This window comes from Dioscorea cayenensis, chromosome 6 (assembly GCF_009730915.1).
Source record: "Dioscorea cayenensis subsp. rotundata cultivar TDr96_F1 chromosome 6, TDr96_F1_v2_PseudoChromosome.rev07_lg8_w22 25.fasta, whole genome shotgun sequence".
In the NCBI taxonomy this organism is placed as follows: domain Eukaryota; kingdom Viridiplantae; phylum Streptophyta; class Magnoliopsida; order Dioscoreales; family Dioscoreaceae; genus Dioscorea; species Dioscorea cayenensis.
Window position 1 is genome coordinate 17,051,000 of NC_052476.1, and position 72,089 is coordinate 17,123,088.

Genomic DNA, 72,089 nt, shown 5'->3' on the forward strand with positions numbered 1-72,089 from the left:
GAAGGCTGTGCAGGAATTGCTGGATTGTACCTGATCATGAAATGTAACCAGAGTACATCAATGACAAGGTACAATAACAGAAGTCCACTCAAACACAAATGCCAAATAAGAAAAAGCTCATACCCGGGTGGAACTGCACCAAAAGGGGGCTGTGAAACATAACCCATGCCTAGTTGTCCAGGGATTATGCCACTGACAAGTCCTGAGGAAGGCACTTCCACTTTAGCCAGCTTTGCTGAGGTCTCTTCATCTAGCAGAAACATAGACAAGTTTAAAACGTATGCACTTAACACAATTAACACTGGATTATACATGGATGGGGTAACAAAAATTACTGTTTAGACTTCAGAGTACTCATACTATGTTCTCATTTATATGTCAGATACTTGGCCACATGCATTGGAACATATAGATGACACAAGGTTAAGGAATAAGTAAGAATTAGTATGTTTTAGTTAATAAGGTGTACCTTCACCATAGCGAGCTGCTAAAATTTCAGGAGGAATTCCTTGCATTCCAAAAATTTCAATTTCAGTTGATTCCCTGTCAGGCTTGGCATTTGGCACTCTGGTAAAAAAAGGAATTATATATAAAAAATAAGCCCACGGTTATAATATAATTTCAAAAAAACTAGTACTTCCTCTGTATATTTTGGAAAAAAATAAAGACTACTAATAGATTGTTTTAAATTAGGGGGTAAAAAAATTCAAGAACATTCATGGTTTGAAACGAGCCAAAGTCAGAACTCATAAAAATCATGTGAATATTGATCAAGAAAACTAGAAAGCTAATTGTTCGCAGTTAGTTGTTCAAAAGACTTGTATAACCTAATGAGAAAATAGACAAAATTAGAAGTCTTGACTGCTGGTTAGTATGAGAAAAAGAATACAATGGACAGGCATAATTACTAGTGATTATGCTCAAATATGCACACCAACAACACCGTATTGAAAGTATTTATCATAGTATAACTATACATCAAAACCAGAAACATCTCAAAAAGAGCAATATCTTGATTTGGGACTTGCAATGTATTGGCAATTTAAAAGAACAGAACAAAAAATTCCCAAATAATGCTGTCCTAAACAGAATTTGGGAAAAGAATCATGCTGTATCAAGCTAGCAAATTAGCTCTCTTTTGACCACAGCAACATTCGTTCAGTAAATTGGAAAGTATAAAAAAAATTTCTGCAGCATGTTCACATAAAACCTCTAGACAATCAAAATAGTCTTTCCATCTCAAAGACACACTCAGCAAGAAAACCTAAGACAATGATTCAACTGACTATCATTTATTTTCCACTACAGGAAATTCTTGGCCTTTAGTCTTAAAAAAGAAATAATGGTTGCAAGTCACCCTAGAATCTAAATAACTTGAGGAGGAGACAAGATGTAAGATAATAATCTTAATGGGCATTTATCCCTTCCTTTAGTTCAGAAAAGATGCTCGTCCTTGTTAAAAAACCAGCATCAAACAGGAGGTTTCAGATGAAGTCATTATTCTAGTGTTCGCTAACATATTTAATTGGCAATTGTTATCAGTTAATTAATTGAAGGTTCATTGGAGCATTGGATTAACGGACTAATGTTTAGATGATTAACACCACAATCAATCTAAGACTTCTGACATAGGAATTATACTTTACAATGTAAATTCTATTGCACTACAGAAGTAAAAAACCTCAAAGAAAACGATAATAATAGTGACATGCAATAACCAATGAAAAGGTTGATATCCTTCAAGAAACAAACCTAAACTTGACAATTATTCTTTTGTCTATAAGCATATATCAAGAATATTTCAAAATCTATCAAATATTTTTCTAAAGGAAAAAACTAGCTAATCAATCAACCAATCAATCAAAATTGGTGAATACCACTCTGTAACCTCATTATATTCACTTTAAGCAATTTTATTTCCAATTATTTGTGCAATTCAAAACAAAATAAAATACACTGCAACATCTATCGTTTATTATGCCCCTAAAAATTCCAATTTTGCACGATTTTGGTTCAAGAAATCAAAGAAAAAGCCTAGTGTCTTGATTGATAAAACAAGATCCAGAGACCGGAATTACGATTAATCACAAAATCCCAACTTTTCGCAAGATTCCATAAGAAAAGGAAAAAACAATACGAAAACAAAACAGGATTCAGTTCGAAAACAGATCAAAAAGGGCAAGAGAGAGAGAGAGAGAGAGAGAGAGAGAGGAGATACTTGGAGACGGTTTCCTTATGGACCTGGAGGACATGAATGGCCATGCCACCGGCGGTGGATAGCTTTTTATGGCAAACATGGCATTTGAAGTGCTTGGCCTTCTGATGCTGGACAAGGATCTTCTCATCGTCGAACTCTCGGTCGCAGTAGTAGCACCAGACCTTGGACGCCCTCTTCTTCTTCTTCCCCATCCCAAGCTCGGATCAGAGATCTAGGGTTAGGGTTTCAATCTAGGGTTTGTTATCTCGGGAAGAAGACGACCTCTCTCTCTCTCTCTCTCGCTCGTGTTTTCAAAGACGGTTCGGATCCGGTTCAAGTAAGCTGATTTCTTTTCGGATTCGGATTGAAATAAAGCAACAAGATCCGACCCGCTAACCTCCCAAATATCCCGGATTCATGTAGCGGACTTCTTTTCGGATTCGGATTGACTAAAGTAACCAGATCCGACCCGCTAACCTACCAAACATCTTATAATAAATATGAATTTTATTTTATCCGGAAATTTACAAAATAATAAAAAAAATAGAGGGTCGATAAAGTAATTTTCATCAATTTCATTTATATCAATTGATGAAAATAATTCTGAAAAATTCTTTGTGATATATCAATTTTAAAACATTATAATTTGTCTTTCATTTCTCTCTTTGCATTTGCATTTTTTTTTTTCCTTCAATAAGAACTCAAACCGAATTATTCTAATTTTCTTTAATATAAATGTTAAGAGTAGTTTTCTTTTCACTTTACTTCTTTTTATTTTTTTTTATTTTTTTTTGAATGGTTTTAGAATTATTAATGGCATTAGAATTATATAGAGGTGTCCATGACCAGACTGGGCCCAGGCCAAGGTTTAATAAGAATAGTGACCATGCTTGCCCAAACAACGCATGGCCTGGTTATTTAGACTTGTACTTTTATCCAAGATTCATCCATAATTTTAAACACATGACTAAGACTCACCCATATTTAATTTTTAAAAATTAAAATAAAAATAAAATTTTATTTTAAAAAATAAAGTTGACACGCTAAAGCAAAAATAGTTTAATAACAAATTAAATCTAAATGAATTTTACATATTTAAATTAGAGCATATAATTTATAATTTATTTTTATTTTTACATAATCTGGTCTAGGCTGGACCCAGACGTAAAACATCATAAATCTAAACCGGCATATTTTTTAAACCGAAGCACAAAAAATAGACCTAATATTATTATTCGAACCCTCCCATTTTTTCAAGTGGGCCTTCAGGTTTGGGCGGCAATGCAACCCTTGGATAGGTCTGGAATTATACTCCTATATTCATATTAATTTTGATGCTCGAAGGGTACAGACTACAGAGGAAAATCAATGCATACTTATTTTCCATTTGGGAAGTTTACTTTAGTTAACTCTAAACCAGCATCTTAGCTTGAAAATTTTTGGGCATCAAGATAAATGAAGTAGGAATTAATTGTGAAACATGTTACTGTAGCTTGGAGGAAATGCTTAAATATTCTATGTAGCAACAAAAATAAACTGAAAAAATCAACAGAAAATTCTATACAAAATCAAATCATAAGCAAAAAGTTTAGCAGATAAGACATCAGTTATATGTTAAACAGAACTCAGACTTGCTAGATCTTCACCATCAGAAACAAGTTTTACAATTCATTGAAGCATGACCAGCTATCAAACAGCAAACAGAACTACATCCTGAACCCAAACCATCAGCAATCTCCGAAGAAAAGTTAAAGCTTGCCGGCTAACAAGAATAATAATCATGTTTAGATTTCCTTCATTCTACCAGATTAATAATCCAAAGCTAAGCTCCACAAGAATTGGAAATATGAAGAAAAAGCGCAAGTGCATGGCTTAAGGAGTGAAAACTAAAGTCCCAATACCTAATCTAAATTCTTAAGAGAAGGCAGGAATTTAATGTACCCTTTAGAATGAGAATTCCTTTTCCTTTCCCAGGAGATTGTATGCTGATTGCTGAACATGCGTTTCCCCATGGCAAGTCATGAGGTTATAATTTTTCCATAACATCCTATGTCTTTCTATTTTGTCCTAAAGCTAAAGCATCTTTGTGAGTGATAGAATAGTCTTCAGCGTTACTCTTGTAGTATTATAGTTCTACAAATGCATCTCAAAGATAGTAAATCAAGTGCGTCTCAATAAAGCACTTGAAAGGCCAACATTATTACGTTCTTCAACAAACTTAATAAGACAAGCATTTCTACAAACTTCTGAGCAGTCACTGCCATCATCATGTATTTAACCAATTTCAAATATAATGACATGCACAGAAGTCAGTATTCTAGCTGTCAAAAGATAAAGCGACAGTAAGGAAACATCCAAGATAGAAAGGAGAGCATCATTGCAATGCAAATATGAAGATCATGCTGACCATGAATGATCAACAACAATGAAGATTAAAGAGTCTTCCATTTGAATGATGCAGTAGTGTAGATAGGTGATAAAAGATATTGAAACTCTTAAGACTAACTTTTACACAGCCTTGCAAACAGCAACAAGCAATTAACATAGCATTAAACTCCCATCAACCACTGACGTGATTTTGTGTAATTTCACAGAATGATGCATTCCTCATGTAACCATGGAAATGATAACCTAATTCTAATGCATAGAAAGGCGAAGTAACATTACTGAACTGTTAAATTTCATAAATCTAGAATCAAATAGACATCAATCATTCAATTGTCATCCATAATATGAAAATTTACCATTACTTTCATAATGAATCAAAAGAGTAATTCAGGAATCAAAGGAATAACACAGAAATACATACATACATATATATAATGCATAAAAAGGCGAAGAACTACAATGAATGCTTTACTAAACTGTGAAATTTCAAAAATCTAGAATCAAATAGCCATCAATCATTTGATCACCATTAAACATATGAAAATCTAGCATTATATTCATACTAGATCAGAAAAATAATTCAGAAATCAAAGGTATAACACAGACATCCGTTTATATACATATATATATATATATATATGTGTGTGTGTGTGTGTGTGTGTGTGAAAAAGGAGAGGTAACTCCAGTGAATGTATTACCAAACAGTGAAATTTCAAAAAAATATGGAATCAAACAACCATCAATCATTTGATCGCCTTCAAACAATCTAGCATTATATTCATATTGCATCAGAAGAGTAATTCACAAATCATAGCTATACTAAAGACATACATTTATATATATATAAATATATATATATAATTTCAAGAACATCATTTATCCATGAAAACTTACCAAAGTTATCACCTTTCTGGAACTTCTAGCATTTTATCCATCTTCTTATATACACTCCATGCTTCCTTTTGTGAAGAAGAAGAAGAAGGCTATGAACAGCTCGCCATCAATCCTTCAAGAGAAAACCCATCACAACCCTCCCTTACCAAAGTCCCCCTGACCGCCCTGTAGAGCTCCAACCACGAGCTCGCTCCAGCATCGTCCATGGCGTCCCAGCGGAACGTGAGATTAGGGCTCGCCGGGCAGGCAGAGGCGGCCACCAAATCAAGCACCGTCGCCGGCTTCACAACCCGAGGGAAATTAAACGCAAGGTTGTCAACCTTATGCTCATAGATTTTCCCATTGCGATCGACCTTATACCTCGACGTACCCTGGAACCGGCCCCGCGCCTCCCACGGCACACGCGGGACCCCTTGCATCTCCCACCGGATCAAGATCATCGTCTCCGACGGCTGCCAAACTCTCAACACCTCAACCCCGATTTCCCTAAAGAGAACGCGGCCATGGAAGCGAAGCGCCCAGAAGATGAGCTTATAGTTGTCGATGCCGCAGAAGGTGTTGAGCGGATCCACGAAGGTGATGTCCTCCCTGAGATCAAACTCCATGAATTCCAAACTCCGATTGCAAAACCAAATCATCGAGAAGGTAAATCAAGAGTACCTATAGATTTCGAAGTTGAGATCGTTGAGGAAGAGTGCGGGGAGATCGTCGCGGAGAGTGCGGACGGCGAGGCCGAGGTTGAGGTAGAAGTCGTCCTTGCCGCCATGACCGGAGGGGAGAGGTTGGTCGGAGAGGTGCCGGAGCTTGGAGTCGCGGAGAGGAGGAGGAGGAGGGTGGAGGTCGGGGAGGGAGGAGGAGGTGTGGAAATGGTGAGGGAGGGCATTTTGGGAAGGAAATTTTGGGTGGGGGTGGAGAGGAAGAGGTGGGGAGAGTTTGGGAAGAAGGAAGGCCATTTTGGGCGCTGGTTTGGTTTGGAGATTTTTTTTATTATTATTATTTTTTTAAATTTTTTTCAGGGTTCTCAAGAGTGAAGGAGAGATTGGGCACCTTGATAAAGCTAAAACCATTTAAATTGTGGGATCTTTTATTATTATTATTTTTATTAATTTAATATATATTTCCTTTTTAAAATTTTTTTATTGATGTGGTTGTAGATAATTGTCCTAAATAGGGTGGTTAATTCAAAAATTAATAAATTTTAATGATAAATAGATAAAAATATAATTTTTTTTCTCTAAAATTTTACTCCTCCACCGGTTCTTTTAATATTTTAATTAATTTATATGAATTAAAAAAGTTAATTAAAGTTAAGTGGTAATCTAAATTTATATTAATTTTTAATGTTATTTTTATTTAAAATATGATGTAATAAAATATGTAGTTGAATATGATTTATTGAAAATTGTAGAAGTACATTAAATTAAATATAAAATATAAATTTAAAAAATTAATATTTTATATTTTATGAATTTTTTAAATGAATAAATAAAAAAATTAGGGAAAAAGTTTAAAATGAGTCAAATAAAAACGAGATGGAGTAAGTTACTAAATATAAATTTTTATAGTTAAAATAATTTTTTTAAAAAATTTATCTCACATGCCGAAAATCAATTATGGCTAAGACCTTGCCACCATGCAATAATTTAAACGTACATATATATTAATCAGTTTGATAAAATGATTGGGCTTAAATCAAATTCGAATCTGCCTCCGCCAACCTTGACTTATGGGCCAATAATTTAAGTTTGAAAGTGAGTGAAGATTTGTAATAATTTCCTAAATTTATAAAATTATCATAAATAAATATTTTTGTCTTATTCCTTGAACAATAGATAGATTGATTGGCATAAGACCTTACTTGATGGGGAATATTCCCATCATGCTTCCAATATATACCCTCAAATAGATTCTTGTACCTTTTCTCTAGAGTTGCAAGATGGGCCGGACCAGCCCGGCACGGCCTGGGCACGGTGCGGCCCGAGCACTGTACGTGCTCGGGCCGGCCCGGCCCGGCTTGCAATCGTGCCGGGCCGGCACGGCCCACCGTACAGGGGGGGTCAGCCCAGCCCGTGGCACGACCCAAGCCAGCTGGGCTGGGCCGGGCCGGGCGGCCCACCTTTTTTATTTTAAATTATAAATTCTTTAAAAATATTGTAAAATTTGTAAAAATTATATAAAATACTTTAAAAATACTAAAAATTAAGGAAATTTTTAAGAAAAATCTAAATATCATAAAATATAAGTTTCTTGATTGTAAAAAATGTACAACACATAAAGACTATAGAAAAAATAATTAAAAATATGCAAAAAAAATTAAATTTACATGAATACAAAAAAGACAATTTTTTAAAATTTAACATAATATTAGAAAATAAAATTACATTGAAAAAATAGAGATAAACTAAAAATAAATTACAAATAGATATAGGAAAAAAATTGCCATTTATTTAAAAACTATGAAAACAACTTAGAAAATTACAAACTTCGAAACAATTTATAAAATGCCTTTTCAAATTACAAACTATGAAAAACTATGTTTGTCGGCATACCTTTTCAAATGACCCGTTCCACCCGAAGTTTGACAAGAAAAATTTTTTTGCATTTTTTTACAAATGGCACGAGTCCCTTTGTTTGGAATTTCAACAATATTATAAAAATTGCCATACACCAAGTTCTTTTTCTTGTGCTTGTTTGAGGGCTTGTTACTAGGCGCTCCCATATTAGGGGATTCGATGTGAGCTCGAGGCTCAGAGTGTGAATCATCAAAAATTTTTGGAGTTGTTTTTCATTAAAAAAATGGTGTATCGAAAGGAAAAATTGGGAGAGCCGCCATTATAAAAAAATAAAAAAAGGGTTTAGGGTTACCTCAACCTTGATGATGTAAATTTAATTCGTGGATTTCTTGAAAATTCCGAATTGATGAATTGATGAAAAGGTGGGGAAATTGCCGCATTGATGAAACACTTGAGCCGAATTTGACAAACTTCAAATCTTGAACTTGAAGAGATTGAGAACTAAAAGAGCTTGGAGACTTCAATGATTGAGAGATTAGAACAAGAATGAGTAATTTGGTGTGGAGAAATATGTAAGTGTTTGAGGGTATTTATAGATTTTTTAAAATCTTCTAATTCCCAAAATACCCTTGTGAACTAGCCGTTTATTGTTGGTAAAAAGGGTAAAAAAGTAATTACATTTTAAAGTCTAAAATAGCCTTAAAAACTAGCCGTTTTATAGTTGTTAGAGGGGCTACAATAGTCATTTTCCAATATTTAAATTAATTAAAAAAATTGGCGGGCAGTGTCGGGCCCGCCAACGATAACGTGTGGCGGGCGTCTTTGGGTCGGCCCTGCGTGCTCGGGCCAAGCACGGCCCATGGCGGGCCAGCGGGCCACCGAGGGCATGGCTCGGCATGGCAGTCGTAGTTGATCCGTGCAGGGCCGAGCACGCAGCCCAAACCGTCTTTGGGCCGTCTGGGGCACAGGGCCCAAGACGCCCAGTTGCACCTCTACTTTTCTCCTTGTGAATATATATATATATGAGGACCAATCCTCTATGGATATCCATAGATAAAAAATCTATGGATGTCCATTATCAGCCGTTGGATCTCGATCTAACGGCTAACATTGATGAACAGTAGATGCTACAGTAATATAAACAATAATTACTGTTTGAAACAGTATAATGAACAGTGATATTGTTTATCAATGTCAGCCGTTGGATCATGATCCAATGACTAATAATTGGCCGTCCATAGATTTCTTATCTATGGACGTCCATAGGGGATGTAAATTCTATATATATATATATATATATTAGTCATTATTCACAAGTATAATGTTTTAAAAAATAAAAATGAGCATATCAAAGGTTAATTAATTAGTTTTAATCAATGTTAATAGGATACCCAGTGTCAGAACATCCTAATATGAGAGAGTATCAACACTTGAATTTAATTAAAACTGTGAACACAACTGTGTATATAAATATATAAATAAATATATACTACCTTCTTTATTTTTTATTTGGCTATTTAAAAATTCACGAACATTAAATATTTTTCTTAATTTATTATTTATATTTAATATAGATTTACAACTTCTAATAAATCATAATTCAACTACACATTTTTATTAAATTATATTTTAAATAAAAATAATATGAAAAATTAATTAGATTTCTAACTAACTTTAACTTTTTTTTTAATTTATGTGAATTAATTAAAAGAGATAAGGAAAAAAAACTAGAGTATATACATGCACAAATGCACTTGAGTATTCTTTGAATTTTGAAGATAAAACAAGCCCTTTATAAGATAATATGAAAGCGTGAAGTGTGAACCATGTTTTTTACAAAAATAAAAAACATTATAATAAAATAAGTTCTTTTTAAGATAAGAAAAAGAAAACTTAAGACAAATGGTTTAATGAAAACCACTATTTAAAAAGTAAAAAATTTATATATATATATATATATATAATGCAATTTAAAAGACAAAATAATTTAAAATTTGAAAAATAAGAAAAAAGTAAAATAAGAAATATATAAGTGAAACCAAAAACTCTGCTTTTCAAATGAGCAATATAAAATAAGATTATGTGAGTAGAGATAGCAATTTGTACCCTACCCGACAGGTATAACCGTACCCGTACCCGGTCAAAAAGGGTATTACCCTCTTTGACCGGGTACGGGTAAGGGTATTACCTGTTAGTTTTTGAGCGGGTAAGGGTATGCCCCTACCCTTACCCTTACCTGTTGAAGAGGGTACGGGTCGTACCCTTACCCTCTCATATATATATATATATATATAATTTTTTTATTAAATTAAACATTTAATCACAATTTACTCAATATCTATTTTCATGGTGATTAATTTGAAAATAATACATCAAATTCTTTTAATATATTATTTTAAATTTTATTTAATTTCTATATTTATATTTGATAATATTATCAAAATTGAATTTTAGATATATATTAAGAATCATAATTAAATTTAAAAATAAACAAATATAAAAAAAATAATGTTATAATAATTTATTCTATAAATTATAAGAAAACCTTAAAAATAAGATACTAATAAAAAAACAATTGGATATAATTTATGAGAATTACTTATAATGTTTTTATATTCAAAATCTTACTAGATATTTATAAAATTTGAAGCTATATAAAATATAAATAGTAGATATATGAAAAAATTTAAAATAAAAACCAAGATAGTTAAACATGAACAAAACAAAAGGTAGAGCCCATTGAGTCCTAAATAAATGTCATTTTTATGTAATTATATAATTTAAGATAAGCAAATATATATTAACTTGTAATTTTGAAATTATGGACATGTGTTTAAAGATTGTAATATAATGTATAATTAATTTATTTTTATTATTATTTAAATTTAATTCGATAATTTGAACAACGGGTAAGCGGGTATCCTGCGGGTATACCCGTACTCTGCGGGTAAGGGTAAGGGTATGATTTTTTTTATCCTGAAGGGTACGGGTAAGGGTACGGGTATGGGGTAGGGATTACGGGTACGGATAAGAGTTTTGACATACCCTACCCATACCCTACCCGTTGCAATCCCTATATGTGAGGAATAAATTATTCAAACTAGTCCTTAATGTACCACACTGAATATAAAAGAAAAAAAAGTATAGAATTAATAAATTTTCCTTGGATATGTAACACTATTTTGAACACTTCTTTTTACAGTACAGGAACAACCAAACTATCATAAAATTTCACTGGCTTAATACTATAAAACAGTACAGAGATCACACAAACTATAATTCTATATATAAAATGGTTAAAATGAAAGACAGTTATTTTCAGGGAGATTGATAAAATAAATTTATACATACAATTAGTTGTCACGGAGATTGATAAAACTAAGTTTATACTTATAAAAAATTACTTGTCAACTGTTATTTTAACTTTGGCTAATCTTCTTCATACTGCAACAGGCTAAAGTTTTTTGATTGCTGCCTCTTCAGACCATCTTGGATACTCTCCTTGATGCGCTCTTTTATCGCCGTACCCTGTAAAAGAAATTTAAAATAATAATAATAATAATAATAATAATAATAATAATAAAGTGGTTTCATTAATTTTTATTTTGGAGTGTGGATAAACATTTCAGTAAAAACTTGATGAGGCATGTAAAACTGCATAGAAGAGGAATGGAAATAACAGTGCATGTATTCAGCCATGCTCACCATTTGATGACAACCTTCCTCGAATTTTTCAAGAAAACCAGCAACCCATCGATCAGCATTCTCTACCCACTCGTCAACTGTGTGCAACTGCAAGTGAAAGACGTGCTAATCTATGTAAATATGAAAAAGACCTAAAAATCTGAGAGTCAACTCAGGACAGTGGTGTGTATAGATTAATGCTTAGTCTGTGGTTATAAAAAATGAAAAGAAAAGAAAGATAAAGAAACAACTATTTAAGTGCTATCATCTGCTGAGAAAACTAAATAAATCAAGAGATTCATATAGATGAAAAGTTACAAGGCTAAAGTCCACATATAGTCGATACATATATGCACACATGTTAGCCTGGCACAAGGATCATGGTCCCAAATCGAGCAGCAAAACTATCCCAGCTGATAAGGCACTGCTGGGCCATCATAAGATTATAGATAGAATCATGCAGATTTCATTCCATCTCTAGGGAATGGGCCAAGTTAAAGCCAGGTTAAAAATGTATGAATAAAATTTCTAGATTTTTTAGATAAATCACGATGAATAAATTTGACTCACTAACTATGACAAATGATACATTAAAGACTGTCATCTCAACTCTCATTTTTCATAATGTGACTTCTGGCATGGAATCACCATCAACCAGATTGGAATAGAAGTTAAACTAACTAAAGGTAAGTCTTCCATGATCAGCCTCATTGCTGCCACAAACCCCTCTATCTTCGGTAGTAGGAACCCTCAATGGATATTCAATTAGCTTTGATTTTCCCACTCGCTATCAGAATGGTTAGGATCATTCTCCAATTGGGTCTGTTTTAACTTCTAATAAAATTGATAATAATGAAGGTATTTGACAAACAGACAAGCAAGCTCAATATGGCGAGGTTCAGCTTGCAAGACTGCAGAATGGCAAACTTACTTTGTTGGTTGAGGACCAATATACAAAGTTTGCAATTTATATTAATCATATATATAGTTTTTTAATATACAAAACTAAATCTATGCAGAGGTAAATTGATACCTTCTCTCCCACTTTTTCTTGTTGTTGTTTCACTTTTTCCTGAAGTTTCTTCAATCCCATGTTCACTCGCAATCTCTTTTCCTGATAAGTTGCCGATATAAAAAAAAATTCAAGTGTATTAGCCACAAAAGGAGATGGTAAAACAAGTGTCCACATAGTAAAGCTCCAAAGCAAAAGAGAACACAAGCTAATAGACTACTTGGAGATAGTATCAGAAGTAAATGTTCATTACTTCTACCTCATGTATAGATATCAGAAACAGACCTTAACATAGCTGACACCAAGATCCTTCCTAGTGTATCCTCGAGCCAGGTTTCGCATCACATATTGGTTATAGTCTTTAAGTATCCTCATTATGATATCAGAGGTTGAAATTCCTTCTGTGCGCTTTGTTTCCTTAAACTTACCAAGGGCTTTAACCTGCAAAAATTGCATCACAAAATGGATAAAAAAAATGCAAAAGTTAGCAGTGATCCATGCAAATATATGTCTAGTTAGAACTCAGCAACTACGCATTAATATGTAGATGCAGAATTGCACTCACAAATTCATAGACATCATTGCCTGCTCCACTTGCATCAGCATATCTATTTAAATTTTTCCATAAAAAAAAATGCGTTCCCATTAAAATGAGTACACTGAACATAAAAATAATCAAGCAAATAAAGCTTCTCTAGACACTCAAATATTTCATGAAACAGGGAGACTTCAGAATCAGAAGCTAACATTACCTCAATGTAGCCAAAATTTCATATACATGATCTTTATACATTAGCAACTCTAAAGTCCACTCATATCAATGAAATAACTCAAATAATGGTATTGTCATTCTTACGGAAGAGCATCATGAGCTACAAAATCAATCTTGTGCTTATCAAGAAATTCTTTTGTGATGACCCAAGGAGCATCAGGAATAACTTCATCAACCCACCTGAAAAAAAGATATATATCAACATAAGGGATGTGTCCAAATTCTTAAAAGGTGCATGCGGAATATCATCACTCAAGTAACCGATGCGGACATCATAAGTTGTATTTTTAAATGGGCATAAAAGGAAATATCTGATGCCACATAATATCTTTGGAAAGAAACCTAAAACATCCTTCTCAACATGAATTACACATCAAGATTTGAGCAATAGAGGAAAAAAAAAATTGCACTTGGTGGTTGTTAAATCATCGTTGCCTGGTCGCATATAGCACTGATAGTTAAAAGCCCATGATGCTAAAAATTGTACTGTACTGACATTAGTGACATACTAGGTTTTGGGGATGGTTTCTGCAGCATCATATGTTATGGTTATAAGAAATTACTGTAAATGTATATAAATCTGCGCGTGTAAGCAGCCCTCATCTATTTATGAGACACCCACAAGTCCACACTACCATTAGAATTTAATAAAAATCCTCAAATGCACTAAAACATCGATCAGAAAAAAAAACCCAAACACAAAATTGAATTTGTGCGGATTGGTTATAACCAATTTCCAAATTTAGATATTTAAGTGATAAACAATTATATATCACCAAGCTAGAAACAATACTTGCAATGACGGAGTGATTCGTATCGCTCTGCTTCGGTCATGACAGTACGCCCTTTATATTGGTGTGTCATCTCATCATTGCAGCAACCAACAAGGAGGTAAGTGTTTGGGAACCTACATCAAGAGAATCAAATAAGATACCAAAGCACAAAAGTAAAACCTCACCATCAGCACCACCAGCACTGCCAAAGTATTGATAACTAGAATAATCTAAAGTTTAAATTTTAAACCCCGAGGTATCATTATGGAAACAGAAATTTATAATAAATCCAGTTTCAGAATTTTAATCTCATTTGCCCCAAAAACTGTAGCAAAATCATATATATATATATATATATATATATACTCATCACTAAAATTACCAGTAACTCACTCTTCCTCCCAAGAAAGGTAGCCTGCTTCCACGATTCTAATTTCTAAGACAAATGGAAAGTCTTTTGGGTCAAAAACCCAAATTGAATCTAGTGAAAAAACTAACTACATCCTCATCAACAAACTACAACCAATCTCAACCAGAATCCTTCAATGCAAACTATGATCAGATGAATCCATTGTGTCACAACAATCAAGTTTTAGTAGTATATCTACCACCATCCCAATGATCCACTACATCCAAAGATCTAAAGCACTGCCACTAAATTTGTAACATTATAAAAACAACTAAATTGTCATAAAATCATAAAAGAATGAAAATAAACAAACAAATTGAAACTAGTGGAAGGTTTTTTTTGGCAAAAATTCAAATTCAAAATCTAGTCACTACTACATCAACATCAACAAACTAAATCAATCTCATTACAAATTATAATTAGATGAATCCAATGTGCCACTGCAATCAAACTCCATACAAACCTTATACACACAACAATCCCAACAATTCACTACATCAAGTATCTAAAACATTTATAAAACCAAAAGATTAACTGAAGATCATTAAAAATTGCAAAAATCTGATACTCCACAAGATCAAACAGTCATGATCGGTGGTCAAGAGAGAAAGCTTACGATTTCTTCGCCTGCTCGAGAGATCGAGCATGGCCGAAGTGAAAGAGGTCGTAGATTCCATCAGCGTAGACCCGGACGGGCCTCTCCGTCTCCGATTGCTCATCCTTCTTCTCCGCCATGTGAGGGACTTCTGAAGCTTTCCTCGCACTCTTCTGATCACTGTTTGGCAACGGAAACTTTGGAACTTTATTCCTTACAAAAACACTTTTTTTTTTAACTTTATTTTTCAATTTAATCCCATTATTTTATGAAATTATTATATCGCATGACTAACAATTACTCTCTCTCCGTTCCTTTTTTATCTGTAGTGAATAACCGAATCTCACATGTTAGTTATTTCACATAATTTAATAAAAAATTAGTTATCTTTTCAAAATTACCCCTAATTTATATATTCACATTTTTTTAATATTAAATTTCAAAAAAAGAATTTGAATAGAGTGTTAGAGTAACTTTGGAAAAAAAAAATAATAAATGCTTCTTGATGTTAAAAAAAATAACAGATAAAAAGGAATATGGCTTTATAACAGATAAAAAGAAACGGAGGGAGTATTTGATCTATTGATACCGAATCTTTTACAATAAAATATTATTAAACTTGTGAGTACATTCCAGATCTGTATCTCATTAATTTAAAAATTTTAAATAAAAATGTTTGTCATCTAATGTTATAAATAAATAAATAAATAAATATATATATATATATATATATATATAAGAAAAAAACGCATAGTTTTGATTTTTATTTTTTAATAAATAAAATGTTTTTACTTGTATGTTCCAAATAATTTTCAATAAAATTAAAATTATCTGTACATCTTAGAAATTTTCTAAAAATAAAAAAATCATTATTATTATTTTTAATAAATTAGATAAGTTAGACACCACAAACAATATTTACTTGTATGTTCCAAATAATTTTCAATAAAATTGAAATTATCTGTACATCTTAGAAATTTTCTAAAAATAAAAAAATTATTATTATTTTTTTAATAAATTAGATAAGTTAGGCACCACAAACAATATTGTGCGCAGAAGATAAAAATTATGTCACGATAGATCCAAACACTTGGCCCGAATCGACGTGGGTGTTTAATAAAAAAATAAAATAACTTAATTAGATGACAATTATGCATTAAAGGTTCAACACAAGAACAAACAAGCACTCTTTTTTTATAAAATTGGTATAATCACCAAAATAGTTTATATACTTTTTTTTTTCTTTTTTTTGGTCCCTCTACTCATAAATACTCCAGATTAGTCCCTCTATTTTTGAAAAAATGCCCACTTAGTTAGAAATGCTTTCAACTAGTCCCTCTAGTTATGCTATTTTTAAAAATAAAGAGATTAGTTGAGAGCATTTCTAATTAAATGGGTACATTTTCAAAAATAAAAAGGCTAATTAGACGTATTTCTGAATAGAAGGACTAAAAGAGAAGAGAAAGAAAAATATAGGGAATAATTAGAGTATCATACCTATAAAATTATTAATACGATCAAGAAAACATCACATTACATGCCACTTCCCACAAGAAACACGAATAATAATAATAATATTCTAAATACTTAGCACTTAGCATCTGCTGCTCAACCTCTCACTCTCACGGGCGATGCCCATTTTGTGTTCATAACGCATCCTCGCCCAAACAAACAAATTAAAATAAATAAATAACAAAATAAAAAAAGGATCCACTATTTTTTTTAACATCGGCTGTGGTGTTCAACACTTTTCCATGCAGCTAAAGGGAAAGAGATTTCAATAAAACTGAAGGCCAAACATTCTTAAATAAATCAGTTTTGTTTAAAAAAAAAAAACACATAAGAGGAGAGCTTAAGGCTTTGCTTGGGGTGAAGGGTTATGGAGGGTTTGGGAGGGTTTTGGAGGTAAGGGTTATTTGAACCCTTGCTTGGGGTGAGGGGTTGAGAGTGAAGTAAAAGTTTGGGAGGTAAATGGAGGGTTGAAAACACCCCATTTTACCTCCACTTTCTCAACCCTCCAAATTGGAGGGTTGAGGAGGGTTCATATTTTTTTATGACAAGAATGCCCTTAGTAGAATAATATAATGACCGAATAATAAATAGTGTTTTTTCTTAAAATTATTATTTTTTAATTAAAAAATTATTATTTTGTTATTATTGGTTTATATCTCAAAGCGTAAACATCCTATTTTGGTAATATTTTATGATAACAAATATTGGAAGCATAAGACATATCAAGGATATTTTGGTAATATTAGTACCAACCCTTACTTTCCTTTACCTCCAATCCAAACACAAAAAATTAAATAACCTTCCTTTATTTTACTCTTACCCCAAGCATGATATAAGTTCAATCCTTACCTTCCCTTCCTTTACCTTACCTTACCTTACTTTATGAACCTTCCCCAAACTCCATCCAAGCAAGGCCTAAGCCTTAAGACCTATACACAATGTGTTGGCCCAATCCAATTCTTGGCCCAATCCAATTCTTGGCCCAAACCAATTATCATACTCCACCAACATGGAAGGGTTCATTTCTATCATGACTTGGTGATAGGTGCAGAGAGTTAGTGGGGGAATATTTTATATTATTTGGGGTTAAGTGTCACCTATAAGTTGGAACCAGAGTATTCCCTGGTTCCAGAACCAGGGGAGATGAGTTCATCAATGTGAGCCTTTGGATCAAAATGATCCTAGCCCTTGGTTTGTTAAGTGAAGAGCTATATAAACCCCCATGACAATTGTAAAGACACACAAATGAGAATGAGGAAATTAGAGAGAAAGAAGAAGGGTGAGAAGTGTGAGAAAATATTCTGAGAGTTAGTCTATTCTTCTAATATAAGAAAGGATACTTGTTTTCTCCTTATTATTAGAGAGAGTTTGTAATTCCTGAAATTTTTCCTACTTAGTAAATTTCTTCTATCCTTGCCCGTGGTTTTTACCCTAATTATTTAGGGGTTTTCCATGTGATATCTTTGTGTTCTTTATTTTTCAGCATTATTCTTATTTATTTTGTTGTGATACTGCTATATTCGGTCCTAAATTTCCCACAAGTGGTACCAGAGCCAGGCTTAAGGTGTGTATATATATCTACTTATCATATGCTCTGTGGCTGCCACTAATAGTGGATCCTCCACATCAGAAAATAAGTTAGATTATTATTCACCCTTTGTAGGAACTGGTTACTGCCTTTGAAGCAGTCTGTGATAAAGCAATGGCAGCAAAGTATGATATTGAAAAATTCAACGGGAGTAATTTCTCACTATGAAAGCTAAAGATGAAGGCAATCCTGAGGAAGGACAACCGCTTGACGGTCATCATTGAAAGGCCTACTAAGGTCAAAGATGACAAGTGGAACGAGATGGACAGGAACGCCGTTGCCAACCTTCATCTGGCTCTCGCTGATGGAGTTCTATCAAGCATAGCGGAGAAGAATACGTCAAAGGAGATCTGGGATCATCTCACTACATTGTACGAGGCTAAATCACTCCATAACAAAATTTTCCTTATGAGGAGACTCTATACTTTATGTATAGCAGAATCTACTTCAGTGACAGAGCACATGAACACACTAAACACTCTATTTTCCCAACACACATCATTGGGACATACAATAAAGTCAGGTGAACGTGCGAAAATTCTACTCCAAAGTCTACCAGATTCATATGATCAACTCGTCATCAACTTAACAAACAATGTCCCCACGGACAGTCTAGTCTTTGACAACATTGCAGCTACTGTTCTGGAGGAAGAGAGTCACCGCAAGAATAAGGAAGACAAGTTAGCAAGTTCACAACAAGTAGAGGCCTTGACAGTGACGAAAGGAAGACCAACAGAACGTGGATCTAGTGGGAGCTACAATCATGGTAGATCAAAATCAAGAAGTAAGAAGACTTTCAAGTGCTACCACTATGGCAAGAAAGGTTACTTGAAGAAGGATTGTTGGAGTCTAAATAAAAAAGGATTCCAATCCTCATGGTGTGTGAAGCAACAACTACATCAGGTAAAAGATTTGCTAATGTATGGCTTCTTGATTCAGCAGCCACTTTTCACATTACCTCCCGAAAAGAATGGCTCCATCACTATGAACCTATCTCTGGGGGATTTATGTACAGCTGCAACGATCAAGCTTTAAAGATTGTTGGCATTGGCACCATCAAACTGAAATGTATGATGGCACGATTCAGACTATACAAGAAGTCCGACATGTGGAGGGCCTCAAGAAGAATTTGTTGCCTATAGGACAACTTGATGATCTTGGCTGCAAAATTGAAGTCCAGAACAAGATCATGAAGGTAATTCGAGGAGTGCTTGTATGCATGAATGGAGAAAAGATAGCTGCAAATTTATACATACTGAAAGGAGAAACTTTGCAAGAAGGAGAAGCTTCAGTTGCCACAAATGGTCCAATTGAAAGATGCACAATGACATGGCACAGGAAACTTGGACACATGTCAGAGCAAGGAATGAAGATTCTTACAGAAATGAATCTACTTCATGGTCTCACAAAGGTAACATTACACTTTTGTGAACATTGCATTGTGAGTAAGCAACATCGACTGAAGTTCAGCACATCTAATTCAAGAAGTAAATCAATTCTAGAATTGGTTCAATCTGATGTGTGGCAAGCACCAGTTACATCCTTGAGAGGAGCAAATTACTTTGTATCATTTATTGATGATTATTCCAGAAGATGTTGGGTGTACCCTATCAAGAGGAAGTCTGATGTGTTTCAAGTCTTCAAATTCTACAAAGTGCGGCTGGAACTTGAATCTGGGGAAAAGATCAAGTGCTTGAGGACTGATAATGGAGGAGAATACACTGGCAAAGAATTTGATGGATTCTGTAAGCAAGAAGGCATAAAAAAGCAGTTCACTACAACATACACTCCTCAACAAAATGGAGTGGCAAAGTGGATGAACATAACTCTGTTGGAAAGAACAAGAGCCATGATGGGAGTTGCAGGCTTAGACAAGAAGTTCCGGGCAGAAGCAGTCAGCACCGCCTGTTATGTGGTAAATAGGGCTCCATCAACTGCAATCGAGTTGAAGACACCAATGGAGATGTGGACTAGTAAGTCAGTTAATTATTCAAACCTTCATATATTTGGAAGTCCTGTATATGTAATGTACAATACCCAAGAAACTATAAAGCTGGATCCAAAATCCAGAAAATGTATGTTTCTAGGATATGCTAATGGTGTTAAGGGATACCGCCTGTGGGATCCCACTGCCCATAAGGTTGTAATCAGCAGGGATGTTATCTTCATAGAAGATAAAGAACAAGAGCAAGTAGATGGTGAAAGCACTTCAAAAGAAAGCATAGAGACTACAATAGTACAGGTAGAAAAAGAAGTTGAAGCTACACCAGAGCACGAGGTACAAGAGCCAGGTGAATATAAAGTTCCAGAAGTTTGGCCGTCAACTCGTACAAGAAAGGCACCAAGTTGGCATTCTGACTATATTATGGAGGGTAATATTGCTTACTGTCTTCTAACTGAGGATGGAGAGCCATCAACTCTTCAAGAAGCACTGAACAATTTAGATGCGTCTCAGTGGATGGCAGCAATGGAAGAAGAAATTGAAGCTCTTCATAAAAATAGGACATGGGAACTGGTGTCACTACCACAAGGGCGAAAGCTCATTGGCAACAAGTGGGTTTACAAGATCAAGCGCAATAGTGATGATTAAGTAGATCATTGTCGTGCAAGATTAGTGGTAAAAGGATATGGTCAAAAGGAAGGTATTAACTTCAATGAAATATTTTCACCTGTAGTTTGACTCACAACAGTTCGAGTAGTCCTAGCAATGAGTGCTACATTTGACTTGCAGCTTGAGCAGTTAGATGTCAAAATTGCATTTCTTCATGGAGATCTTGAAGAAGAAATTTACATGCTCCAACCAGAAGGATTTGAAGAAAAAGGTAAAGAGAACTTGTTTTATAGGTTGAACAAATCTCTGTACAGTCTAAAGCAGGCGCCAAGATGTTGGTACAAGAGATTTGATTACTTCATCATGAGCCTTGGATACAACAGATTCAATACAGACCCTTGTGCATATTTCAAGAGGTTTGAAGAAGAAGATTTCATCTTCTTGTTGCTGTACGTTGACGACATATTGGTAGCAGGCCCCAACAAAGATCGTATCAAGGAGTTGAAGGCACAATTGGCTAGGGAGTTTGAAATGAAGGACTTGGGACCGGAAAACAAGATTCTAGGGATGCAAATTCACCGAGACAGAAATAATAGGAAGATTTGACTTTCTCAGAAAACTTATCTGAAGAAGATCTTACGACGCTTCAACATGCAAGACTGTAAGCCAATTTCTATCCCCACTTCCTGTTAATTTCAAGTTATCCTTAAGTATATGTCCTAGCAGTGAAGAAGAGAGGATGGAGATATCTCAAGTACCGTATGCATCAGTGGTCGGAAGCCTAATGTTCGCTATGATCTGTATAAGACCAGACATTGCACATACAATAGGAGTGGTAAATCGGTACATGGCAAATCCTGGTTGAGAGCATTAGAATATTGTTAAGAAGATTCTCAGATACATAAAGAGAACCTTAGATGTTGTATTATGTTATGGGGGATCAGACTTTACTGTCAGTGGATATGTTGATGCTGATTATGTAGGATATTTTGATAAAAGCAAATCCATTATTGGATATGTGTTCACACTAGTAGAAGGAGCTGTGAGCTGGGTTTCAAAACTACAGTCAATCGTGGCTACATCAACGACAGAAGCAGAGTATTTGGCTACTACACAAGCCAGCAAAGAAGCAGTGTGGTTGAAGATGGTGTTGGAAGAACTCAGGTATAAACAAGAGAATATCACTCTATATTGTGACAACAGAGTGCATTGCATCTTGCAAGGAATCCAGCATTTTATTCAAAGACAAAACATATCAGAGTTCAGTACCACTTCGTTCGTGAGAAAGTAGAAGAAGATATAGTGGACATGCAAAAGATTCATACCAAGGATAGCCTAGCAAATTTCATAACAAAAGCAATCAACGCTAACAGATTCATATGGTGCCGATCCTCTTATGGCCTGACAGTGACATAAGCAACATCGAATGGTAAGGTTGAAAGAATGGTGTGAAGATCTGATTGTCTTCAAATCAAATCTTCAAGTGGGAGAATTGTTGGCCCAAACTAATTCTTGGCCCAAACCAATTGTCATACTCCACCAACATGGAAGGGCAAGGATGACATTTCTTCATTTCTGTCATGACTTGGTGGTAGGTGAAGAGAGTTAGTGGGGGAATATTTTATATTATTTGGGGTTAGGTGCCACCTACCCCATCAATGTGAGCCTTTGGATCTAAATGATCATAGCCCTTGGTTTGTTAGGTGAAGGGCTATATAAACCTCCAATGATAATTGTAAAGACACACAAGTGAGAGTGAGAAAATTAGAGAGAAAAAAGAAGGGTGAGAAGTGTGAGAAAATATTCTGAGAGTTAGTCTATTCTCCTAGTATAAGAGGATACTGGTTTTCTCCTTATTATTAGAGAGAGTTTGTAACTCCTGAAATTTTTCCCACTTAGTAAATTTCTTCAATCTTTGCCCTTGGTTTTTACCCTAATTATTTAGGGGTTTTCCACGTAATATCTTTGTGTTCTTTATTTTTCAGCATTATTCTTATTTATTTTGCCGCAATACTGCTATATTCGGTCCTACATTTCCCCACACAATGATCAATAGAGAATTCTGGAAGAATATTTATAACCAGAAACTAACAGCCCATTCCAAAAAATCCAATGAATGTAAAATGTTAAATTTAACACCCCCCCTCAAACTCAATATGGGAGAGAAGAAACCAGGTTGAGTTTGGAGACCAATTCACGGAAGTGATTTGGTAAATGTGACTTAGTGAAGAGATCTGCAATATGTGCATTGAAAGGAGTTGACTCAAGATGTAAAGTCCCACAAAGGAGATGTTGACTTATAAAGTGATAATCAATTTCAATATGTTTGGTTTGTTAATGGAAGATATCATTATGTTCAATTTGAATGGCACCATGATTGTCACAAAGAAGAGTTGTTGCATATGAAAGAGGAACACCGAGGTCTTGAAGCAACCATCGCAACCACACAAGCTTTGAGGAAGTGTCAGCAAGAGCTTGATATTCAACTTCAATACTGGATCGAGCAACAAAAGTTTGCTTTTTTGCTTTTCTATGAGATAAGTGAGTGCCCTAAAAAGAAACAATTACCACTAGTGAATCTTCGATCAGTGGGATCACCGGCCCAGTCAAAATCAGAATATACTCGTAATTCTATAGGTGAATGAGAAGAGTAATGAAGACCATGAAACAAGGTTCCTTTGACATAGTAAAGAATGTGAAGTATAGTTGCATAATGAGTACTCCTGGTTGCAGCCATAAATTGACTAACTACATGTACTAGATGAGCTATATTAGGGCGAGTCACTATGAGGTAGATAAGGCTCCCAACTAACAATTGATAAAGAGTGGGATTATCTAAAGCCTTACCATCTAATGGTGTAAATTTTTTATTTGCTTCAAGAGTAGTTGAAATAATTTCAGCATCAGTGAACCCTGTTCGAGATAAAAGATCTGTAGTATATTTTGCTTGAGAAAGAAAATAAACAATATCATCAGAAGTAACCTCTAGTCCAAGAAAATAAGTAAGATGACCAAGATCTTTCATCTCGAATTGTTAGCCAAATAATGCTTGAGTTCAGTGATTCCTTAAAGATCATTTCCAGTTTTAATCATATCATCAACATAAAGCATCAAGAAAATTGATCCATGCTTAGAGTGGTGAATAAAGAGAGCATGATTAAGAACTAGAGTTAAAGCCAAACTGAGTTGCAACAATACTGAACTTGGCAAACCAAGCACGTGGTGCTTGTTTAATACCATACAAGTCTCACCGAAGACGACATTCTTTGTTAGGAGGATGATCATAGCAAAGTGGAGGTAACATGTACACCTCCTTAGTAAGATCTCCATTGAGAAAGGCATTTTCAACATCTATCTAAAAAAGTTGCCAATGTCTAACAATAGCTGTTATAAGTAAGTTGTGAACAAAGGTAATGTGGGTAATAGGAGCAAAAGTTTCTTCATAATCAATGCCATGTTCCTGAGTGAAACCCCTAGCAACTAAACGAGCCTTATAGCATTCAACTGAACCAATAGAATTGATCTTAATTTTGTAAACCCATTTACAACCAACAATTGACTTACCAGCAAGCAAATCAACCAGATCCCAAGTATGTGCCTTATTTAAGGCTTGCAATTCTTCTTCCATTGCTTGCTACCAAAGAGGATTAGAGTAATTATTGGAAAGTATTAGGTTTATGTAAAGAAATAGTAGAAGAACAACAATGATAATCATGGAGATGGGAAGACATTTGACTTACTTTGGTTGAGTGTCTTAAGGGTGCAGAGTTAGACTAGGAGGACCCATACTCAGACTCTTGGGCAAGTTGAACATTATGTGTAAGATCATCAGAAGAGCCATAATCATTGGGTGTGACTGCAATAGGATTGCTAGATGAACTAGCAGATAAGTTACTGCAAGGTAAGGTACTTGAAGATTCATTGGGAAACAAATTAATCGAGGTATCAGTAAAATACAAAACATCTAAATTTGGAATTTGAAAATCAGATAAAGATGAAAAAATTTTGTACTCCCAAAAGGTGACACGACATGAAACTCAAAGTCGTTTTGAAATAGGATCCCAACATTGATAGTCTTTATGCTCAATTCCATAACCAAAGAAACAGCATAAATGAGCTCAAGGCTTAAGTTTGTTGTGCTCATGAGGTTGAAGTTGAACAAAGCATATGCAACCAAAAGTACATAACATATGATAATTAGCTGAGAAATCCTATAGTCATTCATATAGTGAAATATTACCAATAGTAGGTGTACGGATACGATTGATAGTATAGACAACTATGAGAACACCTTATCCCAAAAACATTCAGGGCATTTGATGAGATAAGCAAAGCATGGGCGGAATCCAAGATATGCCTATGTTTGCGTTCTGTATGTCCATTTTGCTCTAAAGTTCCATAGCAAGATCGCTTAATCACAATGCCTGAAGTGAAAGAGAAAGAGCAAGATTAGTTTCTTTGTATTCTATCTTATTATCCAAACGAAAAACTTTTGTAGTGTGGGAAAATTAGGCTTTTACCATGGCGACAAAGTTGGAAATGATTTCAGAGATTTTAGATCGAGTTTTCATAAGATATATCCAAGTGTAATGAGAGTAATCATCAACAAAAATAACAAAATACTTGGAACCTCCCATAGTTTCATGGGGCGAAGGCCCCCAATATCAAAATCCACTAAATAAAAAAGAGCTAAAGAAACACTTGCACTCAAATTAAAAGGAAGAGCATGATGTTTTGTAAGTGTACAAGAAGTGCAATCGAAATTTTCTTCCACTGATCCTAATTTCCCACTGGAAACTAATGATTTTATTCCAGAAGAAGAAGCATGACCAAGACGAGAATGCCAAACTTTAAAAGATGTAGAAGCTTGGAAAGGTTCTTATGAGGAATTCTTAAAGAAACTAGTTCAAACAAGTGTCCTACTTTACGGCCAGTCCCAAGAATCTCTCCCGTCTGAGGATCCTGCACACAACAACCATGATTAGAAAATGTAACATTAAGATCCAACTCAGTCAATTGACCAACAGAGATAAGATTCAAAGACAATTTTGGAACATGAAAAATATCAGACAGATTCAACTTAGAATTACAAATGTTACCAACATAACTGACTGGTAAAGTGGAATTGTCTACAGTGCGAACTATGGGAACACGGCATATCTTATTTTTGGTGGCAAAGACATCATCAGTAGGATTTATATGATTGCAACAACCAGAGTTATAATACTAGGGAATAGGATTACTTGTTGTAGTAGAAAGAACATTAGATGAACTTGTTTTGTCAGTCATTTGTCTGACAAGATTTTCCAAATCATTCAAAGAAATAGTTAAAAACTATAAGGAAGGAGAAGCAATTGATCCTTCAGTGACAGTAGTAGTAGTGCTAACTGGCTTGGGCCCTTGAAAAACATTTCTTGGAATCTGATGACCTAACCCTGTAGCATGTTTTGACTACAAATGATAACACTTAGAAATGAGATAACCAGCCTTTTTATAATACCTACAAACCTTTTTATTAAAAGTCATGGATGATGAAGAAGTAGGAACAGTTGATGATGTTGAAACTCCAACGGCTAGAATATCTGAAGTATGAGTAGAATGCTAAGATTTTAGAGTAGTAAGTCTAGTTTCTTCGGATAAATTTTGTGAGATTACAACATCAAATGAAGATGAAGGCTCCCTATGAAATAATGAACTACGAACTGACTCAAAGTTATTTGTAAGAGCCATACAAAGTTGATAGACTTGCAATCTTCCTTGAGTTTAGCATAATTTTCAGCATCTTCATTGCACTTCCAAGATGGCTCACTCATCGACATTTGTTCCTAAATAGGCTGTATCTAGGATAAAAAAATCATGAACAGACTGGCATGGTTGTTGTTTGAGATGAGCAAGATCACAGAATAATTTACATCCAAGTGCTTAGCCTTTAGTGGAATATTTCCAACCCAAGAAATCCCAAATCTCCTTTGTAGTACCAACCCATCCAAACTGATTTTTGATTTGAGGATGAATAGTATTGTGAAGCCATGTTAGAACTTGATGATTTTTACAATCCCAATCCTCAAATCTATCACAGAATTCATTTTTTCTCATCTTCTTTCTTGACAAGTTTGGTTGTCTCGCCTACAATAAAACACCACAACTTCCTTCCCTTGAGAAAGCTATACATTTCATCAACCCATGACAGATAATTTGAACCATTAAAAACAGTCTAAATGGGTTTAGAAAATTCATATTTTTTCATGAATACAATTTAGAATAACCAGATGCGCAAGTCACCACAATGATGAGTACTTTTGGCAAGATGCAAAATATTCATGCACCAATCTCTTATACAAAAATAAAAAAAAAACAAAGGAGATTTGAAGAAGATGGCCAATTTCATGTAGGGAAAACCCTTGGAGTTTATGAAAGCTGGGTGTTCTTCAAATGTCAAGAAGCTTGATTGAACTTTAAATGGAAAAATTTGAGAAAGCTCATTGAAGATGGAAAAGTTACTAGTATGAAAAAGCCACAAGAAGATCTTCCCAATATGAACTTTGCTCTAGCACCAAGCTAAAAGGAAAGAGATTTCAATGAAACTGAAGGGCAAACCTTCTTGAATAAATCAACCTTTGGTTACAAAAGTCAGGAAAAACATAAGAGGAGAGCTTAAGCCTTAAGGCCTATGTACAATGATCAATAGAGAATCTTGGAAGTTTACAACTAGAAACCAATAAAGCTTGTGGCAGGGGCGGCTCAAGGCTTATAAAGGCCTAAAGCCTAAGCATAAAACATGGTCCTAATTAGTTAATAAGAATTTTTTTAATAAAAAAAACTACAATGTAAAATAAATAATAACAAAATGATAGGCACCACCAACGGTCTTCAGATCAATTAGCACTTGGGTCCTCTGTGAGGTCCTTTTGCAGTCGGTGAGGGATCTATCCAGCAGGGTGAAAGCACAAAGGGGTGGAGATATTAACTCCCAGTTTGTGCAGCCCTTGAGTTCCCTTAAATGGGGTATGCTTGCCATTTATTTGTCAAACAAAAATGATAGACACTAAAACAAACAACAAAAAGCAAATAAAAAGATTATAAAATAAAGCTAGCTCGGAAAGAAGAGCCTTCTTTTACATAAACCTACAATATGCGTCATTCAATTAGGTCGTTCAAAACCTTAGGGTTTTGTCCTATCAGATTAAGCAAGTTTATTTGCCATTAAATTCTGTTGTCTAGGAATGAGATCCGACATAACGTTGGACCAAGTCTTCAGAAGTTGTTTAGCTAACCTGATATCATCTTTGTATCTCCAAAGCACAATTAATTATTCATGTTGGAAAAGATCGGTGAGGCTCAAGTAATCTGACAAAATACAAGTTGATCAAAGGTTCCTTTGGGAACATAGCTTAAGCATCATAGCAATTGCAAATGTTTCATTTTAGGTTTTAGGCTTGAAAAGAAAGCCACTGCTAATGCAGCGATGATTATCACAATCAAGAATTCAATATCAATTAGCAAAAATAAAAACCCCCAAAAAGTAATTAGAATCATGATTTATAATAGAAATTATAAAATATGACCGTTAGTTACTCACACCTACAATTGTTTTTTTTTTTTTGTTGGTTGGGAGAAATAGAGAATAGTTATGCATTGAAGCTACATTTTTTTGTATATAGATTTGTTTGTTGGGAGAAATAGAGAATTAGTTTTGCATTGAAGCTACATTTTTTTGATAAAAGAATTTAAATCGGTACAGTATTAACTAAAAATTTAAGTAAAATCTAATTATACAATAAATAATTATTATGATTACAAGGATAACATTTTAAAGTTAATAATAAAGCTGCAAATTAAATTTATAAGTTATTCTTATAATCATATTGATAAGATTTTAAAAACTATATTGGTTTAAACTTAGATGGTTGCTCAACTATTTTTACCATTGAGCCACCACTGGCTTGTGGAACCCATTTGAAAGAATCCAATGAATGTAAAATATTAAATTTAATATATATATATATATATATATATATAAAGAATATATACTATGTTGACAAGTCAAAGGAAGGAGAGATTTAATCTTTCCATATGTGACACGTCAATTCTATTTGTGTAATTAATTGGTCATTTGTATCAGAATGGTATGCATGACTTGAACTGGAGTATCACAATATATATATATATATATATATATATATCAAAAATAAAACGAATCAAATCCTGCTGAGTACATAAGAAGTATGCTTTTGCTGAATAAAGCTATCATATATGGTTCAGTGCAGATGCAACTAACGTATATATTGTTAGGAAAAAACAGAGAAAAAACACAAAGAGCAATTAAAGAAGAAGAGAATATTTTTGACACGGTCAATCTCGCTTCCCCACATTTCTATCTTTTATATTTATATTGATAACTGAATTCAAACTAAGTTACTTAGCCACCAAGAAACTAAACAAATTCAAACTAACAAACTTATCTAAACATAATCCTAACATAATTTTTAAACACAAATGCAATTTATAAAAACAAAGAGGGTCATAATCGCAAACTTAATGCATAAATGCAACAATGCCTAAACGTAATATATAAATAACATAGGGTCCTAAATGCAATAACAAGATTAACTCTAACATATATTACTAACAGAATTAATCAAAAAGTTGAAACTGACAGCAAACTGAGAGAGATTACCAATATAAATAGGGTGTAGCGGATATTCTTCCACAAGCCTGCACTGGTTTGTATGGTTTATTCAGCAATAAGATCAGGTGAAAAAGGAGTTGCCAAACCCTTATGAATGCATACATGCAAGTTATGATAGGTTTAGGAATGGGGGTGGGGCGGGGAATCCCCGTTCCCCGCGGGGCCCCGCCCCGACGGGGCGGGGATTCCCCGAAACATCCCCCGCGGGGCGGGGAGCGGGGAAAAATTCCTCCCCGCCTAGTGGGGCGGGGCGGGGCGGGGATTGGTCTCCCCGCCCCACGGGGATCCCCGCCCCACTCCCCGCGAGGAACCCCGTGGGGAATCCCCAAAAAAATATATTATATATTTTTAATATATTTATTAAAGATTATTTCAACATTAACATATATATATATATATATATAATCAATAAATATTTATTTGTTAATATTTTTAGTTATTATTATGGAACTCACAATTATTTCATACAATTTATTAACTATTTAAATTTATATATTTCATTAAAACATATTTATTTAATAAAATTATTATATAATATATCTACAAAATTAAAATTCAAACTTCTAATTTTCAAATTTCTAATATTCATAAAAACTAAATATTTATTTAATTTAAATGAATTGGATAATTAGGTAATTGTAATTTGTCTAGATTATAATATAAGCATTATATTTTTTTATTCAAATATCCATTTATCTAGATTTTTTATTTTTTCATCATACATTATATTTTTTATTTTCAATTGTATATAACATCTTTTAGCATGTAGTAACATAAACGTATTAGAAATATTATAGTTATTTATAAAAATTTTTTTATATTAATGTTTTGGGCAGGGCGGGGGATTCCCGTGAGTGGGATCCCCATGCGGGAGTGAGCGGGGAGGATTTTTCCCCGTGGAGAATCTTTAACCGAGGAATCCCTCGCCCGTGGAGAGCGGGGATGGGGCGGGGATCCCATTCCCCGCCCCGCCCCGCCCCCATTCCTAGATAGGTTATGATGTTAAGAAGGCATACAAATGGCATCAATGATGTTACTCATAATGAAACCCATCAGTCAGACAACAACAGGCTGAGAGTCCTGATTTCAAGAGTACAATTATCACTAGGAATCATATTGACCTGATCAATAATCTTCTGGGAATGAATGTATGGATGCGAAATTCTGGTTGAAATATTTCTGAAAAAAACAAAAAGATTAGAGCAAAGTCATTAGGTAAAGGTATAGTGATCATCTCATGTGCATTATTTGATCAACTCAAATAGATCACAGGAGCAAACTTGCACAAGTAATATGGAGGGATGAATGACTCTGTCCAGGATAATTTTCGAATTTATTTGCAAGGATGAATGTCTTGAAAATTTACAACAGTGACTACCCAACTAAAATGTAGTTTCGCTTGGTGCGTGAAATGTTTTTCCTCTGCATATTGATTCAAGGTTCTCCCCAGCATAAGAATGAAGTGGTGAGATTTCCACACCTAGAACCAGAACAACCATCAGAAAGATACAACTGCGATTTGTTCAGTTTTTCCATTTTCAAAACTAATCCACAAAGATAAACAAGTTCTAATCCAAGTTTCTAGGAAAACATACATAATCTAGTAAGAGAGAAGAAAACTAAGAAAAGGGAGCCACAAGATAAAAGATTACCAGTTAAATCTAGTGGCACTGAATGTGTTAGAGAGCCACCCGCAGCAATCACCCAATTAGCATGCAGGCGGAGAAGCATCAGACAACTGCTATCAGGAGTGTCGTGACTAGCACCATTAGCATTCTTAACAGGTGCAAATTCTTCTTCTCGAGATACCTGATATAGATCAATAAATGTCAGTGAAAGTTTTTGGCATTTGGAAATAATATTCTTGATACTTGTCAAAACTTTAACAAATCAGTGCGAGCAATCTCTTGATGATAGCTGTGTAGCTGGAACCCTTCTAGATTGGAGGTAGAATAACTTGGGTTTGGGTTTTGGTGGTTTGAATTTCTCTGAATTTATTTTGGTGAGAAAATTTAAACCAAGTCCATTAAGCAAATACGGACAAGCTCTCACAACAAAAATATTCTTTGTTTGCTATCAACAAATTTAATTCATAAGAAATAACGAAATTGACCTATATTATTTGGGACAAAGTACTTCTTGAGCTTGACGTATTACCTCAAATGCCAAATGAAACCAAGTTCTGCCATAACATGACTAAACTTCTCAAACTAATTAACCTGGCGGAGTTTGTTTGAGGCTACAAATTGTCTTTTTTAATTTGCATACTTTCTTCGCCTATTAACAAACTTGAATAGTGTGAAGATAGAAAAAATAGTTTGTATATCAATTTAGAAAAGAGTACAAGGGTATATACAAAGAAATATTTGGCTTTTTTGGTATGGGCCTAGTATAGCCCATTAACCAATCTAAACTCTAACATTCCCCCTCAAGCTAGAGCATATATATCGAACACGCCCAGCTTGTTACATAGATCACTAAAGACTTTAACATTTAAACCCTTGGTGAAGATATCCACCAGTTGCTCGGACGACTGGGTGGCGTAGAGATGACTCCCTTCAATACTATATCACGAACAAATTGACAATCAGCCTCAACATGCTTGGTGCGCTCATGGAATGTTGGATTGTTTGCGATGAAGATGGTGGCCTGATTATCACACAACATCTGCATAGGTATCATGATGGGGAATCCTAACTCAGATAGAAGAGATTGCACCAAAACAATCTCACAAGCTGTCTGTGCCATTGACCTGTACTCTGCTTTGGCAATCGATCTTGAAACCACATTCTGCTTCTTACTTCGCCAAATAACTAAGTTTCCACCAACATACGTACAGAAACCCTACGAAGACTTTCTGTCTCCTTTATCGCCAGCATAACCCGTGTCAGAATAGACTGCAATGTCAAAATGACCATGATTTTTGTAGAGAAGACCTTTGTCGGGAACTCCTTTAACATATGCAAGAACCCTCAAAGTACCCTGCCAGTGAACTTCTCGTAACTCATGCATAAACTAACTCAGGAGTCCACAACGTAAAATATATCAAGATGAGTAACTATTAGATAAATGAGCTGGCCAATCAAAAGTCTGTATTGAGCCGGATCTTTGAGAGATAATGAAGATGTCTCCCATAAGGGTTGTAATTGCTCAATAAGTGTATTCTCTGGTTTACAACCTAATAAACCAGCCTCCTCAAGTAAGTCCAACACATACTTCCTTTGTGAGAACGTCATTTTCCTCTGGCATGTGCAAACTCAATACCAAAGAAGTATCTTGGTCGTCCAATGTCTCGTGAAACGAAATGCTTCATTAAATGCTCCTTAGTTCTCTGAATGCCTTGACGATCGCTACTAATCAACAAGATGCCATTGACATATACCGCAAGTACAACACATCCAGATGAAATGTTTTTATAGAACACAGAATGATCCATATTACACCTACGAAAACCATCTGCAACTGTAATTACACTAAACTTTTCAAACCATGCACGAGGACTCTGTTTCATACCATAGATCCCTTTAAGCTGGTAAACTAGATTCTTCCCCTGAGCAACATACCCGGGAGGTTGCTCCATAAACACTGTCTCAAATAAGTCTCCATAGAAAAAGACATTCTTTACATCGAGTTGACAGAGTACCCATGATCGATTCATAGCTACCGACAGTAGGATAGGAATGGAATTCATACGAGCAACCGGTGAAAAAATCTCAACATAATCGACACCACAAGTCTAAGTAAAACACAAGCCACCAACCAGGCTTTGTAGTGATCAACTGTACCATCGGCTTTGTGCTTGGCAGAGAAAACTCATCAGCAAGTGACGACGCTGGCATCAGCAGGGCGAGGCACGAGCTCCCATATACCACATCAATTGTGTGATAGAAGTGTAATGGGTTTATATATAGGTATAGGGGTTAAACCATTAAGTCGTGAGACTTTTTGGTGTAAGACCCCTAAGCTTATATAGCACCACCTATATATGACCCATTAATACAAAATATAAAATCTAACAAATAGTTTCTCCATGTGCATGCATATCTTCCGTAAGAACACCATATATAATAGCATTTTTGACATCAAGTTGATACATTTGGCAACCTTTGTTTATGGCAACAAAAACAAAACTTGAATAGAATTCTCAAATGGACAACTAGGAAAAATCTCAAAGTAATCCATCCATAAGTTTTAATTAAATATTTAGCTACAAGACAAGTTTTATATCTACAATAGAAACATCCAAAGGATATTTCATAGTGACTACACACAAGCAACTTCGGTTGGCGAAATGTTCCTTCTTATGTCCTGGGAATAGAAACAAAAGCTAGGGACAAGACAAACCACTAAAGAAAAAGCCCATCTTGTCATAGGAAACAAAATCAGCTATAAGATGAGATGTACAAGATCATATACCCTTTTGGAAAACAATTGATAGATCAAAATCACCAGATGGCACTGACGAAAGGGATGAGAGAGTTGACATGCAAAGCTGAGTGTAGACCTTAACGGTTTGGTAAGATCCAAGAAAAAAGAGGATAAAAAAGGGGATGCTGAAGATGACAGGATCTATGCACAAGAGGTATACTTTTAACTAGAATTACAAAAATAGAATAATTGCACAAATTTGAACCAAACTCACTGCTAATAAACAATACTAAACTTATAAACCAACTCTGGCAATGGCAAGTATTTTCTCCACAGAAATATGAAAAGCAATCTAAGAAATCAAGCATATATCAACCAAATCACAACAAGCAGATCAGCATAGTGAGATTTATGTGGAAAACCCTCCAAAAATGATGGGAAAAGTCACAGGGCTTTGCAAACAAACATTCCACTAATTCAACTAAAATTACAATGTTCTAAAACTCAAGCAAATGCCCAAACTTGAGATTTTGAAATACAAGGAGGAAATCCAGAAAATATATCTTTGATTGCAAGAACAAGAACAAGTAATCAACTACTCTCAACCAAGGTAAAGACAACTTATTTTCCTACGTTGAACTGGAGATGATGGCCAGAAAAGACTTCAATTGAGCTTAAAGCAAACCCTAAAAGGCTCTCTTCCACTAATCAACCTCACTACTTTAATTCCAACGCCAACCCTCCATGAACACTGCCTACTTTCCTTAGATATGAAGAAACTGAAAAAAACCCTAAAAACCCTCTTTAATTTTTTAACAAAAACATCCATCCCTACATTGTCGGCTAACCTGATCAGTGGCGTGATCATCAATCCAAAGCCCAATGCCGCAATGCTTATCCTAAGCTTAATTTGGTGCTAAGGCACTCAGAGCCTGGCATTGCAGCCTGCTGATCTTGGTTATGAACCACACCCAACAAAAGCTGACCAAATAGTAGGATGATGAGAATATGAAGAGCCCTCATAAAAATAGGAGATAATCTTTTAAATAGGTAACATCATCCAAATATGAATGGATGGGTACATCACTGAAATAATAGCAATTGTTAGATTTTATATTTTGGTACTAGTGGGTTTTATATGGGCTTTATATGGGTTTAGGGGTCTTACACCAAAAAGTCTCAAGACTTAGTGGCTCAACCCCTATACCTATATATGAACCCATTACACTTATATCACACAACCGATGTAGTACTATATTTCTAACACCCTCCCTCAAGTTCAACTGGGTCATTTTTTTCCCAGTTTGAACTTGCTCAGACTTATACACCCGAGGTCTGTTTTTACTAGGACTTATACACTACTTTGTGTCTTAGAGGTCCTACACACATGGACTTGTACACTACTTTGTGTCTCAGAGATCCTACACACATGGACTTGTACACTACTTGTGTCTTAGAGGTCCTACTCACATAGACTTGTACACCACTTGTGTCTCAAATGTCTTTTTTTTTTAATATATATTGGGCCCCACTATATTTCTCTGATACCATGTTAGATTTTATATTTTGGTACTAGTGGGTCTTATATGGGCTCTATATGGGCTTAGGGGTCTTAACTAAAAAGTCTCCTATATATGAACCCATTACACTTATATCACACAACCGATTAGGTACTATATTTCCAACAGCAATAGTATCCCTTATCAGTAAGAGAATAGCCCAAGAGTATGAATTTGCTAAATTGAGTATTACAATTTATCTTGGTGAGTGAGTACCTACGAGACAAAATAAAACAGACACAATAACATTGGGAGTAAGAAAAAAAGGTTGTTTTGGTAGGTTAGTATATTTTCAAGATAGCAAACAATCAGAAAAGCATCAAATGAAAAAGAATTTAGAACACTCATCTAAAACATAAGAGCATGATCAACCTCTAAAAGGTAACAATTCTTGCGCTCAACAGCACTAGAGAGAGATGAAACTAATAGCAATGGGGATCAGAGGAACACAGAAGGTGTATGTGTCTCATATGGGAAGCAACTCATGTATTCATCAACAAAGATTTGCTTGGAGAACATTATGATCATAAAAGGTGGATGAAAGGTGGATGCCTAAACCATAGTAACAACGTGGTAGGACTGTGTGTGAGATTATAGATGAATGCTCTTGCAGGAAATCTTAAGCATCTTTGTAGATGTAGACAATATAGTGGCAAAAAAAATACCAAAAGGACCATCAACTGCCTAATTAGTTTCCTTAGGTTTGTCAAGGCCCTAACACTTCTCAAAGATGTGATTGGTACAACCATAACGTATTCATTGTTAGAGAGATGAATTTGTCCAAAATATATATTTGGGTCAAATTAGAACCATATACTATGTTGGGTTTGTATTTAAAGTGGTATTTGTAAGAAGATGCTTAGATGCTAGAACAAGTTGAATAAAGAGTGGTTGAGGTTCATGCATAGCTGCATGGACTCGCACGTCAATAATAGAAGTTGTTTGTTTTTATTTGTCAGTTATGGTGTCAGGTATCTAGTCTTTTAACCTATGAGTTAGTGTCTGTAACTTTTGACTATTTTGCACATGGGTCATGTGATGGTGCTTTGTATCTAGTTATGCTTTTACATTTTGAATGCTTGGAATATCAAGAGAGAGGTTCTTTTTCATTCAAGCTTGGTTCTCAAGTGTAGCAGCACACCAGTGAGTTACATTACATAAAAGGTCCGGCGTCCTACAATATTATCAGGATCTTAATTTTTTTAGTTTATTTGCAAAGTGGCTAACTAAAAACAAACATACACATATCAAGTAGGCATATGAAAAATAATGAACATTCATTTGATCTTGATCCTTGTGGAGCGAAAAAGACACTATACTGGATCTACGTGACGTTCCTGCTAATATCCATAAATGACTTGTTTTTGGTAATAAATGAATATTACCATATGGGTATTCGGGTGCATGGTATACATTGATACTCCAGTGCATTTCTCCCTCTGATTCAGAATAAATATGCTTTCGGACCCTCTCTTTAAAATTTAAAGTGAATGCTCCGGCACGAATCTCGGCAATCAATTGTTCTGATTCCACATATTGACCATTTTGAACTAAAATCAAACCTTTTGGCGGAATATTCAGATTATGTATAATATCCCGACCCTCAAGAGTTACATACAAGTCTATAGAGCATAAAAAAGCAAGATGTCCATGATGGATACATGTGCGATGAACCAAATTGTTGTACCCTGTCCTAATTTTAGACCTCAGGTCTCCTTAGATTTCGTACATGCATTAAGGGTAAGATAGTCATTTAGCACTAGTGGCATCCTTGCATGATCGTACAGTAGCTTCTGTATGAAAACCGGCAAAAAATCGGGGGCAATTAAGTCTTTTGGACCTTCTTTATTCTCTAATAGGAGGGAAAATTGGTCATTTATCTAAAAAAAAGCAAAAGAAAGCAAACCTGGCTCTTTTCCTTCTCTTTTTCTTTCGTTTTCTTCGTTCTTTCGGCCGAACGCCTCAACCTTAGAATTTTTTTTCGGCAACCATTACCAGCAAATCAAAACACCAAATCTCTTCTTCTTTTACTCTTGAATACAGTAAGAACTTTGATCTAAATTTTATCCCATATTTTCTTGTATTTCATCCATTTTTATTACTTTAAAAACCTATGTCTAAATCTTTGATTTTAGATGTTGTGTGGATGATTATAGACTCAAAGTGGAGCCATTGTTCTTGTTATTCTTTTTTTGTGGATGATTGTAAAGAAATTTCTTGGTTAGATGATGTAAATCGGGAAAAACCATTGTTTTAGGGCCGGTTTTACTATATCAATCCCGATTTACTGCAGCACCAAAAATTTTCAACATTTTCTTGTATTTCTTTGGTCCAAATTAAAGCCCTTCTTATTTGGAATTCATTGGAACTAGTGTTACTCCAGTTTGAGGTCGTTTGGGTCCAAAATGAAGTCGTTTTGCCCTAAAAACCCCAATGTTGCATGTTCGACATGTAACATTGCATTGGCATGCATTTTAGTTTTTCATTCTTGTGTTCATTGGTTCTTGGATTCCCTACTTGTGTCTAGGTGGAGAAGCATCCTCCAAGGGGAAGGAAATTGTTAACCAGTGAGCGCGTCTCGAGGCAAGACAACTGGTTCTGTGAGTAGTTAAATTTGAGATTGCATAGACTTAACAAGAGTATTGCAGCATTTATTTATATGTTTTATAATATATTTCTGAGGATAAATTGCATTTCATTTGATATATATATCGAAAATGAATTTATTGGAATGGTTAAACCTAGAATACTTATATGTATTTATCTTGAAAGAAGCATGTTGGTATGCGTATATATTTACATGCAAGAGGAATTTGGTTTGATGTGTATTTCCATATTTAACCATGGTATGATGGATTCCTTGAGTTGGGGATTGAAAATATTTTCATGTGACTACGAACTTTCGTCCGACATTGTAGTGGGGGTTCCACGGTTCAACCTGATGGAAGGCGGCGTGGTTAACCCTGAGTTTACCCTGGTCAAGAGGTGTGTAGAGCCATTGACAAAGGTTTTTTTTATGTGAGAAACCCAGGATCACCATACGGGGATCTCAATGACCAACACCAAGGAATGTAATTTTTTGAATTTAAAAACACCTTGGTGGTCCCATATCTAGTCGCGGCCAGATTAGCTTGGGAATTGTTTGAGGCCAGCTATATTTGGAATTGTATTCAATTTCTTGAAATTTACTTGTATGTACTTTTGTTAAAAATTGGTGTTTTAACTGTTAATCTATTAAATTCCTAGAACTTCTTATACATATGCTATTATTATTGTGGAAATTACTATTTTGTAATGCTTTATTACTCTATTATGTCTATACTGTCACCACTCATTGGGTAGCATCTGTTACTCACCACTCTTGTTCTTTTTTTTTCTCAGACTGCGACGTTGGATATGGTTGTGCTGGGCAAGCAGTAGAGTGATCTATCTTTCCCCTTTGTTTAGGTTAGTTTGTTGTTGGCATGTAAACTCTATGAGTCCGTTTGATTCGTTAAGGAGAATAGCACAAGCAGTACAGTACAAGCAGTTAGAGTACAACACAAGTGCTTGTGCTGTTCTATGTTTGATTTTCATCGAACAGTACAAATTTTTTTGCTGATTAATGTTTGGTTTGCATAAGTATGGAACACAAAATAAAAAATTACAATAATAGCTTTTTACTATTCTATATTTGTTTTATAATAAAAAAATATACAATAATATTTTATAAAAATCTTATCAAATTTTAGGATGCCTAACAACATACCAACAAATTAAAAAATTAATATAATTTTAAAAATATTTAATCCAAAACAAACAAACTTTCATTAATATCTTAATCCTAAAAAATAAATAAATTGATAGATAAATAAATAAATAAATTTTTAAATAGATAAATAAATAAATAAATAAAATAAATAAATCATGTTATCACTTTTGTAATGAGTAGTGTAAATTTTAATTTTAAATAGGGACAATTTTGTCAATAGTTGTCCTGTACTTCGCCGAAATTTTTGTACCGTGGTTTTGGCGGTATAAAAAAATTAAGAAGTTATGCTGTACCGATTGGGCAGTTTGTGTTGTACTTCGGCCCTATTTGTAAATCAAACACATAACAATAGAAGTTGTTTTGTCATGTCCCTTGAAATCATGCGTATCAAACGGAACGGACCCTATGGATCCACTATCCAAATAATTGTTGTTAATTGTGTGTTTTTATGTAGGATCAAACTCATTGCAAAAAGCATTTGCCAGTTGAAAATGTATTTACTAAAGATTTGAGAAAACCTTGCTCTACAGTTGATAGCTAGCTGTTAAACATTTAACATGCTGTTCAACTTCATTTCTTGTTGTTTGGGAAAATATTACCCTACCATTAAAACCATTCTCCCCAAACCACAAAAACCATCCTTGCATCCTTCCTCCACGAAAAATAATTTTAACAAGAAATAACTAGTTTTAAGCAAGAAAATACCTAGGTGCACAATAGGTATTCTTAGGAAGCAAAAACAACTCAAACTCAAAGAAAAGACAGTCACATACTTAAACTTGATGTATTTGTGTGGCTCTTGTATTCTGTATTCTCTGGTTGTATTTGGTAAACCCTGATTGTACAATTATTGATGTTTTCTGTATTTAGGGTCCCTAGTGTAAGAGAACCCTATTATGTTTTTATTGTTGAGATTGTCTCATTCCTTTAGTAAGTTTGTGTGAGCAGGTTTGTGTTGAGCCTTATGGTGACCCGGAGGTGGGGCCGTTGTGGAACCCACTCCTTGTTGTCGTGGTGATTGCCACGTGCCCAACTAGGTTTGGGGCGTGACACAAATCCTCATTGAATTTTATTTTGTCAATGAAAGGAGCTCGTACATGTTCGGCAGTACTGCTTATACATACACCACTTGTATGAAAAGTTCTTAATGTTAGTTGAGTCCCCTATTCCACAATTGATTGACTCGCAATATTACCTACAGCTTCTCCCAATTCAACTATGTTACCATGAGTAGGATTTCGACCATAACATAATTGACAAATCCAAGATGTACTTCTACATGTAAAAGGGGTTCAAATATAGAGTACCTAATAGTCTACGATTTTTTAATTTGGTCAATATAGATATGAATATAAGCTTGGGTCTATCATTCTATTGGCTTAAGTTTTTTGGTTGAATTGGGCCAAGACGGTAAGTTTGGTTTACATCTAATATAATATCAAAGGAGCTTGGTTTGTTTGGTTTGTGACTAAGTTAAAATAAACTAACATGTATCAAGGGGTCACATTAGAGTAATTAAAAGTCCCAAATCTGTTAATTTGATAAAAATAAATCTTATTTATTTTGAGAAATGTAAATATAGATCTTAGTATATAAGATTGGGTCTCTCATTTGATCAACTTTAGCCTTTTGGTTTAATTCAGTTGGATAATATATTTGGTTCCTAGATATAAATAGTATCTCTTCTAGCATGTCTAATTTTCACAAAACTTGGCATTTCCAACGTTCTTGACTTTAAGTTATTACACTGGTATGAATCTTATGGAACCATACCAAAAGGGTCAATACTTGAGCCATGCAAGACTAGTTGTTCAATATCTTGTCTTGATATTCCAAATTTTGGAAGGTAACCATTTGATTCTCAATATCACAACGTTATAGCATGTTTGAGCAAAAACAGTCTTTGGATTTTAACTACATATCAAGGTAGATGATTGACACTCCTTTTGAATGCTTCTTATTAAACACTAGCTTTCTAGTAATGTGCTAAAAACATCTTCAAAATGGAACATCAAAACAATAGTAAACAAGATCATCAACTCTAATATTTTAGAACAAGAGTGTGCAGCTAAGGCAAAGCTCACAATAGGCCACCTGAGGAAGGCTAATAAAAGGTGTGTCCATCCATATCAAAGAAAAATACTCCAAAACCATCATCATCAAAGACAAATGTATCCGATGGAACTCCATCTAAAGTGATCTTCTTCTGATGGTTAAGTAAGGCTATACTACGGAGATTCATATAGTATCACACAGGAAAACTCTTGTTCTAAATTAAGGATGCACTTCAACCTTCAATTCTAATTGTTTCTCCAAATAAAATATAAGATGTCTTACCACTTTCAAGAAGGGGTAAAAATAGTGAGAAAAAGCGGAGATATCTAGTTGGGAAACAATGAAAAATAATCTTAAAACCAAAGTACCATCTTTCCCACTATAAAGTTGACACACCCAAATAGAGAGATGGGTAAAGTATTTTCTCATCCCTCAAGCTAGATAGCAAAAAAACTATATTATTGTTGTCATCTCTGTAAGCATGACTGAATAAACATCTTCTTTTGTTAATGTAAGATCACATCACTCTATCAATAATGCAAAATCGCATCACTTTATCAATAATAATCTTGTAGTACTGGTCTTCAAATAGGATGTTCATATAAGTTGATAGCAATGTAGGGTCAAATATTAAGTTGTATTAGAGCCATATAAAATCATTTCAGCATCAAGAGATAGTATTACAGAACTTTCGATGTATTGATACCTTTTTCTTAATGCTCTTCACTTGCATGCAAAGCCAAGGAAGAATTTTTATAGTGTAGATCAGGAAACATTGGTTATGATCTTCAAATGCAAAATGTTAGGAGCAGTGTAATGCTAAGCCTTGATACAGGAGGTGACTTAACAAGGGTGAAATGCAACCTATGTATAAATTGTTTTGACAAATTAAATCCAACTTTTGACCTTACATTGTCTTCCTTAAAAATCATAAGCTGCTTATACTAGCACTGTGGTGCATTGATGGCAGTGCAACAATTGGTTGTGCTCCTAATGAAAGGATATCTGTATGTTTGCCAAAGGATATATGTTAGACCCATAAAGACTTATGTTAGACACAGATAAAAAAAAAAGACAGTCAGTCAATCAGTAAGAGGTTAAGCAGTCAGAGAGAAGGGTCATGTCGAATTTGTTCTTTTTTTAAGTAGTTAGGAGAATTGAAAAGGTTGACACACTGTTATGGAGATGATTTCAGTATAAACAAGAAGTTCACAATGGAAATGGATTCAAGAACTCAAAGCTTTCATTAATCTCTCAAAAAACTAACTGTTCTTACAAAGAGCTATTACAGAGCTTATTTAGACCAAAGAATAGTCCAGATTACATCTCAAGGTGGGTCCCTTGACTTATTTAATATCCTACGGCCTACAACACATCTCATTACACTAACTTCATCCCCACCATTAGATGCTTGCCACCTGTCCACCAGCCATTGATCCAAGCTTCAACTGCCGTTCAAAAACTTAACTAACTCTCCACTTCCAGCTGCTACTGAATTACCACCAAAACCCAGTGTTCTACAACACCATATAAGCTTCTTCAGCATCTACCATCATCACTTCATATCACACACCTCTTGAATTATAGGTCAAGCTTTGGTGATCCGTGATTCAATTATCAATAATTCTGCCCTATTTTGCTTTATTGGCAAGACTTCTTATTTTTATTTTAAAAATATAGCAAGATTTGAGGGTAAAGCTGTTAATTTGATTCAAAACAAGTTGCGGCCTTCACATTACTTTGTCAATCTTCTTAGCATTTTCATATTGGACAATGAGGTCTATCTTGCTTTCGATATTCCACCTCAAAAGTTTGCCATTGACGATAATGGTTGTGAAGGCTTTATCCTCAACAAAGGTCTGCTACATGGCTCCATATATCAGCTTGAACTTTGTAGGATGCTAAGTGTCACAATATTGTTCTTGCACATATCCACTGTCCATTCAATTGATTGACATTTTTATAAATACTACTTTGATGTATCTCTCAAGGACATATACATCAGCGTGATTTTTACCATTGACTTGTTTGATGTGAAGATTCCAACAAACAATTGTTCTATGAGGTGGATGCAAGAAACAAGCCAATTGTCTGTCTGTCTAACTTGTTATATTTGAGTCAGAATCTTCCATGTTTGGAGGTTTTGGGTAGAGTGTTTACAACATTGGTTATGATCTTTAAAAGCAAATTGTTACATTTAACACCACCACTTATTATAATCTTCAACATTGGTTATGATCTTTAAAAGCAAATTGTTACATTTAACACCACCACTTATTATAATCTTCAAAAGAAACAACACGGCCAACTCTGTAAGCATGTTTGGAGGTTTTGCTTAGAGTGATTACAACACTATTGTCATCTCTATAAGCATTTACTAAACACACATCTTCTATCATTAGTACAAGATTGCATCACTCTGTCAGCAATACTTTTGTAGTGCTAGTCTTCAAACAGGATGTTCATAATAGCTTGATAGTTATGCAGGGACCAAACACTAAATTATATTAGAACTGTATAGAATCAGTTACAATGTTAAGAGATAGGACCACTAAATTTTCAAATGTGATGATAACAATAAACATTATGTAGCCCATGTTAGTTATGCTCACTAGTTATATATGCCTTTTTCAAATGTTTTTCACTTGCATGAAGAGCCAGCAATTGAAGAATTTTCTAATGTAGATCAGAGGAAAATGAAATAATTTATGAACAACAAGTATCTTAAAACTTGTAATTTTGGCCAAAATAAACTTTGAGTTCCTTTCAAATATTCTATCACAGGAGCAAGATCGCATCACCGGATCACCCTATTAATAATCATCTCATAATGCTAGCCTTCAAACAGAATGTTCATAACTTCATATAAGTTGATAGCAATATAGGGTCAAACGCTAAGTTGTCTTAGAATATTCTAGTGTCAAAAGTTGGTATCACCAAACTTCCAAATGTACAGAAAAGCCATGGAAGAATTTTCATAATGTAGGTCGGAGGAACATGACTGGGGAAATAATTGATCAAATAACAAGTATTAAAGTTTGTAATTTTGGTAAAAATAAGTTTTGAGTCTCTTTCAAAGAGAATGCAAATCTTTAAAAAGAAATATGATATGCCGTAATTGTCGTCTATTACTAGTGTAATGATTGCATCACTGTGTACAATCATATAAGTTGATAGCAATGTAAGGTCAAATGCTAGGTTGTATCAGTAAGATTAGAATCATTCTCAAAAGATAGTATCATGGAACTTCCAAATGTACTAATAACAACAAACACTATGTATAGTCCATATTAGTTATGCTCACTAATTTCCTACACGCCTTTCTCAAATGTTTATTACTTCCGTGAAAAGCCATGGAAGATTTTCATAATGTAGATAAGAAAAATTTTCATAATCTTAAAGCTTGTAATCTTGATCAAAATGAACCGAGTATCCTTCAAATATATTGCAAATTTTTTAAAAGAAACAGCATGACCAATTATGTCATTGCCCTCATCTCTATATAAGCATAATTGAATAAACATCTTTTATGGTGGAAGATCACATTACTCTCTATCAGTAATAATTCCATAGTACTAGTCTTCAAATAGAATGTTGTTGATAGCAATGCAGGGTCGAACACTGGGTTTCTCAGGATCATATAAGATCAATTCCAGTGTGCTATCATATCACCAAATTTCCAAATGGGTTGATACCTGAAATTCTTTCTCAAATGCTCCACTTGCATGAAGAGACATGCAAGAATTTTCATAATGCTACAACTGCATGCATCTTAAAGCTTGTAATTTTGGCCAAAATGTACTTTAAGTCTCCTTCAAAGATAGTGCAAATTTTTTAAAAGAAATAGCTTGGTCAACTATAATTACACAATCTTTCATGTTAACCTAAGACTCACATTCATATATTGAGATATATATTTATATTATCAACCAAAAGATATAAAAATGAGTATGGATAGATGATCTTTCCAAAGAATTTCAAACCCATATAGCCTAATAAACATTGTGTTAAGATCATGAGGAGAGTATCAAATTTAATGAGATATAGAGTAACCAATACTATCACATCCGTTGCTAATAGTGAGATATATATTTATATTCTCATACCATAGATATAAAAATGAGTATGGATAGATGATCTTTCCATAAAATTTCAAACCCATAAAGCCTAATAAACATTGTGTTAAGATCATGAGGAGAGTATCAAATTTCATGAGAGATATAGAGTAACTAATACTCTCACATCCGTTTTTGGTTTGCATCTAACATGATATAAAAATTTGATTTGTTTGATGTGTTAGTAACATGACTAGTTAAAATAGACAAACATATATTAATAGGGTATAATAGTACTAATAGTCCCAAATTAATTAATTTGGTAAATATAGATCTTAATTTGGCAAGTATATAGCTTAAGTCTCTCAAACTATCAACCAAAGCTTTTGGGTTTAAATTAGGCTCAGATATTATACTTAGTTCGCATTCAACAATATAGATCAACGAACCTGCTTGCCAAGTAAAAAAGCAAATTTTTTATTCTATAAACTTTTCCAATAGCAAGTTGTTATAATCATCTAATTTTATAATAGTCTTCAATGGAGCGCAAGAATCGATTAAGTCAACTAATTATAGATATAGATCCTTTCACAGGAATTCTAAATCACAATAGGAAGGCAAAATCACTGTGGACAAATGAAAGATACGTACCTACATAAGGATAGATGAAATTAAAGTACTAATTTTAACAATATTTTCTTAGTTAAATTTTTTAATTAGGAACAGTAATTTTATTCTAGGTTATGCTTAGAATAACCAAGTTATAAAAAGTCATTCCACAACCAAACTATGTTTGCCTGAGTTTTGAAAGTTTTACACTGTTTTGGATGAAACCATTTTTAAAAAAAAAAAAAAAGATGAAAAACCAGGTTATCAAAGTTGAACAAACTTTGGCTTAATTAAAACAAATCAAAATGATTGTTTTAAGATCTAAAATTTAAAGTTTGTTTATCAAGTCTAATTTTGTGATTTTTATCCTCTAAAAATGAGAAAATTTTTAAAAACATATTTGTCAATAAGTTTCTAAGGACAGTTTCAAAGGTCTTTTTAAAGAATATTCAAAATTTTAAAAAAAAATTCTATGATTTTTAAAACTACAGGTTATGTTCCTGAAATAATAAGTATAATAGCATTATTTATTATGTTTTAATTAATAAAGTTTTAGCTTTATAAATAGTACGCAAATTGAGATTATATAAACTAATATAACTAACAACAAGTTGGGTTATTATAGTTTTCTATGTTATAAATTTTATTATGTTATTTCAACTTTATTTTATTTCTAACTTTGCTTTGTTCATGTGTTCATCAAAAATTATACTACATATTATACATAATAGTTTGTTTCTTAAAAAATTCCTATGCAAAACAGATATTTATGGTTGATTTTTAAGGCAAATGTGTCTATCTACTCTTTAACACATCTTTTGATTTTATTTTTAAAGTTTGTTTTCTAAAACATTTATTTAAACAAATGTGCATTTTGAAAGCAAAAAAATAATAATAATAAATAAATAAAAATTCCTTTTATAAAATAAAAACAAAAAAATGATCATTTTAAAATTCATTAAAAAAAAACATACCCTAATGATAGTTGTTTTTTAATATTAATTTTTTAAAATTAATTATTAAATTTATTTAAATGATAAATTTTTGATGGGGTGACCTCATGTTGAAGAAGTTCTTGAAAAATCCCACTATTTACAGAAGCAACATCAACCTACCTCAAAAAGTATTGTTGATGGAGAATATGCAAATGCATCAAATATAAACTGCTCAAGCTTTAAACCCACAGTGGATCCATAAATAGAAGGAATTTTCTTCTCAGCAAGGTGGTAACTGCAACACACATACAATCCAAGTCCTTCATGTCATATTATTCAGATTTAAGAAATTCACACAATAATATCTCATTAAAATCAAGACAATCAAGAAAGGACCCAAATAGATAGAAAAAAAAATCTTATATGACTAAAAAAGCATGAGCCCTGGATTATACTACAAGATCTAAATTTTCAAGTTGAAAAAAAAGTTCTTCACACATGAACTGGCTAATTCCATCCAAATAAAATAGATCATACTACAAAGTCTAAATTTTCAAGTTGAAAAAAAGGCCTTCACACATGAACAGAGAGATGCACCAAGTGGTCATGCGTTACATAGTTGCATGCTTATTTACATAAATCAATCACCCTGAGGGAGTCAATTTTGGTACCTCAGAATGTCAAGAAATAGAGCCTAACTAAAAACTTATAAGGCAACACGAGTAAAGAATTTTAGGCTTTAGGCTAAACATTAATAGTACTTCATTTGGGTACCTATTTGACACCAAGGTTATGCATAATAATTCATTACTTGATGGGAAAATATCAATCTTGTCTACAACTTAATAACATTCACGTGATACAATATGAAGATAAGTAACTAAATAATTTTATTATCAATTTGCAGTTTCAATGAAAACTCGATGCAAAAAAGTAAGTAAGTAGGGAAACTAAATTTATTTGTTTAATCAACTGACTTTGTTTTTTAGCACGAGAAAAATTGATCCCTAGACTTATCAAACCATTAAAATACAGCAAATATGTTCTTTCAGTTAAAATTGATGTTCTTTACATGAATAAATTTTCATTCAATGTGTATATAAACTAGAAAATAATGTTGCCAATCTCTCTCTTCGTAGGCGCACACACCAAAAAAAAAAAAAAAAAAAAAGGAAAATAAGTCATATTATATTTATTCATTTTTCCTGGGTGTCTACCTAGATGAGGCCATGAGATATCATCCAATGGAAATGCAAGACATTAAATTTAACCATAACAAAAAATAAAAATAAAAATAAAAATAAAAATAAAAATAAAAATATTTAAAAAAATAAAAATTGATGTCCTCCAGATGGAAAAAGCACATGTATAAACAACAAACTCATGCTTAGTGAACTCTTCATAAACAAGAGGAAGAATAATTAGGAGGAGGACGAAAAGAAATGACCATACACATTTGTTAAAATAATTGGTTCTTCTGAACAAGGTTGTCCAGCTATAAAGTCTCTGAACTATCATCAGATTGCATTGCAAAACATTGGATTTAACACATAGATTCTGTATAAATAATATGCACTCAAGGATCCAAAATATCAACTTGCAGATTTAGTATGTGAGAAATTAGGCAGAGGAAAAGGGAAAGATTACTAACATGCCGTCATTTTCAAGGCCAGTTGCTACTTGATTGAGAAAATCCAATGTGAACATATGTAAACAGACCTAAAATACAAAAAGAAAATGACAAACATGATATTGTTGCAAGATATATAATTAGAAGAAAGTTAAATTGAAATTCAAAATGCAAATATCGTTGATCCTGTCAAGATAAAAAATTTCATACAAGGCAAAATTCATAAGTTTTTCTACCATAAAGTTCCATTCTAACTAAATGGTTTGACGAGGTCAGGAGTGTTAAAATAGCTTACATCAACTGGCAGCAAAGTCACACTGTGTTCAACTTCAACAGATTCAAGACTATCTCAATAAATACATGAAGATGGCTCAGGTAGATAACAATATAAGGAATAAGGTGCACTTTAGATCTTAAATCTATTCAAAATAAGGAGAATTCAACAGCAAGAGATCATTCACTACATTAATCAAACCCTACACTAAGCATTTATCATGAGAACCCTAAAGCATTCTATAAATTATTCTCAGTTTATTTGATTCATGTAGCAGCCATTTATGTTTATTCTCAATTTATTTGGTCCATGTGGCTGAGCATGAACTCACAAATTTTAAAAAATGACTTCTTACTTCTCCAATCCCATTGATCATCACCTGATTTTGTTACTGAAAACACAGCAATGGTTTTTCCAATCAGATTCATAACTAGACAATCTAATTGATAATTCCAAGTCCTTCAGACAAATCAATCTGCTCACGCCCTTTTTTTTATTTATTTATTTATTTTTTGAGACAGGAGTATTTCTCTATAGTGAGGATAAGAGGCACAGCCACTTCTTGAAAACCAGATCAATCTGTTTATTCTAAGCATACATAAATTAAAAGAAAAAACTCAATTATTTGAAATTTTAATATAGATAACATGGAAAACACAAATTCAGCTGCTAGAGGGAAACTTTATAAAAATGGAGGGTCAGTGAGTAATACTAACATTGCTCCAACAATAACGGAGATTGCCAGTTATCTGATTGATTTCAGAAGACATTGCTGGATCCATTTCACTGTACTCAACCACAATAAGGGGTCCATCCTTGCCACGCTGGACAAAGGCCCCCACCTTTTCTTGTGGATAAGCCTGAAATCAGGTACAAAATTGGATTAATGTAGCACAAATACAGTGCTTAGCTAAAAAATGAGCATTCACAACATGTGCATCTATAAAAGATGGAAATAGAACAGCAACATAGAGTAACGCAAACAATATCACATCATGAGGCAGTTACTTGTGAGTGAAACTTGCATGCTGAAAGTTTGTATATTATGCATATTAGGAAACAAAAATATCAATTATCAACAATCGAAATATATTCAAGTACCAAATTCCCCACAGCTCAGTTATCTTCCAAATGGCAATCAGTAAGCAGGTACTACAGAGGTTGTAGGTTTTCTTCATTGTTAATTACAACCTCAAGATTTATATCTCAAGGTAGATATGGAAAGCTGATTCCATTCTAATTAGTGGTTTTAACAAATATTGGGTTCTAAAATAATAGCTTTTGAAGCAACACCAACAAGGTAGATTTAACAAATAATGATTTCTTCTAGTTCATTAGTAATAATTAACTTAAACAAACATTGGTAGGGAAGATAGCTAAAATCCAGCTATAGTAGCAACAATAACAAGCAAGCCAAGATTCTACTTTAACCTTTTCATCAACCTGACAGTTGGACGCTAAAAATATAACTATTACAGTAAGCCCAAAACCATGCTTGTCATCACAGTCAAAATGAGAGATGGCATGAAAGGAACGCCAAGAAAAATGAACAATTATAGTAAAGACATCCATTGTCTGTAGATATGTTATGCATGGTGGTGGACAGTTCTTTTCGATGGATGAAAAAATTAAAGTTTATTACTCTCCTCTATGATTAAGATCAAGGTGGCTAGGGTATGACTTTACACACAAAATAATAGCTTGTCTATCATACCCAAGGCCATAATTGCATGGTACAGGTACTCCAAACTTGGATATTTTTGTCTTCATACAGTTCATCACCTTTTACGACCTATTGTAGTTTACATTCTTGCCATGGTAGTCTTCTATTTCGTGTTGTATTTGGAGATGCATATAGCCTATGCTAATAATTTAGGAAGGCAGTATTTTTCTTGTCACGATAAATAAGTAATTTTTGTAATCAATGTTTAATACAAACTAACAAAATAAAATCTATATGGATACACACAGACACAGATATATGTAATTATGCTAAAATATAGGAATGCATATTTCTTTTGTAACAGTACAAATTTTCGTAATCACTGATCAATACAAATTAAAAAATGAAATCTATAAAACTGTGTCTGTATGCACACACTAAAATTATTGTAAGAACAAGGAAGCCCAGCTTTATAAATTAGGACCTAATAATAAAATAACCTTAAAGGAAAAGTTTCTATTCCATCCTATGGGTAAATTTTATGAAGGCATACTCTAAAATGTAACCTTTTCAAATTAATTGTTCACCTTGCGAACAACTTTTGCTGCTGCAGCAACACCTTTGTCTATAAAGTACCCTAAGAAAGTTGGGTCTGCAACACGAACCTGCACTCAGAAGATTAGGGTAGCATGCAAAAAGAAGGGAAGCATGCAACAAAAACTTTCACCAATTGAATCTTTTACCAAGACATTATCAACTCCATAACAGTCCACATATTCCACACCTCTCATCGCCATATCTTCCAGGAGTTTTGAAGATTTTAAAGCTGAAAAATAACTAGGAAATTAACAAAACTTGCAATCAAATTATGTTAGTGAAACAAACAAGAGATTTGTGAATAAACAATCTAAAAGATCTACCAGAATAGAGTCCTCCATTTCCATCAGGAGCTTTTGCTACCTGAAAAAAGATGGTAATTATAAATGTTAAAAAATGAAACAAATATTAATTGAAAAGTGGGGATAAAATTCAACCACAAATAACTTTGTGCTAAAAAAAAAGTGTAAGAGGTGGGAGATTGGGCATAAATTAGAACAGAAGTAAAAGAGATGCAAGACGAATAAATTAATATAAGTGGAGCCAATGCAATGATTGAGACTAACCATGTGGGTTTCATATGGGCAATTAGCTCAAAAGTGCAACCTGGAATTTGAAATTAATAATAGCAACATAATGAAGTCCTGAGATAGTTTATTCTTTCTTCAAATGTTAAAAAAAACAAAAACTGAACCCTACCGAGATAATTCTTACTTGTGTTCACACATTGATATAGAAGATGGTAGACTAGTATCTCTTCAACTCCAAACTAAAAAGATACCTATTAGCTCCAACAACACAATCCACGCGTACATGGACTTGAAAAGGCTTAAAATTAAACAGTTGGAATAGGAAGAAACACTTTGGGCATCCAGCCAGTTTAAACACCAGTATCACCATTGTAATTTTAAAATTGTAAAGCAAACAGGAAGATCAACAAGAATCCATCCCTCTGAAACAACAAAACAACAAGTAAATAGCCAATTTGATCCACATACACTCAAAATGTGAAAACACACACTGAAACCCCACCCGAGGATAATTCTTACTAGTTCACACATTGATTGATATAGATGGCAGACTAGTATTCCTCAACCTAAACCAAAAAGATACCTATTAGCTCCAACAACACAATCCAAGCGTACATGGACTTGAAAAGGCTTAAAATTAAACAGTTGGAATAGGAAGAAACACTTTGGGCATCCAATGATTTAACACCAGTATCACCATTGTAATTTTAAAATTGTAAAGCAAACAGGAAGATCAACAAGAATCCATCCCTCTGAAACAACAAAACAACTAGTAAATAGTAATTTGATCCACATACCTCAAAAAGGAAAGAAAGAACTTGTGCCTACACAGCAAGCAGAACCCAGACCAACACACAATTGAACACTAGAATTGTAAGCCAAACCAAAACTAGAAGTGCAGTCAAAAACAGACATGAGAAATGCAAGTCCAAACCAATCTAATATAGCAATAGATGATGCTAATGGGTATGATTTATTCTAGCGCTCAAAGATCACTTGAGAGTGTGGCTTGGCCAAATTTAAATCGCTGGTCTTTAATTGCTTCTACAATCCAAGAAGCATACTTTTTGCAACACCATGCTGACATATTGTTCACAAGCTAAAAGAAATGAAACCTGCAAGTTTGGTAAGAAGAGAGATGGAAAATATTTTGGTAAGACACTTGGGTCTTCGGCCTCCTGTTCCTATATTACAGCTTCAATATAACAAAGAAATCTAAAAGTTAGATAGTACGCGATTGAAAAGCTTTATGAGTAATTTTGACAATTCACACACTAGATATCTACGTCAACATATTATACAAATTTGATTAACTTACCCAAGAAGATGGCCTTATTTCAATTTCCAAGGGACAATATCAAGGACCAACTAAGCTTATTGTTTCTGATTTGCAACATACAGAACCTTATATTAAGTAACAAATCTCAGCTTATTTTATTCTGATTTCCAGCAGATAGAATTTTATATCAAATAACAGATCTTCCCTTACTGTACAATGATTCCCAATTAATGAAATCTTATTGAAGGTAATTATCCGAGCTTATTTTATGCCGATTTCTTACAGACAGAAACCCATATGAAGGTAACAAGAAAGTTAATTTCTTTGGTACAGGCTCCATATACACTGGAGTCACTATAATGCTGCCTTGAACTTACCAATCATTAGAGCAAAATTATTGACAATAAGTGGAACTAATAAATTACTATCTCATGCCATCTTTACCTAGATGAAAAGGAAAAAGAAAACCTTGTATGGAGTTTCCATAATAAACTTGCCATCCTTAGAAACACAGGGAAGTGTACCTTGTTGGAAAAAGGTGATCTGCATAAAGAAAGTATGATTTCATAAAAGAGAAAAACAAATTTTCTGTCAGAAGAGATTGAGAAAGAATCTTTTACTTGATTTGATTCCAAACCAAAATATTTATGGCTTTCAAAATACTTGCAAGTAGCTTCGTCAGTAAAGGGGCTAGTCATTATGTACCAATGAATTGGGTCAACCCTAGCAGAATCTGCATTAACCAAAATTTAAGACTTCAAAGAGCACATTTGATCTCAAGGGCCATATACACACTACCTTCAATTGATTGAGATGCAAGGCTTTGTATGCGTAGAATTCGTTCAGCTTGAAGTTGAAAAAGGGACTTCCCAGAAGGGAGCCCAATATCTGAGTAGAATCAAGATAGTTAAACACAACCAAATCATGTTTGCAATGCAAAACATTGTAAGATCAGACAAACATAAATTATGTAACTCTTGAGATAGCCATACAAAGATCTAAATACCAAACATTACATAATAAGTGAATTAATCACAGTATTGTTCCTACTAGATCCATTCAGGAGGCCATTTATTCACTTTTATATTTTTGTTGTTTCTGTCAATCAGAATCTAAAATTATGTGACAAATAAATGAAAATCAAAATATGTTGATTTTTTACATATGAATATTTCTTTAGGTGTACCTTGCATTACTACTAATGATACTGTTTCCCATTTAGTAGTTTAGTCGTAGACCCTATCCATTTAGCAGCATGATCCTTCTAAATTTTACCTACTTAAGAATGAAAAGATCTAAATATAGGATCTTTCTTAATCATCAGTCAAGACTGACATACATTGTTCTTTTTAGAGTGATCTTTGTATGAGATTTGTCAGAGATTTTTTCAAGATTATAAATAAGCCTTAGCCGCAATTTTTAACCTTACCGTAGGTTTTAGTCCTTGAAATTCTACCCACATGTGTTTAGGAAATCAAAGTTTATATTTTCTATGTATGCCCTCCATCAAAAGGTGAACTATGATATGGAAAATGGCTAGTTGTCTGTAAGCCTCATAGAACACACCGATTCGGTGATAAAAGTTGTGCATGACACCTTCTGGGGCATTAGTTGTCCAAAGGGTATCTACCATGGATGGGTTAGTTAATCTCCCAAAAACACAAAAAGTAAATAAAAATTATAATTGAAATTAAATAAAAAAATATAATATAATAATAATAATAATAATAATAATAATAATAATAATAATAATAATGCGGTCTACCTCAAATGAGATTGACACCACAAAAATAGTGCTGATAGCCTAAGTGCACACATAATGCAAAATATGAAAGGACTTACTGAAACATCCCTTGGGGTCTGAACTTCCAAGACGAGTTCCCTGTGAATATGAAACAAAAACAATAAATCTCCTATTGAAATTCAAACGGAGCACTACCATATAAAAGCTGAATGAGTGGGAAAATACAAATGATTAAATACGAAGCAAAAGCACAGCCAACAGTGACTATTGCATTGAAGCATCTAAGTAGTGTTTTCAGATGGTGATTAATTATGCCATTGGTTCAGATATTTCAAATGCAAAATATATATATATAATCAAGTTCTTGCAAAGATTTAATTTGATATGCACCGGATCCATATGCCATTGGTTCAGATATTTCAAATGCAATATATATATATATATATATATATATAATCAAGTTCTTGCAAAGATTTAATTTGATATGCACCGGATCTTTAAAGCACCATGCTCCATATGTCAACAACTTGAGAGTTACATTTTGACAGAGAATGGACTGAAGTCATTAGGTAGCATATGCTCGTTATTTATCCCAGAAATATTCCTTTTGCAACTCTCCAGACTCAATGTCAGAAATTTTGCTATTTTAGATATTTTAATTTAGCATTTACCCCTCTAAAGCAGTTCTAGATGCAGCTTGGTAGCCAGCTGCAATATATGAATTTAAATCATAATATCTTCTGTCAGTTTTCCTCAAACATCATTTCTTCTTCTATTCATATCTTCAAATATTTGGGATTTTATCAAAACCAACCACCACATATTAGACTTTCATAAAAGCTTTAATGCAATGAAATTGATTAATTTATTTCCTTCTCTTGCTAGCAAATTTGGGTTGTAAGTTATTTTAAAGTGGGCATTTGATTTGTAGCTCGATGTTTATAGCAAAACAATTATGTCCAATCAGACTCAACACCTAAGTTTTCCACTTATGACAAAAGAATGATAGACAATGAGATTGACAAATGTATTAATAAAATGATAAAATGCATAGTCCCAAAGGGAAAAAAACATAAAATCTTCAAAAGGTATTAATAAAATGATTAGATAATGAGTTTGACAAATGTATTAATAAAATGATAAAATGCATAGTCCCAAAGGGAAAAAAAACATAAAATCTTCAAAAGGTCCTATGCGTGCACACAGGCTCCACATAGTGTTTATGCAGAAATAACAAATACAATATGATATCCTAGAAAAACCATTTGTCCTAATTTGCTGGCATGCAAGTGTAACTCCTGTTGTAACTTCAAGAAAGACTACATTAAAAACTAAATACATGCACATATGACATAACAAACCTGACCACCAGAAAGAAGTACAACCGCTAATTTCCCTTGGGAGATGGCCTTTAATCCCTTCTTCCAAAGCCTCTCTCTTTCATCAGGTGTTCTGTCTTCCACTGTTGACACACTTGTCTCTGGTACGGGCTCAAATGTTGGCACTGGAAGCCCTATAAGTTTAACAAATTTAAAAAATTTATGGAAAAGGTTAAAGAAGAAAAATTCATTACAAATGGCTCAAACCCCGTTTAAATTCACAGATAAATTTCACCTTTAGACTCAAGAGAACACTTGATGATCCGATCAATCCTCGGAAGATCCAGGCTCTGTGATGCAAAAAATCAAACCAATTAGTAGAACATGAACATATTCTCCAAACATCTTATAAATTTATAAGAAACTCATCAAGTAGATACAAAAGAAAATTTGATGAAGTCAAACGCACCAAAGTAAAAGACAAGAATTCATGGCAAAAGATCAAACTGGATAAAGATTGAATTCCAACAAAAAAGCCAAAACCATAAATAATCTTAAGATAAGTGCTTCAACAAATTTATTGACATCTCATACACTGATAAGAAATTCCTCAAGTCGATGCAAGAAATAATTCATCAAAATCAAGTGCATCAAAGCAAGAAACAAGAATTCATGGAGAAAGATTAAGATGGATAAAGATTGAATTCCAAAAATAGGACCAAAAAACAACAACGAATCTCAATATCAAAACCTAGACAAATTCGCTGACATCTCATATACTTATAAGCTATTCATCAAAAGTAAACACAGTCAGTAGATAAAAGAACTCATGTCGAACAATCAAAATCGATAAAGTTTGAATTCCAAAAAACAACCTAAAAGTGCCGCTACTCTTAAGATCAAAACCTAAACCAAATCGGTAGCATCACAGACACTTATGATAAACAATTCCAGAGTAGATACAATCTAAAATTTCATTCATCAAAATCAAACAACGCGAGAAACAAGGATTCAAGGTAAGGCATCAAGATGAATAAAGATCGAATTCCGAGAAAACAAACCTCGATCTCCTCGATGAGAAGATCACGCTCCTCCGCAGAGAGCTGGTCCCAGAGAGAGAAGACATGATCCTGTCCGTAGTTCTTGAGCTTCTCCAATAAAAACGGCGGCGGCGCCGCCACCGCTCCCTCCCTCTCCTCCGATCGAAGCGCCATCTCCGCCATCTCCTTCTCGGGGAGCTCGCGAACGAAGAGCGACGAATGCGACAGTGAAAAGACTGAATTGTCCATGCTATTTATAGAAGTAAATCCAACGGTCATTTTTTTTTTCTGAAAAGGTAACGGTAATTTTCTTCAATGTACCCGTTGGATGGTGATCGAATGGTCCAGGTTTCTTGATTATTGTGATGTGATTTGTGCATATTTGCATGTGCAGCCTTGATTTCTCCCATATTTGCAATGAACTCCCTGTCTTACTTGACAATTGCATTGGCTTTAACTGTGAAGTATTAGGATCTATTTAAACTTTCAAAACACATGATTTATGCATAATCTCATGGGTGTTTGATGCTTTACCATAAGATTGTTGTAATGGAATTTAATTGATGGGAAGTGATTTTTAGAAAGTCATATTTTTTTTTATTTGATATGCATTAAAAAATTTAATTAAATTAATGAAAAAATAAATATTTTTGTGTTTGGTATGCACACACATTCCTGGGATGTTTTTTTATAATAACATAAATGCTCTTATGTTATTTTACTTGTAAATAACCTATCATTAATTTTAATATTAAAACAAAAACAACATATAAGGCTTGATTCAAGCCACATTAGTATATAGTACGAAAATATAAAATATATAATATCTCAAATATATAGTATATAATACCAAAATACACAGTATATAATATACCAAAATACACAAAATTTGGCTCTGCTCGAATACACCCTGTTACTTACACAATAGTATATAATACCAAAATACATAGTATATGATACAAAATACCTCATATATATAATACCCAAAATACACTATATATAATACCAAAATACACAGTCTATAATATACCAAAATATATAGTATTTGGCTCAACTTGAATACACCCTTGTTAGTTACACACTAGTATATAATACCAAAATACACATTATATTATATACCAAAATCATAGTAATTGGCTAGGCTCGAATACACCATTGTTACTTACACAATAGTATATAATACCAAAATACATAGTATATATTACCCCAAATACATAGTGTATAATACCCAAAATACACAATATATAATATCAAAATACACATTATATAATGTACCAAAATATATAGTATTTGGCTCGGCTCGAATACACCCCTGTTACTTACACATTAATATATCCAAAATACACAGTATATAATACCCAAAACCTAATGGCAATTAGATATAATTTTGAAAGAAGTGTAAGGGTAATTTTGTCAAAAGTTAAGAGTTCAGCTTCCATTCCCATGGGAACCCAACTTTCCAGCAAAGTAGTGAGGGAATCACTTTTCCCTCACTTGATGGAATTACTCTTCCGTGGCAATCTTACTTTCCACGAAAAGCATGGCAAAGTTATTCCAAGGGGTTACTTTTCAAAGAAAGTAAGTCACATTCCCATCTACCAAACAGCCTCTAAAGTCAAGATTATATCGCCTTTGTCAAAGAATAATTTGATATTATTGGTTTTGTTATGAAGACTTAAGATTTATAGTTTTATGGTTTAGGGTTTTGAATTTAAAATTTATATTTTTCGGTGAATAATCATTTAGTTTGTTTTATAATTTATTAACATGTAAATCAAATGACTCCTAAAAGCAAAATTTAGCAATATGCATCTATTTAAACTTTTTAAACATATAATCTATGTATAATTTGAAGACTTGAGATTATGTCACCTTTTGTAAAAAATAAATTTAATCTTATTATTTGTGTTCTGGACACTTAAGATTTATAGTTTTATGGTTTATGGTTTTGAGTTTAGAATTGATATTTTCTGATATATAATTATTTAGTGATTTTTTTTAAATTTATTCACATATAAATCAAATGACACCTAAAAGCAAAATTGAGCAGTGTGCTTTGTTTACTTATTGATAACTCTTAAAATAAATTTATATTGTGACTTATCATTAATCCTCATATTTTGGTCCTTGTTACACATGCAATTGCCTCTATCCAAATGTGGATGCTCTGTTTGGTGGATGTCATATTCTTTTTTCTTCTTCTCATTTGGTGGGGGTATCAAATCCTCTTTGTAATTGATGTTGGATGGGTTTCACATTCTTTTTTTCTGTTCTTTTTTATTTTTGGTGGGGGTATCACATTCCTCTATGTAATTGTTGTAGTTTTGTGATTTATTTAATAGATTTTAAATAAATTTCTTCAAGATTCATATGCAAACATTTTGGGATTTTTTTAAGTAAACAGTAATGCAATGTTAAGAAATAAGATGCTCAAATGAATTCATGATGAACATATTTGTTAATTTAAATCTTATTGAAATTAAGTTCGGTGATAACATTAATTTAGACTTAAATTTAAATCAACTATTATGATCTATAACTTTATTATTACAATTAAAAGTTTATTAAAAATAAAATTAATTCTTTGATAAAAAAAAAATGATATATTGATCGCACTAATATAGAGGGAGAACAACATAGACTATACATTAGAAATACCATCATGATCTTTAAATGGTAAATATTCACCTTAGCCTTTCAGATATAAAATTAGAGATTTAATGTTGTAATTTGTCATGCCTAGAGGTACATACATCTTTGCTTTGAAATATTATCTATGCAATAAAGATTAATTTTATGTAGATGTTGTATTTTATTAATTTTGCTAATGATACAAGCACAAGATCAGAATGATTATTTATTTATTTATTTATTTATTTTATTATTATTATTATTATAGGTCCAGATATCCATGAAATAATTATATGATATGTTTTGACTTTCTAGGACAAGAAGTAAGCATGGTCGTTAATTAGAAAAAACAAGCATTAATTGAAGACATGTAAATCATTTCTTAATTAAAAAAAAAAACATAACACAACTTTTGTGTGATTTGCTATAAATTAATACATGTGATTTCCCTAGTTATTTTTGTGTATATCATAGGTGTGACTTGTTATAAATTGATATATAATTAATTAATAAGTAAATGAATAAATTAGGTATGGTCTTTAATTATACAAAAGAATGAAATACAGTATGTAACTATATCGGGATGAAATTTAGAGATTATATAACAAAATATAGGGGGTGTAATCTGGCCCAGGCAAGCTAAGCTTTGAATTGTTCAAATTTGACTCAATAGAATAGGTTAAAGACAGCTCAAGCTCAAACATAGTTCAAATTGGTACAATAAAATTGTAAATCAATTCGAGTTTGACTCAAAAAATATTTATCTATAATAAAAATGAGTCTAACCAACTGAGCTTTGAACTGTTCAAGCTCAACCTGGCATAATTGATTACATGCTCGACCTCAGCTCAAACTCAATTCAAGTTTGAATTTTTATGGTCGAGTCGAGCTCAAGTTAGTAAAATTAAACTTAAGCTTGACTCAAAAAATATCAATTGTTTATAAAGAACATAAGCCAAGCTTGACATAGTAAGCTAAAGTTTGAGCTTGGCTCATTAATGTGATGCTTAAGCATGTTAAGATAGAGCTGGAAATCAAATCCATATGATAAGAAATCCATTCAATACAAATCCAAATAAAATTTTAAAATATTTTTACTTCAATATTTCACTACAAGTCAAGTAATTGATTAAAAATAAAAATTTATTCAACATAACTGTACAAGCTTAAATTTAATAATGCTACCAAACCCCCATGTTAAGCCTTCAACAATTGCCAAACCACTATTGTTTAGGAGGCTTGAGAGCCTTTTAAGTAAGCATATTCACGAGTATCTAATGGGCCAAACAGTAGGAGGATTAAGCTAGACTCAATTAACTATTTAAGCTCAAAGGTCATGCTCAAGCTCAGTTTATTACTTTATTTACTTAATAAATGAGCATTTTTGAATCAAGCTTCAAGCAACATGGGAACATATTAGTTCATTTGCAACCTTGATGAAACACTACTTTAAATTGATCCAACTTTGTCATTTATTAATAAATAAATTATTTTAAAAATAAAAAAAATTACTTTCCATACAAATTTATAAAATATTAGCATTATATAAATTAATTACCAAACATTAATCACATGATTCTTATTGATGAAAATAAACCATATTGTAGAATGTATAAATAATATTGCTAGATACATATTAAAATGTATGAATTAAAAATAGCTTTATCTATGTTTAAAAAACAGTACATGATGATTAATCCTAAACACCATGGACATGATATTATTGTATGACATGACTTGACACACTCAAACAGTACAGCGAATAGCCCTGATTCAACAAAGCATCAAAAACTTAACAGTATTATCAAAGAACAGCATCAAGACCACCAAAAACCAAGACCACAAAAAAAATCAAGCTTAAGGTGTTATTCTTTTGACTTTGTGACCCCCTTGACGTAACTACTCACTCCATTGCCCTATTATTGTGTACTCAAGTCTCAACAACAAGCATTCAGAAATAGTCTTGTCATTGGTTGCCCTATGTAAAATTTATTGTTCATATGTTTATATTTCTTTGGTTAATAAAAAATTTAAGATGATATTGTCAAAAATCAAGATGAAATTCACAAATAGTCTCGTCATTGGTTGCCCTATGTAAAATTCAATGTTCATATCTCTTTGGATAATCAAAAATTCAAGATGATATTGTGAAAAAAAATTCAAGATGAAATTTTATATTCCCTCCTCATAGATTGAATCCAAATCGCAAAAAAAGACAAGATAATATGTGAGACAAGTTGATTGTTTGATTTTTTTTTTTCTTTTATTAATAGTTCATATGATTCGTGGTACGAAGGGATAACATTTTTAGAACAATATAGTGTGGACTTCACTAATTATTTTATAAATGAATACTTAAAATCAATATTTCATTTCCGTATGTTTTGATAAATTCATAAGAATAAATCAATAATATTAACAACCAGCAATAAAAATGATAAAAGGCACTATCAAAATTTTTTTAGGAAAAATTAATGTTTACCCCTCGTGAATTTCAAATATTCCTAAACAACTCGCTCCAACTTTGGCAAACCCCGGAAAACCATTTCTTATTGTTTAAGTTCCCTTTTACTCTCTACTATTCATTTCAAATGGGTCCATGTTATGAAATTTTATTTTTACCCTTGAAAATGGTGGGAAAAAAGCCTCCCAATCACATCATGTCCGACCCTTTTATACATACAATTTTGCATTTTTTTTCTTTTGCCTTTCTGGTTGCTTTTTGTCAAACAAAGTTTAGAAAGTTCATCACCTCTTCTTCTTCTTCTCCTAATTTGGTTTGTTCGATTTGAGTTCTGCCGGTTTCCTGATAAGATGAGAATTTCTTCGATTCGAGTGCTAATGTTGACAACATTGACTTCTTGAGAATAGGTGTTAGCTGAGATATGTGAGCGATGGGGTCTCGATGTTTCCCGTGTCATGGTGAAGTTTATCACATCCGATGGATATAAAACGGTTTGTCCAATAGAAAACATGGTTGACTTCCAGCGGATGTGTCACGTATACTCCATCTTCAAATGCGCTGTAGTCGATTTTGTTGTCGAGACAGACGATGTGTCATTGTCGAATCCTACTATAAAAATGAGTTCCTTTCGTTGTAAAGTTCTTCTCTTTCATGTTTATCTAGTTGTATAAGTTAATTATTGTTTAACTGTGCAAGTCTACGTTTAAATTTAAATATTGTCTTCTCCGTTTAATTTATTATGTCTCTATTTAAATATTTGTCTTAACGTTTAAATATTGACTTAACGTTTAAATTTTTAATTTATCATTAAAACACTTTATGTCTCTGCTTAAAATATTGATCTTCTTCGTTTAAACTAAAGTGTTGGCAGGAATTCGGATTCTACGAGAGCTCCGGTCCCACCCCATGGCGACCCTGACATTGTGAGATGCATTCCTTTCTCGTTAGATCAATCTGAAGTGTTGTCGTTGGAATTCAGAAGATCAAGGACCGGCCCTTGTACAAGACCACAGATGGCAAGTTTATGGTATCCCGTGCTCAAGAATTAATGATGCCATTAAATTTTTTAAAATTTAACATAAATATCGGAAGACCCCTTCCTCGTTATCAGTTAAGCTCGGTCCCCCGTGTTTTTCCCCTTTTTTTTTCTCGGATCTGAAGCGTCAACCGGCTTGTGGACTTCACACTATAAATGAGAAGGAAAACCCCTTCCCCTGGACACCCCCTCCTCTTTCTCCTCCTCTGCTTCTTCTCTGATGAGTTTCTTCTTCATGTGTCCAGGATATTCGCTTGAAGTATGTGTCATGATCATCTTCTTCTAGAAAATCAATCAGCCGCAACAAGTTAAACTATCTTTTCCTATTTCAAGTCGGAAAGCCAGCGTCCGTAATTACCTGAATGCAGAGGATTCTCTAGTGGAGGATGACGGGCAAGCAATTAGCGGGACATCTCGACTTGATCAAGAAAAGAAAGTTTTCACTTATTGCTTGATTGCGGAGAATTCTCCGGAGAGGGTGACCATAAGACATCTTTTAAAACGGAGTTGATATTTATCACTTGAGAATTGTTCTTATCCTTTAAAAGCTTTTTCTTACAGTGCAAACATCATTATCTGTGTTTAACTATCTGGCTCTTCATTTAAATTCTAATCTTATCGTTTAAATATAAATTATTCAATTTAAATATTAGTGTCTTTGTTTAACCTTGTTTAAGTGTTTCGTGTTCTACGTTGTACAGGTTCAAGTTGATGCGCATCTTATGCAACTGCCGTGAGCAACCGAACAAATGGGAGACTTACCTATGCCCGGACATACATTCGAAGATAGAGATACTTATTGAGGAAAGCTGAAATCTTCATGTTGGTCATTGTTGGTCATTGTGTCGATGATCTTAATAGACGAAAGAGGATCGAGTCGCAAATGTCCGAGGTCCGACTAGATATTTTAAATGAACAAATATTTTAAAAGAAACAAACTTTATTTGAGTGTCAACTTTTGATATTTAAACAGGGACATTCCCTCTTAACGTTTTGTTTAAACATTTTGAGAAACAAAAATGGCATTGTAAATAAACAAAAACTTATACAAAAACGCTTAGTATTTAAACAGAGACAACAATATTTAAATTAAAAAAATGATATTTAAACAGGGAGACAATGTTGTTTAAACAGAGAAACTTAGAAATTAAACAATGAAAATGATATTTAAACAAAATAAATTATATTTAAATGAGATATAATGTTATTTACACGGTAATTCTGTTTTACATGATTACATATTAATCTTTTTCGGCCGGGCTAGGTAGGGCGGCATTCCTCCGGCGCCGAGAAATTCGTACGTGGGTTGGGTTGACATTAAGTGATATGTTTAAACGGTGACCTAAATTTTTAAAAGGAAAGATAAGTATTTAAACATAAATAACAACACTTAAACATAAACATCAAACGTTTAAATAAAATTCCATTATTAAAACTGTAACCATATCAATGTAAAAGGGAAAACTTTATTGTAAACATTACACAACATAACAATCGAAAAATCTCTTTCGATTGTGTACAAAACCCTAGACAAAAATGAAAATGAAAACAAAACCCTATCCGAGAAGGCAACCTGGGCGTCCTAGATGAAAGAGGATCGAGTCGCAAGTGTCAGAGGTCCACGAGTTACATTACAGCCGCTGCCACGTCTCCGGTCACAATCGTAGATCTTGCAATAAAACTGTCGCCGACTAGGCATTATAAATGAACAAATTTTTAAAAAGAAACAAACTTAATTGAATGCCAACTTTTGATATTTAAACAGAGAAACTCTTATTCTTAACAGGTAACACATATATTTAAATAAAGACATTCTCTGTTTAAACAGAGACTACTTTATTTTAACTTATTATCCTACGTTGTTTGTTTAAACATACACTACTTTATTTTAAACGTAAACACTGATATTTAAAAAATAAAATTGGTTAAACAAAGAAAGTCAAGTATATAAGTATATAGACTAGTAAATTTACATTGAAAAATTTGTCATGTTCTTCGAAAACAATGAATTGAATTTAAATTTGTTACGACAAAACTATTTTACATTTGAAAACAAACAATATCATATCAATTCTATTTCCCCACAGTCGAAGACGACCCCCCTTTCTCAGTGATGCCGGCTGCGCTCCCTTCCTTAAGTATGCGGGCAACATACTTTAATATTAAATAAGGGACGGCTGTTTGCGGTAACTATAGCTTTTGATCGTCGAGTAATTGCTCGATAAATCGTATGACATAGACAATGCAGTCGACACTTCCTTTTTTTTTGTTATGAGGTTTCAATGTCGTGAACTAGTGGATACTTTGTGGTCATCGTCTCGCCGAACTCCATATCGATACAAGTGTCGAATAGCCTCCGCTGTCGAGGTATACAATTTGAGATTATAATATCGATTATTTACCAAACACTATTTATCAAAGAACTTACCATTTCCAACACGTCTTTATCGTACTTCTCACTTTCGCATGAAGAATAATGCCTATATTCTTGTTTTTAATTGTCAAGGACCACGACATGGGCGTGGCTATTCATGATTATCGGGAGGATGACAATGTCAACATCATACAGCTTGCGCGCAGCATCTCCGATCATAGCGAAAGCCGTGTCACCGCGGTCGTCCTGCTTTGACATAAATAACGCTAGTGGTCGTGTGATGGAGGCGCGCTTCTTATAAGGATATAGTATTTTGCTCAGCGACTTTTGTATTATGCATACGAAAGCATCCATCACATCGTCTGAGACCATCTCCTTCACCTCAAGCAGCGTGAATAGTCTGGACCGTGTGGTGCTGAGAGAGTCATTCAACTACACGACAGTCATGCGGTTAAACGGTAACAAATATAATTAAACGATATTGTAAATATTTAAATGATTTTACAAATATTTAAACGGTAAATACATAAATTAAAGGTTAACATATAAATTTAAATAATAACATAAAAACTTCAAACTTACTTGTCCATACATTAGTTGAGGAAGATCCTTATCAACTCCTGCTTGAATTTGTTGAGGCGCGATTGTCCAACGTATTTTTTCTTCTTCAGAATAAAGTCTTTCCGAACTTCTTCATATTGTTGGTTGGCAAAGATCATATCTCTCATTGCTTTTTCTGTGGCGTTCCCTTGCCCCTCGTCAATAGCTATTTTGGGATCATCATGCCGCACTGTTGTTGACGGTTGTCGATGTTCAGCACCAGCAACATATTTCTTCGATGCGGGCACAACGATAGCATCAACCGGAGACATATCCTTACATGCTTCTTGTTGTTGTGGGATTGTGTCTGCCTTCGATGCGGCACTATCGGCCACTAGTTCCACCGTGACTATGATTTTGTTGACAATAGAGTCAACGATCTTCTCAACCGCGGCCACGGCAACAGCATCAACAAGAGTCACACCCTCAGCTGGTTCTTGTTCTTCAGGGATTGTGTCCACATTCGATGCCGCACTGTCGGCCGTCGGTTCCACCGTGATGGGGATTTCGTTGACAACAGAGTCAACGATCTTATCAACGGCGGCAATGGCAACATCATCTATTATTTTCTCCACCATGACATGCATGTCATCAATAGTGACAGACTCAATAACAGCATCAGTCGCCGATGGTGCTGCTACTGTTTTATCATCAGCTGGTGGTGGATACATAGCCATTATTGTTTTCCTCTTTTTTGCAAGTCTCTTCAAACGTGACCGTCTTGGAATGGGCATCCCGATGAAGTCCTCGTCGTCAAGTTACGACACCTTGTCCATCCTGGGTGCTTCATTTGTTTGGAGGAACGGTGCAGTCGATTGTGACTGTCCTTCCAATGCCTCAACCCGAGCGACAAGCCGAGGGAACTCGGTCATCAATATCTAACATGCCTGCAAAAGAGTTACAGTAACATCATCGCCTAATGCCGTCGGTGGGGCTGCCACGGTCAGGGGGTTGTGGCGATCGGGGAGACTGTTATTATCGTGGTCAGGGGGGTGTTGCAATCGGGCAGGGTAGGGGAGGGCTTCTCCCGCGTTAAGGAATGCATGCGCTTGTTGGGCTGGAAGTAGGAGAACGGCGTCGAGTGCACACGGAAGAGGTTGGCCTCTCATTTTGCCTTCGAGTAAGTGGTTCCGGAGCAATAGCATCCACCCGGCGGTTGGCCCGAACAAATATATCTTCATCAGCATTTACCGGGACCGGCTCAAGAAACTAACATTTGTAAACCAAATAATCTCAGCGAAATCATTCAGTTTAAAGAATAACAAATATATTTAAACATTTACCTTATATATTTAAACAATATCGCATGTACGTAAACAAAAAACAAAATGTTTAAACTTTAAAGAATACTTTTAAACAGAAAATAAACACTATTAAATGCTAAATACTATATTTAAACATTAACGGCTACTGTTAAACATATTGTTTATGATTTATTACCTCTTTTCCTTCGAGAGATGACAAACTGGTTTCTATCGTCGCTTGCTTCCGATAAGTATTTTCACCGTAGCACAGCATCCTTGGGGTCTTGCCAAAACGGACTTTCTTTCCGATTCCGGTTAGCTCGTAGAACCATATGTTAAGCGCGACCAAGCAACCCTTAATATACCCTATGTTGGTCTTCTTCTCCCACGCATCTACCTTGCACTCAAGCGGCTACTTGTGGAATATCCTCCATAGGTCACTTGTGCGTTGCCTGCGCCCATGCGTATCGCCCCATACCAGGTAGATCATCGACATAATCAACGATCCAGTTCATAACCGAGCTTGAGGTATTTGGGAAGAGGATTGTACCCATGAGGTACACCATCCGGAGTTTGACAAAATTTTCTTCTTCTCCCCTCTGTCGAACAAGTTGCTCAAGAGTTCTCTTGATGGAGTCTCTATGTCTCTCGTAGGTTTTTGATAAATACCTCTTTTCGAAAGCTGAGCGTGTTTTCTTCTTTAGAAACACGACTGCATCTCCATCGCAACGCAGACCAAGAACGAGGGCCACATCTTCAAGCCTGAAACTCAATAGGCTTTCCCGGTCTTGAATTTATTAGTGCGGCCATCGCACCTTTGCAATAGAGAATCAAGAAGGGCCCTCTCTTGGAATACAGCTTCCAGCTCATAAAATGCTACAAACGATGTCCTTCGGATGATCTTCCAGTGTCGAGGGGTCATGTGAACTTTTAATTCAGCCAAGGTCTCCACTATCGGTGTCAAGTAGCATCGCCCATTAACTTGGTTGACCGCTATAATCACAAGCTTGCGATAATAACAATACATTCAACAATATTCACAAAGTTTTAAATGGAAATATAAGATTTTAAACGGAAGCCTAAATTATTAAACATAGATATAATATTGTAAACAATGATCTAGTTTCTTAAACGGTAACCACAATATTTAAACGGATTACATTCGTTTTTAAACTAAAACTCATTTTTTTAAACAGAAAGATTATTTGTAAAACTACAACCATATCAAATGAAAGGGAAAACGTACATTATAAACATTACACAAATCATAACAATCGAAAAACTATTTCGATCGTGTACATAGACGAAAATGTAAAACAAAACAAAACCCTAGCTAAGAAATCTCCCTACAGACTAACAAAACCCCAGCCGAGAAATCCCCCTGCAGACTTCAATATCTTTCAATAAAAACAGAACTACAAAACAAAACCGAAAAATCTTTCTTTATACCAAAATAGTTAACATAAAATCATAATCACAAATTCTTCAATACCTTAAATTACAAACTGATGAAATGCCGAATACTTGCGCGAGACTTCTCTTTCGAGACACCGGTGGAAAGGGAAAAGTTGAAATTACAAAGGATGTGCTGGTAAAGACAACTTCGGAAAAGGAAAAGCTGAAGAGGCAAGTTGAGAAAAAATAAGTATACGGATTTAGTAAAGTTGTCTCTTGGGATTACCCTAAGAAAAATCCCCCACTTCCTCTCAAACCGCCGAAATGATTGCAGTGGCACAACTTCCCATGCAAAGGCAATTTCGTCCATAAAATTTAAAAATCAGTCCATTAACCACCATTTCATGCTTTGGGGGTTTTGAAAACATTGAGTTTAAAAAAAATGGGCCTTTAGGGATTGCCAAATTAAATAGGGTGTATTTGGTACTATTGCAAACTGAGAGAGTTTTTTTTTGCAATTTCCATAATTTTTTAATATGAAAATATTTTTTTAAAAAAATAATAAGAATATAAAGTTCTATATCGCAGATAGTAATAGCATTAACAACACTGCACAGGTGAAACCATATTAATTTTTTTTTTTTCAAAAATTATAATTTCAAAAGATATGAATTTGAAAAGATCTTTATCAATCAAAAACAGTATGAAAATTGGAATTGATAGATGTGGAAACTTTCTTGAAAGGATTATATGGCTGAAATGCCATCAACAGCAGACATCAAACTATTGTCCAATTTCTTTTTTTCTTATTCTCTTGAGCACATATGCATCATCTATAAAAACTTTTTTTCCTTCCTTAAATCAAATTGATTAATTTGGTTAATTTTAGGTCAATGAGTTACCATAGGAGACGGACGCCAAACCCAATAATTTCACTATCGTGTTGATTGCAGCTATGAAATCTAAAAATAAAAAACCAAACATATTAAATCATTGGTAATGAGAAGCCTTGCAATTCATTCTCATTTTTTATTTTTTATTTTTTATTTTTTTATTTTTATTTTTATTTTTGAAAATAATAAACATCATATACATAAAATGTGCACACAAACCAAGAATAGATCCTCTAGCTTGTATACCTTTATCAAGGGACAGAAAATTTGGGTTGTGAGCTTCCACTCACAACTGGCAATCCGTTATCACTAATCTTTTAAATATATTTTGAGCTTAAAAATTTTTGAATGTCTCACTTTCATTTTTTAAATGAGCTAAATATCACTAGATTATGAGCCATTTGATTCTCATTTTTATTTGATCATCTTTTTATGATTTTTTTTAATATTTGGTAAAAACTTATATTGTTTGAATAATCCACTTAAGATTTGCATATATATATATATATATATATATATATTGAAAAGAGGCAGACCATGTGGTGAGAGCAGTGATAAGCTTTGTTACTAAGGTCGGTGGTTAGATTTGTCTTTCATTCTTGTACAAAGTAATGAAATAATATGAGCCCCGACAAATGTTTGTGTGTTGTTTAGTCCTCACTGGTGTTAAAGGTACCCCTTCCCTGACATTGCCACATGAGCCTCCAGTTTATTATAATTCTTTTCTTTGCATTTATTTATTTGTTCTCTATTCATTTATTTTGATAAATTTGTGTTTCATGCTTCATTAACATGCTTGAAAGATCTAAAAAGTGTAAGTATAACAAATATTTCTAATAGTAACAAATAATCAATAACCAATTGATCTATTAATATCGGGTCTTATATGTAAAGTATTCATATTCTTATCAAAAAGACAGATTTGAATTTCAACTCACATATGATAATTAAGAGTATATATAGTTTGAGGTACAACTCTTTATCTATGCACACTATTGATGTGACTTGTCAACGTTCATTTTAAAAATAAAAAATAAAAAAAATAATTGTTAGTGCAAATGCACTTTGATTATGATTTGACACCAAGACAAGATGATGTGACAACCATAGTGATAGGGCATAATTGATGACATGGAAATCATGGTGACATGGCAAGAAGTCTTGGCTCAAAGGCAAAATATCTTGAAAGATCTTGGTGGAGTTATTTTTAATATCTCTACAACATGGAAACAAATATCTTGAAGATCTTGGTGGAGTTATTTTTTGTAACATATTGCAACTTAAAGACAAGATCATATCAAGGCCATATTTAAAGAGATTTGATTTGAGACTAAATATGGGCGAAGTTTAATTGAAGAAATACCTATCAATGGTATGATTGAAGACTATTAAAGGTATTATTTGAAGAAATCTTAATGAGGATGATTGAAGACTATTAAGGGCAAGATTTGAAGACATGCCTATTGTTGGCATGATTGGATGATTGATTAAAGATCTATTTTGGGAAGATTTGAAGACCAATCTTGGATAAATTGAAGATCAAGTTTGGTAAGTTTCATGAAGACACACAAAGACATGTTGCCCTTGCGAGAGGACTGCGTGGTGGAAAACTAAGGAGGTAGGCTAGTTGCCGACAGTCGGGATCGGGAGATTTGACTGCACCGACTCGGGATTAAGCATGACCGGGAGGTTGATGGGTATTGAGGTCGTCCGCAATGTAACCAGAACTCAGTCAAGTCAGCAGTTAGGGCCATGTTGCAATTCATGTTACAACAGGGGTTGCAACAACTAATTTTGGAAGGTTTTTAAATTAGTAGCAGCGGAGATTCTAAAAGAGATATGTGCTATATTTGGGATGTTGAGGAGTCTATATAAGCTACCTTACTTTGAGATTGAGTATAGCTCTTGTAGAGAAAAGTATGTGAGCACTAGACAATCTAGAGAGGATAGTGATCTTTATTGTTGGGAGAGTGAGTGACAAAAGTGTTTGTACTCATCTATTTTCATCTCTTTTAGTGGATTGTTTATCTTCAGGCCTGACCCCCTAGACGTAGGCGAGTGGATGCCGAACTGGATTACCAACGTCTTGTGTCTTTTTCTTTGTTGGTTTGTATGAGATTTCTATGAGTGCTTGAGTGTTTCCCTAAAAATACACAAATCACACTGGCGGAACTAACAATAATAAATATTCAAGAGAATAATTCTCTCATATAACTTTGAATTTGAAGAAATATATATAAAAAAATACATGTATTATTATGATATTTATACATGAAGGTAATCATTTATGATTATAAAAAATATTTGAAGTACTCATTTAAAAATACAATACCAAGATGATTTAGTGCGGTAAAATAGAATTTAAATAAAATATTTGTAAATATATTGTATTGAATATGATAGAGTATTGCAATATTTGAGTTTATTTTAATATATTATTATGTTTTTCTTTCAATATCCTCTTCGC

The 72,089-nt window shown here is 33.7% G+C and overlaps 4 protein-coding genes and 1 long non-coding RNA gene across 9 annotated transcripts in view; 1 reads left to right on the top strand and 4 right to left on the bottom strand.

Moving 5' to 3' along the window:
* Nucleotides 1-5,568, bottom strand: part of LOC120263367 (protein SUPPRESSOR OF FRI 4) — an 8,039-nt gene extending 2,471 nt beyond the window's left edge. For 3 of the 4 annotated variants that reach the window (XR_005537082.1, XM_039271234.1, XM_039271233.1), the window contains exons 1-4: nucleotides 2,219-2,518; nucleotides 470-567; nucleotides 124-250; nucleotides 1-30 (exon numbers count right to left, since the gene is read on the bottom strand). The exon at nucleotides 1-30 is cut by the window's left edge and continues 374 nt beyond it. Coding sequence is in view for 3 of the 4 variants with exons in the window: in XM_039271234.1 (XP_039127168.1) it covers nucleotides 1-30; nucleotides 124-250; nucleotides 470-567; nucleotides 2,219-2,409 (446 nt within the window). In the remaining variant the exon portion in view is untranslated. Of the gene's footprint in view, nucleotides 31-123; nucleotides 251-469; nucleotides 568-2,218; nucleotides 2,519-5,479 lie in introns of those variants that run through there. The other variant, XM_039271235.1, reaches the window with a different exon arrangement.
* On the bottom strand, nucleotides 5,538-6,475 carry LOC120263369. Its single transcript, XM_039271236.1, has 2 exons — nucleotides 6,140-6,475; nucleotides 5,538-6,067 (listed from the first exon to the last, which is right to left on the bottom strand). Exons 1-2 carry the CDS (start codon nucleotides 6,430-6,432, stop codon nucleotides 5,569-5,571), a joined length of 792 nt encoding a protein of 263 aa, XP_039127170.1. The 5' UTR covers nucleotides 6,433-6,475; the 3' UTR covers nucleotides 5,538-5,568.
* A 4,781-nt stretch (nucleotides 6,476-11,256) lies between these two features.
* Nucleotides 11,257-15,435, bottom strand: LOC120263000 (choline-phosphate cytidylyltransferase 1-like). Its single transcript, XM_039270928.1, has 8 exons — nucleotides 15,259-15,435; nucleotides 14,254-14,367; nucleotides 13,545-13,640; nucleotides 13,254-13,296; nucleotides 12,974-13,129; nucleotides 12,710-12,790; nucleotides 11,698-11,784; nucleotides 11,257-11,520 (listed from the first exon to the last, which is right to left on the bottom strand). Exons 1-8 carry the CDS (start codon nucleotides 15,375-15,377, stop codon nucleotides 11,422-11,424), a joined length of 795 nt encoding a protein of 264 aa, XP_039126862.1. The 5' UTR covers nucleotides 15,378-15,435; the 3' UTR covers nucleotides 11,257-11,421.
* Nucleotides 15,436-29,532: 14,097 nt separating this feature from the next.
* LOC120263303 lies at nucleotides 29,533-30,766 on the top strand. Its single transcript, XR_005537039.1, has 2 exons — nucleotides 29,533-29,695; nucleotides 30,571-30,766. It is a non-coding gene; the product is annotated as an uncharacterized LOC120263303 (long non-coding RNA).
* Nucleotides 30,630-57,197, bottom strand: LOC120263302 (UDP-N-acetylglucosamine diphosphorylase 2-like). Of its 2 annotated transcripts, XM_039271171.1 has the most exons (16): nucleotides 57,007-57,197; nucleotides 56,241-56,295; nucleotides 55,988-56,139; nucleotides 54,725-54,764; nucleotides 53,681-53,770; nucleotides 53,503-53,615; nucleotides 53,351-53,425; nucleotides 51,397-51,436; nucleotides 51,220-51,302; nucleotides 51,064-51,141; nucleotides 49,530-49,673; nucleotides 48,561-48,628; nucleotides 47,090-47,204; nucleotides 31,230-31,386; nucleotides 30,956-31,057; nucleotides 30,630-30,756 (listed from the first exon to the last, which is right to left on the bottom strand). In XM_039271171.1, the coding sequence occupies exons 1-15, from the start codon at nucleotides 57,166-57,168 to the stop codon at nucleotides 30,960-30,962; spliced, it is 1,470 nt and encodes a 489-aa protein (XP_039127105.1). In that variant the 5' UTR covers nucleotides 57,169-57,197; the 3' UTR covers nucleotides 30,630-30,756; nucleotides 30,956-30,959. The 2 variants fall into 2 exon arrangements, with proteins under 2 accessions (XP_039127105.1, XP_039127104.1); XM_039271170.1 differs by lacking the exon at nucleotides 30,630-30,756 and having other exon boundaries at nucleotides 30,765-31,057.
* Nucleotides 57,198-72,089: the final 14,892 nt, after the last annotated feature.

Coding starts and splice junctions, on each gene's coding strand:
- LOC120263369 (XM_039271236.1), bottom strand. CDS start 6,432: ATGGCCTTCCTTCTTCCCAAACTCTCCCCACCTCTTCCTCTCCACCCC. Junction 6,068..6,139: donor CTCAACTTCGAAATCTATAG/GTACTCTTGATT, acceptor GTTTGATCTCAG/GGAGGACATCACCTTCGTGG.
- LOC120263302 (XM_039271171.1), bottom strand. CDS start 57,168: ATGGCGGAGATGGCGCTTCGATCGGAGGAGAGGGAGGGAGCGGTGGCG. Junction 54,765..55,987: donor TACTTCTTTCTGGTGGTCAG/GTTTGTTATGTC, acceptor TCATATTCACAG/GGAACTCGTCTTGGAAGTTC. Junction 51,437..53,350: donor TTATGGAAACTCCATACAAG/GTTTTCTTTTTC, acceptor ATCTTTTTTCAG/GTAGCAAAAGCTCCTGATGG.
- LOC120263000 (XM_039270928.1), bottom strand. CDS start 15,377: ATGGCGGAGAAGAAGGATGAGCAATCGGAGACGGAGAGGCCCGTCCGG. Junction 13,297..13,544: donor GTAGCTCATGATGCTCTTCC/GTAAGAATGACA, acceptor AAATTTAAATAG/ATATGCTGATGCAAGTGGAG. Junction 11,521..11,697: donor AGGAAGGTTGTCATCAAATG/GTGAGCATGGCT, acceptor TTTCTTTTACAG/GGTACGGCGATAAAAGAGCG.